The sequence below is a fragment of the Bombina bombina genome, chromosome 3 (genome assembly GCF_027579735.1).
Source record: "Bombina bombina isolate aBomBom1 chromosome 3, aBomBom1.pri, whole genome shotgun sequence".
Lineage (NCBI taxonomy): Eukaryota > Metazoa > Chordata > Amphibia > Anura > Bombinatoridae > Bombina > Bombina bombina.
In genome coordinates this window covers 241,797,527-241,869,615 of record NC_069501.1, presented here as the reverse complement: position 1 = coordinate 241,869,615, position 72,089 = coordinate 241,797,527, and positions in this window count along the sequence as shown.

Genomic DNA, 72,089 nt, shown 5'->3' with positions numbered 1-72,089 from the left:
AATGTGAGATTTCACCCTCAGAGGCTACCGAGGTATCCTCCTCATCAGACTTATGAGGGAGGACAACCTGTGAAGAGGCAGACAGAACAGACACCTTAGACTCTGAAAATGTTCTAGATGTCCTCTTGTGCTTCCCAAACAAGGGTAAAGCAGATAATGCTGCATATATTGCAGAAGATATCTGTGCCACATAAACTCTTCCTGGAGGCTGACAGGAACTGCAGGGCTCTGTATGTGACACCATTAAGGTTTGGGACGTTTGAGGAGAAAGCTGTGGCATTGCCTGAACAGCATCATCCTGAGAGATATTGGGCTCAGAGGGCAACAATAAAGCAGCACGAAATTGCATAGGCAAAACAATTTGTGCCTCTAGGCATAATAAACATTTGTCACAAGGGAGGGAGTCTTGATCCATATCCATATTATCAATTAAAAATATTACCCCAAAAAAATTGAGAACAAAAGAAAATATTTAAATTCAAGACTACTGTCACTTTAAAAAGGATTTTCCCCTTCAGAACAGTAATGCTGTCACTTTAAATTTTACAGAGCGATATTGCGCTCAAAATAAAAACCCCTAACAAATGACCGCTACACCTCAGCAGAACTGAGGTGCCTACCTGCCCCTCCGGAGAAAAAATCTTGTCAGGCATATGTGTTATATAATGAGGAGACTTGTCGGTCTCACAGGCACAGTCGACACTGCTCCGATTCAGAGCTGAAGAGCGGAAGGGAGTAGGTCATGTGACCGAGTAAAACAAAAAAAGCTGCTCAGCTAAGTAAATCGCACGATCTATAACATACAACTGACAACATCAGCCTAAGTCTGCCCTCTGAAGAGAATTCATATTCCGGAATGAACAACTGACATGCATTTTAACACACATATTACATTGATAAACAACACCCCAGATTTTTCATAAATAAAAGACACCAGGGATTTTAAATAAAATAATGAGCCACAGATATAAGGTTATCGCCTTCATAACTTCAGAAAAAATGTATAACAGGAGCACCAGGTATAAGGATAAAACATTAAACTTTATTTGAATACAAACATGACTGTTTGACTATTATATTTGTATGTTCTTACCCAAGGGTTATGATACCCTTTGTATTCAAATAAAGTTTAATGTTTTATCCTTATACCTGGTGCTCCTGTTATACATTTTTTCTGAAATTTTGCTTACTATTTGGCCAAACAGTGAGCACAGGTTATGGATATTAACTGCGGTTGGTGAGCTGGCAGCACGCTGCATTGGACTGTTTACTTCCAAGGGATTTGTGTGAATTTTCAGGCGCTAAAAAGTAAAATTGCCAGGCAGAAAATAAGGATACCTGGATCACATATGGAAGAGGTGCAAAACCTGGCTTAACTGTTCACACAAACACTGGACACAGCATCCAAACCTGAGGAGGTACTTTAATAAGGGACCAGACAGTGGTGAGTCAATTTGTATATATATTTGATATACGGATGTCTTGGAGTGGTTCCCTTGTGAACTAAATTGTGGGGGTTGTTTGGGGAACACCGTCACATTTCTGTATACACAAACAGCCAAATTTATGCAGTGGCTTTTCAAAGACAATTTCACAAGTTACCTCTAACAACAAATACTCTTTCTATCTTTAGATGAACAACAGTGCACACACCTGAATCATTCCCCTGTTTGTATGTTATAAGTAGCGCCTCCATACCAATAAGAAGACCGATAAGTCTCTATTCACATACATTTAATGTGCCTGCACACTGCCAATATAAAGTCCTCTACTAAGGATTAATATGTTCCCAATAAAAATGCAGAGAAATCTTCTTAAGTGCAAGTCTCCCAGACCTAAAATACAAAAGCACTTACCTGCAAATCTAGCTGTCCAGCAGGTAAACAGCTCACAAGGTGTGAAAGGACACATACTCCTTACAGAGACCTGTAGAAAAAGAAAGAACAGAATAACCAACTCTGGCTTTCTATACCATGGGCACCAAACACGTTAGAAAACCAAGCAAGAACAACCTCACAACTTTCTAAAAGCTTAAAAGCTACCACTACTCTACTGAAGAGATTGACGTGGACACAGCTAAACCCAAAAACTTGATTGTAGCTCAAGATTTTTTTCAGACACCAAAGTTCACCTCTTCCATTGACAGAGGCAAAGAGAATGACTGGGGATTATGGGTAGAGGAGTGACACTTAACAGCTTTGCTGTGGTGCTCTTTGCCTCCTCCTGCTGGCCAGGAGTGATATTCCCACTAGTAATTGGAATGATGTTTTGGGCTCTCCATATCTTAGGAAAGAAAGTTATATTCTTTATATAAATCATGAAAAATCTATTTTTTTACTTAAATGTTCAATTACATGCCTTTTTAGTATGTCTATAAATGTAATTACCTTTCTTTCATTTCCCTGATATAATTTTTTTAACACCAAATCCCTCTAAAGCTAGATTAGATTTAAATAAATAAAATAAATTATATATATATATATATATATACACACACACAGATACTAAAGACATTTTATGTGTACACGACTGCTATTAATAAGATTCAACAGCCGTATCTTCTCCTTCTGGAACCTGGGGATCTTCATCTGAAGTCATTCTACCCCTCGGCATCTCCTCCAAACCACTTTATACTATGAGTTGGCCTCCGGGTTGACTTGCCTGCTCTTCCTCCATTCTCGTCTTCTCTTTCACCACCCACCGACAGCTTCTGCACTGTTGTTTGATACTGGCCATCTTGTATTGGCAATTGGCCACTCTTACGCAAACCTCTCGGATTTCCTCCCATAGCCTACTTCTAATGTTTCTGCTAAATCATACCTCTCCAATTACAGGGCTCTCTGCACATATGTCTCTATCAGAGCTAATTTCTTGGCTTCACTATACCGCTCCTTCCTCATCCTGGACCTCTGAGGATGCCTAGCATACTCGTTCTCTCCTATCTGTGATGAATAACCAGCCCTCTCTCCCTGATCTCTCTCTAATACCTGAATCCTTCTATCCCCTCCCCCACCCTCTACAGACCCAGGCCTCCCTCCCTCTGTCCCTACCCTAGATCTTCCTATCCTAGGGTGGGACACTATAACTCTCCCCTCCCTCCCCTCTGGTCCTACCCCACTAGGTAGCATAAAGCCACCCCCACCCTTTACTCTAGTCCTCCCTCTTACTCTCCCCCTAGCTACCTCACAACCTAACTAACAGATTTCCACTAATATTCCTGCTATCACTAAAATGTTCACTGTTGTTCCCTTGCGCCCCTTTCCACCCTCTTTCCACCCCTCCCTCTATTGCTATCACCACAGCAAGTAATAGCTAAACACAAAACACTCTAGAAAATAAAATAAAAAATCTGTGACAATTACCAATCCCTAAATGTAAGATACACTAAAAAAACAAACCTCTAAAATCACAAGACAAAAAAAATCAAAGAAATACATGAACACGCAAGATAAATAGTTTTTTATTTAACAGACACAAACAAAAAACAAACAATACAGCAAAAAAAAAAAAAAAAACCCACAAGACTCCTAACACAAAAATACATTTTTAAAAGAAAGAAGGGAATAAAAGAATAGAATTAAAGGAACCACCCTTCAAAGTCAAGATTTTGTGGAGAAAGAAGGGACAAGAACACTGTCAAGAATTTATTATTTGGTCAAGCAAAAAACAAACAAAAGTAAAAACGACCCGCCCCCCCAAAAAATGGTGATGGTTAATTAAAGTTGTTCTATTTGAGAGAGGGAAAGGGTTAAGGGAAATTTCAGGGTAAAAAAGGGTAAAGTTTTAGAAAAGGAAAATATGTGTGTGTGTGTTCAGCTGTATGTATTGTAGACCTAAGTGTATTTTTAATTAAACTATGTATGTTTATGTATGTGTAACTAATTATCAGGGAACCAGGAACCAGACAGAGACTTGAAATGCTAAATCAATCAAACCTTTATTAAAAAATAATAAAGAATCCAAAGCCAAATGACAAGCCAGGAGTCAAAGCCAGTGCGGGTAGTCAGACGAGCTGGGTCAGGAACCAAAGCGAGTAGTCAGGCGAGCCGTGGTCAGGAACACGAAGATCAGCGAAGTCAGGAAAAAGCCAGGGATCAAGAGCCAGAAGGGACATCAAACAAGTCAGGTTATACACAGAGTCAGGAACACAGGAACTCAAAGAAGTCAGAGACAAAACAAGGGCAAAAGCAAACAGGACTGAGGCAGTTAAATAGGGAATGATGACATCCTCATTCTGGGACTGCAACCTGTCTCTCTCTGATGATGTTCTCTAGTTTGGCCATATGTAGGGAGCTTGGAGTAGTGAGCAGCGTTAATCACTCTGCTACAAGCAAGGTGAGAAGACTGGTGAGTCTAATATGGCAGCCAAGGTAAAAAGCAGCAAATAACTATAAAAGTCATGGAGAAACCCTGACACTAATTAAATATATGTGAATAATACCACTAAATATGAAATATGAATATGTTCTGAAAATAAACCACTAACAACCACTATCACAGGTGAAAAGATTGCACAGTACAGAAGCTTTTATACAGTGTCAGCTTAGTGCGCATAAATAATTATTTAACTCATTTTGTTTTAGCACGCATATAGAATTATTTTACTCATGTTAGTTTAGCATGCATAAATAATTAATTTACTCATGTTTGCTTACTGCGCATAAATAATTATTTCACTCATGTTGGCTTAGCATTTATTTCTATTGAGTCATGTAAGTTCTGTATGTGCTTTAAACCTGACAGGAGTTAAAGGGATAGTATACTAGTTTTTCCCTTAATGTGTTTCCAATTAATTTTGTTACTAACTGAAGAGTATCAAAAGGAGAAAGAGGATAAAAGAAATCCTCAAGATTGGGGTGTGTTAGCACTCATTCCTACTAATTAGTAAAGTTTAAAAAGTTTAATTTTTATTAGTTAGAAGTTAAAAGGACCCATATATAATGTGATTAATTATATGAGTAAGGAAGGCCTTATATATCAAGAAATACCTATACAACTTATATACTAAGGTCACCTTGCCCCCCTGTTTCCTGGCCGATAACTGCTCCCTCGGCTTCAGGTGACAGGGACAAGAGACCATAAACTAAAAGTTAAAACCAAAAATAGTGCACCAAGGTGCTTCTATTAAACAACAAACGCGTTTCGGCTGTTAGTGGCAGCCTTTTTCAATGTAGCATAGACAAGCCGAGGCCCGGGTGCCACCCTTTCTTATAGTACTAAGCAACCGTTGAATTGACCTATCACGCACAAGGGGCGAGATACGCCCCGTTACACACCAATGACTGAAGCCTGAGAAAAGGCTTGTATTCTATAAGGTATCCGATTGGTTATGGCTCTGATGTGAATATCCTATGGTTGTTATAATGCTAACATTGTTACGCTAATAGTTAAACCCTTTTTATTTACGATTGCACATCCAATATAATGGTCTTATAGTTAGTAGCTTACATAAACATGTCAGACATTCTCCTCCTGGCGTCTATTTGAATGAGCGGAGATTTAAATATATTGTTATTTATTACACCTTGATAGTGTTTCGTGCCTGTACCATTAGTTAGCCAATAGATGCGCTTCTCTCATTCATTCATATTCTCTACGCAGTTCTATTGGTCTATTGGTAATAGAGGACACAACACGATTTTAGGGTTATAATTGTGTAGAAATTTCCGTTCGTAATCATATATATAACATATCAACCTCAGCTTATATTTAACCTAAAACTAGGAGGTATATTTCCCACTAATTACAATGTAATGCAAGTGAGAAAGGTCCTTGTATAAATAAACATGCTATGTTGTTCAATTGGCATCAGTAGTATTGAGCTAGTGTTTGGTGCTGTAGTCATGGTGATGAAGAACGCTATGGGAACACATTGGGGCAGTACCACAGAATTAGTATGAGAATACATATAAAATGGTTTGTCCTTAAGTTAAATATTACCCTAAAGCTAACATAACCATGGATTGGTCACATGAATGTATAATTTATACAAAAATACGGTAGGCTGGTGGTACTATGGGCGGCACAAAGATTGTATTTTAATCTATACTCCAAATGTAATATGAATATAAAATGATAAAGGATTAATCCGTGAATTCGCATGTAGATACAAATTCATGCATCATCCAAATAATGTTATTTCCTGGCACTAGAGTTCAATTGTCCTAAGGATAACATTACTGCTCTACATCGTCATATTCATTAGTAGTAAGGGATTAAAATAATTCAGATCCAATTAGATATTATATGACATACAGGAGTCCATCCATACTTAGGTTGTTATTATAGGAATACCCAATAATTGTTTGCTTCATTCATACCATGTGGGGTAACTGAATTTAACCTAAAGATCCAACCTGTTTCTTTTCTTAGTAGCACATTTTCTGTGTCACCTCCTCTAATGCCTGGTTTAACCCTTTCAAGGCCCCAGCATCTAAAAGAGTTGGGTTTTCCAGAGTGTTTAAGCAAAAAATGTTTGGCTACACTAGTTATCTGTTTGCCATCAAGTTGATCTTTTTCTGCATTGCGTATATTGCACAGATGTTCTGTGATTCGTGTTCATAATTTGCGGGTAGTCATCCCAGTGTAAATTAAGTTACACGAACAGGAAAGGCAATAAATTACGTTATCACTCTGGCAATTTATATGAGTCTTTATTTTCCATTTTTTGGAAAACCTATCAGTAATGCAGTCTTTTCTGATCATATATTGGCAGATTTTACAGTGACCACATGGGGTGGATCCTTGGTGTATTGGTTTCTTGTTCCTATTTCTGTCAAAATGACTCATGGTAAGATTATCCATAAGGTTTCTACCTCTTCTAAAAGTTAGAGATGGTCTGTCTGGTATTAGTTTTTGTAGACTCTCATCACTTTGTAGTATGTGCCAGTGTTTATGGACAATGGAACTGACTTGATTACTCTGTGTATTGTATGTCGATATGAATCTAATAACATTGGATTCTGAATCACATTTAATGTTAGGTTTTAAGAGTTCTTGTCTATTTTTGTTTAGAGCTTTATTATATGCTCTGGCAAGTGATCTCCTAGAGTAGCCCCTTTTGAGTAATCTGTTCCTCAGATCTTGTGCTGACTCCTTGAAAGCAGAAATATCTGTGCAATTTCTCCTTAGTCTTAGATATTCTCCATAAGGGAGACTCTTTATGGTGGAAGGATGGTGGTTACTTGATGCATGTAGGATGTTATTTGTGGCAGTAACTTTTCTGTATGTTTCTGTCACTAGTCTATTATCACACTTGGAGATAGTTAAATCTAAAAATTACGAACACGAATCACAGAACATCTGTGCAATATACGCAATGCAGAAAAAGATCAACTTGATGGCAAACAGATAACTAGTGTAGCCAAACATTTTTTGCTTAAACACTCTGGAAAACCCAACTCTTTTAGATGCTGGGGCCTTGAAAGGGTTAAACCAGGCATTAGAGGAGGTGACACAGAAAATGTGCTACTAAGAAAAGAAACAGGTTGGATCTTTAGGTTAAATTCAGTTACCCCACATGGTATGAATGAAGCAAACAATTATTGGGTATTCCTATAATAACAACCTAAGTATGGATGGACTCCTGTATGTCATATAATATCTAATTGGATCTGAATTATTTTAATCCCTTACTACTAATGAATATGACGATGTAGAGCAGTAATGTTATCCTTAGGACAATTGAACTCTAGTGCCAGGAAATAACATTATTTGGATGATGCATGAATTTGTATCTACATGCGAATTCACGGATTAATCCTTTATCATTTTATATTCATATTACATTTGGAGTATAGATTAAAATACAATCTTTGTGCCGCCCATAGTACCACCAGCCTACCGTATTTTTGTATAAATTATACATTCATGTGACCAATCCATGGTTATGTTAGCTTTAGGGTAATATTTAACTTAAGGACAAACCATTTTATATGTATTCTCATACTAATTCTGTGGTACTGCCCCAATGTGTTCCCATAGCGTTCTTCATCACCATGACTACAGCACCAAACACTAGCTCAATACTACTGATGCCAATTGAACAACATAGCATGTTTATTTATACAAGGACCTTTCTCACTTGCATTACATTGTAATTAGTGGGAAATATACCTCCTAGTTTTAGGTTAAATATAAGCTGAGGTTGATATGTTATATATATGATTACGAACGGAAATTTCTACACAATTATAACCCTAAAATCGTGTTGTGTCCTCTATTACCAATAGACCAATAGAACTGCGTAGAGAATATGAATGAATGAGAGAAGCGCATCTATTGGCTAACTAATGGTACAGGCACGAAACACTATCAAGGTGTAATAAATAACAATATATTTAAATCTCCGCTCATTCAAATAGACGCCAGGAGGAGAATGTCTGACATGTTTATGTAAGCTACTAACTATAAGACCATTATATTGGATGTGCAATCGTAAATAAAAAGGGTTTAACTATTAGCGTAACAATGTTAGCATTATAACAACCATAGGATATTCACATCAGAGCCATAACCAATCGGATACCTTATAGAATACAAGCCTTTTCTCAGGCTTCAGTCATTGGTGTGTAACGGGGCGTATCTCGCCCCTTGTGCGTGATAGGTCAATTCAACGGTTGCTTAGTACTATAAGAAAGGGTGGCACCCGGGCCTCGGCTTGTCTATGCTACATTGAAAAAGGCTGCCACTAACAGCCGAAACGCGTTTGTTGTTTAATAGAAGCACCTTGGTGCACTATTTTTGGTTTTAACTTTTAGTTTATGGTCTCTTGTCCCTGTCACCTGAAGCCGAGGGAGCAGTTATCGGCCAGGAAACAGGGGGGCAAGGTGACCTTAGTATATAAGTTGTATAGGTATTTCTTGATATATAAGGCCTTCCTTACTCATATAATTAATCACATTATATATGGGTCCTTTTAACTTCTAACTAATAAAAATTAAACTTTTTAAACTTTACTAATTAGTAGGAATGAGTGCTAACACACCCCAATCTTGAGGATTTCTTTTATCCTCTTTCTCCTTTTGATTAATTTTATTGTGGGGTTAGCACCGGAAATAATTTTCCTTTATTCCACTAGCGTACTTCATCTAGTGCCAGTTCTCTACTCCAAATATAATACGTATCTATTGGGTGCAATTGTAGCATCCTTTTCTCTAATTTGAGTACTTGAGCACAGATAACATGGCCTTATTTGATCTTAGCGCAGAAATGCAGAGATGGTCAGAGGATATAGACAAACTGACCTCTGACCTGAATAACAAAAGTACTGTTGAAAGAGAGGTATCTGGTGAATGGTCACAACCTTTGAAAGATTTAAAAAAGATAAGGAAGAAACAAATTAAAGGCCAATGGAACCTAGGCATGTATGATTTTTATCATAAAAATAATGTCATACCCAGAGGTTTAAGCCTTAAATTATTCCCTTCTTTTTACAATATGAAACCAGAGTTGATGACCAAATGGGAGCAAGCATTAACTGAATGCTCACTTAAGCTTATAGGCTATTTGATAGAACACGAAACTGAAAAACTAAATTCTGTAACGCAGGAAATCAATAAGCTTAGTGAGGATCTCAAACTATATGAAACAAGAGAGGATTTTCAAAAATCCTATAAGAAAATAAAAAATGATGTGGAGAGATTTGCCAAATTTATCTCTGAAAGGAAAGAGAAAAAGATTGACAGGGATCTAAATGATTATTCCCAAGGGAAAGTGTATTCATGGAAAAAGGGAAGTAACCAAACATCAGATTCAGAAAATACAGATATAGAATATGAATCTCCAGACACAGAAGTATCAGATTCTGAGGGTCTCCCTAAGTCTATCCTTGTCAATAAGAATAAACAGAAATCCAAACCACACATTAACATTAAGAAGCTCCCTTTAGACGTAGGACCAGGAGAGGTAGAGGTAAAACATCCGCAAACCAGGAGACAGGTCCGCTTCAACCAGAAACCACAAGCTCACAAGAACCAATCACACAAAAAGAAATAACACATAATGATGCAGCTGATAATTTGAATATTTTAAATTTATCAAACAAAGTACTCACACCTGCACATATATCTGCGCTAAAGAAAGGGTTATCCTTTGTACCTTCTAACCAAATTAATAAGTTCGAGGCCATTAAAGACACACATTTTTTTGTTAGGAAAATATTACTCAGAAAGTATTTTGCAAATACAGAAGATCCCAGTACTTTATCCCCTGCTGATCAAACAGCTTTAAATGACCTAATGGCTTTATTAGAGGAGAATATAAACACGACAAGTGAAGACACTGATCAATCTAATAATAAAAACTGGAGGGAAATATTAAAAACCAAATCTCAATTTGTCCCACCCAGCCATATTTCTCCTCAGGCCATTACTTTCCTGAATCTAGTTTGCAATGACATTTTGACTATAAAAGACAGTGGATACTCCACAGGTAAAATTAATCAAGCAGAAATAGAAGCATTACAAGAAATGACAAAATGGACAGATGTCCAAATTAAAAACAGCGATAAAGGGGGTAACATAGTAATATGGCCAACCACTATGTACGTAGAGGAAGCCATGAAACAACTATGTAATAAAACCAACTATAAAAAATTACTGGGAAACCCGACGCAAAACTTTCTTGAAATTTATTGCAAACTTATTAATACTGCTCTGGCTGATAAAATCATCGACCAGAAGGAATATAAGTACTTAACTGTCAATAACCCCAAAGTAGCCACAATGTACCTACTGCCCAAAGTCCATAAAAATATCTCCTGTCCACCAGGGAGACCCATTGTCTCAGGTATAGGGTCACTCACAGAGAAAGCAAGTAGATATGTTGATGCCAGGTTAAGACACATAGTAGTCGCATTACCATCGTATACAAGAGACACTATGCATATCTTAAACAAAATACAAACACTGGAAATAACACAGCAGTCAACACTTGTCACTTGTGATGTCGAATCCCTGTATACGAGCATAAAGACTGAATGGGGCACAAAAGCTATTGCTTATTTCTTACAAAAGGAAGAAAATATGGACACACAAACGAAAGATTTTATCATCAGACTACTCAAGTTTATATTAACACACAACTACTTTGTGTTCGATGATAATTTCTTTCTTCAGGTTTGTGGAACTGCCATGGGCACATCTTGTGCACCGACTTACGCAAATATATACCTGGGCTGGTGGGAAGAGACAATTGTGTTCAGTGACAACAACTATCAGTACACACAATACATCTCCCACTGGTCCAGGTATATAGATGATATTCTCCTGGTTTGGGAAGGCCCAATAGAAAAACTGGGTGAATTTTTTATGATGCTCAATGACAACCCGTTTGGTCTATATCTAACACACAGTGAGAGTACAGAAAAAGTTGAATTTTTAGATTTAACTATCTCCAAGTGTGATAATAGACTAGTGACAGAAACATACAGAAAAGTTACTGCCACAAATAACATCCTACATGCATCAAGTAACCACCATCCTTCCACCATAAAGAGTCTCCCTTATGGAGAATATCTAAGACTAAGGAGAAATTGCACAGATATTTCTGCTTTCAAGGAGTCAGCACAAGATCTGAGGAACAGATTACTCAAAAGGGGCTACTCTAGGAGATCACTTGCCAGAGCATATAATAAAGCTCTAAACAAAAATAGACAAGAACTCTTAAAACCTAACATTAAATGTGATTCAGAGTCCAATGTTATTAGATTCATATCGACATACAATACACAGAGTAATCAAGTCAGTTCCATTGTCCATAAACACTGGCACATACTACAAAGTGATGAGAGTCTACAAAAACTAATACCAGACAGACCATCTCTAACTTTTAGAAGAGGTAGAAACCTTATGGATAATCTTACCATGAGTCATTTTGACAGAAATAGGAACAAGAAACCAATACACCAAGGATCCACCCCATGTGGTCACTGTAAAATCTGCCAATATATGATCAGAAAAGACTGCATTACTGATAGGTTTTCCAAAAAATGGAAAATAAAGACTCATATAAATTGCCAGAGTGATAACGTAATTTATTGCCTTTCCTGTTCGTGTAACTTAATTTACACTGGGATGACTACCCGCAAATTACGAACACGAATCACAGAACATCTGTGCAATATACGCAATGCAGAAAAAGATCAACTTGATGGCAAACAGATAACTAGTGTAGCCAAACATTTTTTGCTTAAACACTCTGGAAAACCCAACTCTTTTAGATGCTGGGGCCTTGAAAGGGTTAAACCAGGCATTAGAGGAGGTGACACAGAAAATGTGCTACTAAGAAAAGAAACAGGTTGGATCTTTAGGTTAAATTCAGTTACCCCACATGGTATGAATGAAGCAAACAATTATTTGGTATTCCTATAATAACAACCTAAGTATGGATGGACTCCTGTATGTCATATAATATCTAATTGGATCTGAATTATTTTAATCCCTTACTACTAATGAATATGACGATGTAGAGCAGTAATGTTATCCTTAGGACAATTGAACTCTAGTGCCAGGAAATAACATTATTTGGATGATGCATGAATTTGTATCTACATGCGAATTCACAGATTAATCCTTTATCATTTTATATTCATATTACATTTGGAGTATAGATTAAAATACAATCTTTGTGCCGCCCATAGTACCACCAGCCTACCGTATTTTTGTATAAATTATACATTCATGTGACCAATCCATGGTTATGTTAGCTTTAGGGTAATATTTAACTTAAGGACAAACCATTTTATATGTATTCTCATACTAATTCTGTGGTACTGCCCCAATGTGTTCCCATAGCGTTCTTCATCACCATGACTACAGCACCAAACACTAGCTCAATACTACTGATGCCAATTGAACAACATAGCATGTTTATTTATACAAGGACCTTTCTCACTTGCATTACATTGTAATTAGTGGGAAATATACCTCCTAGTTTTAGGTTAAATATAAGCTGAGGTTGATATGTTATATATATGATTACGAACGGAAATTTCTACACAATTATAACCCTAAAATCATGTTGTGTCCTCTATTACCAATAGACCAATAGAACTGCGTAGAGAATATGAATGAATGAGAGAAGCGCATCTATTGGCTAACTAATGGTACAGGCACGAAACACTATCAAGGTGTAATAAATAACAATATATTTAAATCTCCGCTCATTCAAATAGACGCCAGGAGGAGAATGTCTGACATGTTTATGTAAGCTACTAACTATAAGACCATTATATTGGATGTGCAATCGTAAATAAAAAGGGTTTAACTATTAGCGTAACAATGTTAGCATTATAACAACCATAGGATATTCACATCAGAGCCATAACCAATCGGATACCTTATAGAATACAAGCCTTTTCTCAGGCTTCAGTCATTGGTGTGTAACGGGGCGTATCTCGCCCCTTGTGCGTGATAGGTCAATTCAACGGTTGCTTAGTACTATAAGAAAGGGTGGCACCCGGGCCTCGGCTTGTCTATGCTACATTGAAAAAGGCTGCCACTAACAGCCGAAACGCGTTTGTTGTTTAATAGAAGCACCTTGGTGCACTATTTTTGGTTTTAACTTTTAGTTTATGGTCTCTTGTCCCTGTCACCTGAAGCCGAGGGAGCAGTTATCGGCCAGGAAACAGGGGGGCAAGGTGACCTTAGTATATAAGTTGTATAGGTATTTCTTGATATATAAGGCCTTCCTTACTCATATAATTAATCACATTATATATGGGTCCTTTTAACTTCTAACTAATAAAAATTAAACTTTTTAAACTTTACTAATTAGTAGGAATGAGTGCTAACACACCCCAATCTTGAGGATTTCTTTTATCCTCTTTCTCCTTTTGATTAATTTTATTGTGGGGTTAGCACCGGAAATAATTTTCCTTTATTCCACTAGCGTACTTCATCTAGTGCCAGTTCTCTACTCCAAATACAACTGAAGAGTATAACATGTATGAGAATTTGCTTTTTAAGGTATATTTGTGTATATTAAATAGCTGATTTTGTGTTTTGAAGCCACAACCTAATAAAATGGGTTGAGCTTGTAGGTATAATCAGATCTCATTACTTTATCACATTGTGTACATATACCTGCTTCTTTATCTTATATCTGTCTGTAAACTAAAGACCAATACTTGAAGAGAACAATGGAAAATTAACATTTATTACCTTATCTCTTATCTCTTCTATATCCCACTTGGAGTGTAATTTCTTCTGCTGGCTGTGTTTACACAGCTTATCTATAGCTTGGACCTAATGCCAGAAAATTTCCGAATAGGTGGGGATACCACCAGCTAAATCAACTATTTCAAATGCCAATATAAAGTTTAAGGAAATAATTGAAAACAATTTAATACACTCCAGCAGGTAAAGTGGATTATTGGGAATTAAAGGGAAGAACATTTTTGAGCAAACAGTCCCTTTAAATTAGGGTTCATTATGAAGTTTTTTATATAAATTATTAAAAAAAAATATTAATAAAAAAAAAAATAATAATTTTGAGGTTCTTAAAAATGATAATAAATCATTATTAAAATAATTACATTTTTAATCATGATTAACAATTATAATTAATTATTAATATTTTTTCAATATTTTATATATAATAAATACTTAACATACCCTAATATAACTCTTGCCTGGTTAAGCGCACATGCAAAAGTTATACCCCTCAGTAGAAATAACTGTTCTTCATGGGTGCTAAACCAACCAGGAGTTATATTAAGGTGTGTTAAGTATTTAATTAACATTTATTTTTATTAATGGAATATGGGACCCCAAAATGTTGTTCAATGTTAATAAATATGTAATTCAAAATATATATGTATATGTATATTATAGTATATTAAGGGCTCCATGTACTAAGCCGTCAATTCATCCGTCATTGTAGACGCGGATAAACTCGCCGTTACTCGCCGCGGGCGAAATGGTGTCCGCTGTCGCTATGTACTAATATTCCCCCAATAAATAGACAAGTCTAGCCCGCCGCGAGCAGTTGCGGATTGTTGATAAATTTGACGCCTCGCTCGCCGCGACTAAGCTGATGTACTTAACTTTCAGTTGAATTGTCTGGCCAATTATTAACACGTGACATGCAAGGTGTCACGAACATCATAGTAGTCACGGGAATAGAATTTTGCTCCTATAAAAGTTCAACTTATCTAAACAACTTTATTATTGTTCAAAATTTTTTGAAGAGTGATAACAGAGCGTTATTTTTGTAATATTTATTTACAATTTGGATATGGCTTCATCTGGATCTGATAATATATAAATATTAATATAAAAATAATTATAAAGATTGACAACTATACAATACAAATTTAAAATATAGATTACTCTTTAATTACAGTCGACAAATTGGGCGCAATTTATGTACATGGAAATGAGAGACAAATTAGACGCCAGTTATGCTGTAAGTACAATGCTGATATTACTGCCTTTTATATATGTCTAGACTGGCGTCTAAATTGACTTTCTTATTGTTTTGTACCTTGCCCGCCACCTAAAAGGTGGCGAGGCAAAAATAACGAGGTGGGAGCGGAAATTGTAGCGAGCGGACAAATAGATTTTTTAGTACATTCGTTTTTGGCGAGTTGGTGGTCAAATGTGTCTAATTACAGTGAAAAATGGAGCGGTAGCGAGGTTTGGCGGATAAGTATGCTCGCAATTTTAAAGATGCGAGTTTTAACATAATTGAAGGCTTTGTACATATCAGTTTGCGAATTTTGACGCGAGATTTGTTGCGGGTAGCTCGCTGACTGCTTAGTACATGGAGCCCTAAGTGTAATACTTGACTTTAATATGTATTTGATGTGTTTGTGCAATTTTTTTTTTTTAGCCTTACACTGCTTCGGAGTCCCCATCATTTCTGGCCCGCTCCTTAACTTGTCCACGCAGGTTGACAACATCCTGATCCAATACGATTGGGATGATTGACGGCCCCTGCTAGTGGCTGATTGGCCGCCAGTGAGCAGGGGGTGGCATTGCACAAGCATTTCACTTGTGCAATGTTAAATGCTGACAGCGTATGCTGTCTGCATTTATCGAGGTTGAGCGGATATGATTCGCTACAGGTCTCAGGCCACTCTTATTCTTTAAGCGCTATTTTGGCTTTCGCTTGTGAAAATTTCAGCTTGTAATATAAGCACTATTTAGTGTGCACGCTGAATCTATTGAAAGTCTAAGTTGCGCTTGAGTGAATTTGTGCACTCTTACCCATCTTGCGTAAATGGCATTTTATATGGACTTGTAATATCAAGTTGTGCTTTAATAATAGCGACGTCAAGCAATACAGCTTATAGTGCCTGTGCTATCATTATCACGCCACTTGTAATCTGGCCCAAAATTTTTAATAACGCATATTTAAAATAATAGAAAAAAACTTTGTAATGTGTTTTCTCTTCCCTCAGAGAGACTGGGTTGCATTCTATTTAATGTAGAACAATGTTATTACACAGGTTGTGAGAGACACTACTATTAAGTTTTTAACCCCGGTGTTAAACACACAGTAGTATAGGGTTGATAGTTTTAAAATGACATTTTTTCTAACAAATTAGAGCATGTAATTGTTTGACTATTATAGAACTTTCAAGGGATACTAAACTCATTTTTTTCTTTCATGATTTACTCCTTTTATCATTTTTCTTCATTCTCTCTGTATCTTTATTTGAAAAAGCAGGAATGTAAGCTTACAAGCCGGCCCATTTTGGTTCAGCACCTGGGTACAGCTTGCTGATTGGTGGCTAAATGTATCCACCAATCATCAAGCGCTATCCAGGGTGCTGAACCAAAAATGGGCTGGCTCGTAAACTTACATTCCTGCTTTTTCAAATAAAGATAGCAATAGTATTAAAAGTAATTGATAATAGGAGTAAATTAGAAAGTTGCTTAAAATTGCATGTTCTATCTGATTTATGAAAGAAAAAAATTGGGATCAGTATCCCTTTAAGGAGAACATTTGAAAAGGAGCATTAGATTACTTATTTCTCCTAGTTTAATTTCTTCTCCTGGTTATGTTTACACTGTCCCTTTAAATTACCTCTTATTTTATATTTTGTGTTTTATGTGAGATTATAGTTGTCGAGTACTATAAAGGGTTAAGTGCTTTATAAACAGATGCTATTACATATCATAGCATAACATTAATTTATTTCAAGCATCCTTTGATAAATGATTAATTGCAACTTTAAAAAAAAAAATGAATTTGGATCTGACAAAGCAAAAAAGCTTGAGAAGCACTGTCCTGTTGCAATCTAGTACAGTATGCTCTGAGATATAACCAATCCTTTCCCATGTGTTTTTCTGATCTATCATAAGAGCATTACATTCTTCTATCTTTTAATACTTTTGTTATTTTGTGACCAAAAAAGACATTTTGTACATTTCTACTATGACAGAGTAGGTAGCTCATTTCTATAAAATGATAGGAGTTCTTTCATGGGTGATTTGTATCAGTGTTGTCCTTACATAACCAGAGGAAATATAATATATCAGGTTTATTCCCCATAGAATACTATAAGGTTTTTTTTTTTTTGCTTTAACTTTTTTGTTCCAGTTTTGGGCCTGTTTCAAGATTTTTCTTGTATACACCACCTCCCTATGGATGTTCTAGCTGTGAGATTAAAAAAAGGGGGAAAAATATAAAATAACATTATTTCACAAGAAATATTAGAACCAGCTGTTGTAAAGGGATGCATCAATTTATAAAAAGTTAAGCAGAAATGTGTTTGAGCTGTTCTTTGCCATTTTTTTTAACTTTATGCAGCTTGTGTGACAGAAATATAAAACGAAAAATCCTTTACATTCTAAAGTATCTCATTTTTCCTATTCACGTTCCTTTTTAGAGGCACTGCCAGCAATGTATACTGTACTAGGAAGCAATCATCACAGTATCTGAAAGCACTAAGATTGTGCTAATGAACTGTTTCCAAAAAAAATATTCAAGTGTTACATTTTCAAATGAAATGCAAGTGAGGAGCACTTCACTGTCCTCCTACTGCAACAAGCAGCCTAAAGTAAGCAACAGATTTAAAGTAACCAACCACCTGTTTTGTAGGGGTGTGTGACCAACCCCCAGATTAGATGGTTCATTTAAATATAAACAAAATATAATCTATTGGTAATGCTATGAAACTGAGATAGTCTTTTTCTTTCATCAAGAAAAGATGCTTTTAGTTTCTGCAAGTTATGTTTCAATTCTAAAGATTCTGAGGAGAACATAGAATTGCTTCTATATTTTTGAACTTGAAAACAGGAATGCACCTTTGTGAAACGAGTTCAGTAAGGTAGATTGAAATATACAGTCCTGACAGTGAAGGCGCAATTTTGTTTGAACATCTTCTAGGCAGATACAATGTTCCAATGGAGCAGATTCCTGCTTTACAGGTTTAGTTCTTTTAAAATATCTCATTTTATAATAGAAATTTGTTGTTGCCATCTTGTTTTATGATCCCTTCAAAATGGAAACAATGTTTTAACTTACAATAGATATAAATATTGTAAAAAAAGCAATAATTGTGAAAGATTAAAAGCAACCATATAGTGATTTTAAAATGGAGCTCAGTATGCCCATCATGTCAACATACATTTGGAATTCAGACTTTTTAGCAGTGGTGCAGGTGAAAATGGAATGTATCCATTTTTAAACCTGGTTATGAAGACTTCAGTACTGTTAACGAGAAACATGTTAGTGCGAGTGTGATTTAGAATCAAACTTTCACTTTAAGAGATTATGCCAAGATACATATGGTTAATCACTGATGAGTATGGATTTGGATTACAATCTGTCAGTGTCACACATGTAAATGAGTATTTCCCTTGCATAGTAAACAAAGGGGTTAACTGAATAGACCTTTACTGTAACCATAAGAGGTGTAAAAGGATTATTATATATATATATATATATATATATATATTATATCAATTTCAGGTGACCTCCGACCTTCCCGCGTCTAAACACCCCTTATCCGCCCCCCCCACACCACTGCAACTAAAGAAAGTGTTTAACCCCTAATCCGCTGCTCCCAGAGCCCGCCGTCACCTACATTATACTTATTAACTCCTAATCTGCCCCCCCATACTGCCGCAAATCAAATAAATATATTAACCCCTAAACCGCTGCTTCCGGAGCCCACCGCAACTCTAATAAAGTGTTTAACCCCTAATCTGCCCCCTACACCGCCGCCACCTACCTACATTTATTAACCCCTAATCTGCTGCCCCCAATGTCGCTGACACTATATTACATTTATTAACCCCTAAACCTAAGTCTAACCCTAACACCCACTAACGTAAATATAATTTAAATAAATCTAAATAAAATTACTATCAATAAATAAATTATTCCTATTTAAAACTAAATACTTACCTATAAAATAAACCCTAGGATAGCTACAATATAACTAATAGTTACATTGTAGCTATCTTAGGGTTTATTTTTAATTTACAGACAAGTTTGTATTTATTTGACTAGGTACAATAGTTATTAAATAGTTATCAACTATTTAATAACTACCTAGCTAAAATAAAGACAAATTTACCTGTAAAATAAAACCCAACCTAAGTTACAATTACACCTAACACTACACTATAATTAAATAAATTCCCTAAACTAAATACAATTAAATACAATTAAAAACAATTATGTAAAGTACAAAAACAAACAAACACTAAATTACAGAAAAAAATAAAATCGGAATTCAAGGGACGCCATCTTGGATGACGTCACTTAAAGGACCCTTCATTGTTCAAGAAGACTCTGGATGAAGAGGATGCTCCTCGTCGGATGTCTTGAAGATGGAGCCGCTCTGCGCCGGATGGATGAAGATAGAAGATGCCGCCTGGATGAAGACTTCTGCCCGTCTGGAGGACCTCTTCTGGCCGGCTTCGATGAAGACTTATGCCCATCTGGAGGACCACTTCGCCTGGCTTTGTGGAGGACTTTGGCCCAGCTGGGTGAAGACGTCTCAAGGTAGGGTGATCTTCAAGGGGTTAGTGTTAGGTTTGTTTAAGGGGGGATTGGGTGGGTTTTAGAGTAGGGTTGGGTGTGTGGGTGGTGGGTTTTAATGTTGGGGGGGGATTGTACTTTTTTTACAGGTAAAAGAGCTGATTACTTTGGGGCAATGCCCCGCAAAAGGCCCTTTTAAAGGCTATTCGTAATTTAGTATAGGGTAGGGCTTTTTATTATTTTGGTGGATTAGATTAGGTGTAATTAGTTTATTTTTTTTTTAATTATTTTATTATTGTCCTTAATTTAGTGTTTTGTTTTGTACTTTAGATAATTGTTTTTAATTTTATTTAATTGTATTTAGTTTAGGGAATTAATTTAATTATAGTGTAGTGTTAGGTGGAATTGTAACTTAGGTTAGGATTTATTTTACAGGTATATTTGTATTTATTTTAACTAGGAAGTTATTAAATAGTTAATAACTATTTAATAACTATTCTACCTAGTTAAAATAAATACAAAGTTGCCTGTAAACTAAGCTAGCTACAATGTAACTATTAGTTATATTGTAGCTATCTTAGGGTTTATTTTATAGGTAAGTATTTAGTTTTAAATAGGAATAATTTATTTAGATTTAGTTAAATTATATTTAAGTTAGGGGGTGTTAGGGTTAGTGTTAGACTTAGGTTTAGTGGCTAATACATTAAACATAGTGGCGGAGGTGTAGTGGGGCAGATTAGGGGTTAATAAATATAATGTAGGTGGTGGCAGTGTAGGGGGGGTAGATTAGGGGTTAATAAATATAATGTAGGTGGCGGTGGGCTCCAGGAGCGGCAGTTTAGGGGTTAAACACTTTATTTAGTTGCGGCGGGGTCCGGGAGCGGCAGGATAGGGGTTAATAACTTTATGTAGGTGGCGACGGTATAGGGGGTGGAAGATTAGGGTTTAATATGTTTAATATAGGTGGCGGTGGGCTCCGTGAGCAACGTTTTAGGGTTTAATAACTTTATTTAGGTGCAGCGGGGTCCGAGAGCGGCAGTATAGGGGGTAAACAGTATAGTATAGTGTGGGTGTTTAGTGACAGGGTACCAAGAAAGCTGTAAAAAAGCCAGAGAGCAGCGAGATCGATGACTTTTAGTTAACAACAGTCCGCTGCTCATCACCCCGTACTTGGTGCCCAGCTTTTTGACAGCTTTATTGATAATTTCGGAGAATGTATTCAGGTCTGCTGCAGTGATGTTAGGTGAACTTAGGTGAGCGTATTGGTGTCGTTGAATGAAAGAAAGTCGACGGCTTGATAAGTAGGGGCCATTGTATCTAGCTTAGGGTTTATTTTTATTTTACAGGCAAGTTTGTATTTATTTTAACTAGGTAGAATAGTTATTGAATAGTTATTAACTATTTAATAACTACCTAGCTAAAATAAATACAAAAGTACCTGTAAAATAAAACCTAACCTAAGTTAGAATAAGATCTAACACTACACTACAATTAAATAAATTAACTAAATTAAATACAATTAAATAAATTAAATTAAATTAGATAAAGTACAAAAAAACAACACTGAATTACAGAAAATAAAAAACAAATTACAGATCTTTAAACTAATTACACCTAATCTAATAGCCCTATCAAAATTAAAAAAGCCCCCCCCCAAAAAAAAAAAAAACCTACCCTAAACTATCAATAGCCCTTAAAAGGGCCTTTTGCGGGGCATTGCCCCAAAGAAATCAGCTTTTTTACCTGTAAAAAAAAATACAAACAACCGCCCAACAGTAAAACCCACCACCCACACAAACAACCCCCCAAATAAAATACTATCTAAAAAAACCTAAGCTCCCCATTGCCCTGAAAAGGGCATTTGGATGGGCATTGCCCTTAAAAGGGCATTTAGTTCTTTTGCAGGCCCAAACCGTAACCTAAAAATAAAACCCACCCAATACACCTTATAAAACCTAACACTAACCCCCTGAAGATCGACTTACTGTTCTGAAGACCGGACATCCATCCGCAAAGAAGTGGCAGAAGTCTTCATCCAACCAGGCTGAAGTCCTCAACGAAGCCAGGAGAAGTCTTCATCCAAGCCGGGCGAAGTGGTCCTCCAGATGGGCAGAAGTCTTCATCCAGACGGCATCTTCTATCTTCATCCATCCGACGCGGAGCGGCTCCATCTTCAAGACATCCGACGCAGAGCATCCTCTTCATCCGGAGTCTTCTTACTGAATGACGGTTCCTTTAAGTGACGTCATCCAAGATGGCGTCCCTTAGATTCCGATTAGCTGATAGAATGCTATCAACCAATTGGAATTAAGATAGAAATCAGCCAATAGAATAAAATGCAAGCTCAAACCTATTGGCTGATTGGATCAGCCAATAGGATTGAAGTTCAATCCTATTGGCTGATTGCATCAGCCAATAGGATTTTTTCTACCATAATTCCAATTGCTAGCAGTGCTGGTATTGGAGTGCGGTAAGGAGCACAATTTTGCTCAACGCTCACTTCTTGCCTTTTAACGCCGGGTTTGTAAAATCCCGTAATACCAGCGCTGTAGGTAAGTGAGCGGTGAGAGAAAACTGCTCGTTAGCACCGCATAGCCTCTAACGCAAAACTCGTAATCTGGCCGAAAATGATTTAACTTTACATTTTAAGGTAAAGTAACAATGAAATGGCTTTTTATGCTTTTATTTTTACCTTAAAACTTGATAAATGCATATTAGGCTTATCGCCAGTAAAATAAAAAAAAGCCCCATGAAAATCATTCAGTGCATAATAACTACTTAATTTGTAAATGTTAGATCACATTACACATACGCTGTTTTATTTTGATAGGTGTGAACTAGTGTTTAAACAGCTGTTACAATGGAACATATTATGTGATATATGGATGCTCAGTTCTCTTACTTTAAGGTTAAACTGAGTGTTAATTGGATAAGCAACTGTAAATGTTTTCTATGGTTCTGACACACTGCTGATAAATATATTTCTTTTGATAAATTGTTCTATTTTATTTTGATTTAAACCTTTATTTATGTCAGTGTAGAGTTGAAAATGAAATAATGGGAGATTGGGAAAACTGGAGCCGAAATGAAATATAAATGTTTACCTAACATCATTTATTACTTATAATAAATTCAAATAGTTGCAGTAAAGGTGTGTCAGTCTATAGAGGTAAGATTAAAGACTTATTAGCAAGCTCTGTTGTCATCAAGTAATAGCTGTAATGTCTAGAATACAAATATTTTATTGATAAAGGGCGAGATTATAAGTCGTGCGGCAAATCTAAAATTTTCGCTAGTGAAATGCTTTTTGCACTTCTCTGGATCTGCTTGTAATACAAGTTGAAAAAAATATGTTTTTTCGCTAGCTGTAGCCCGAGAAGCGCAAGCATCGCTAGTGGACTTTTCGCGTGAGCGTGCATGTGTTCTCCCATAGAAATCAATAGAGAAAAAAAAAGTGGAAGAAAACCTAACTTCCTACCATAAGCATCTAGCCTAATAACCCCTAATCTGCCACCCCCCCACATTGCAAACACTAAATTAAACTGTTAACCCCTTAACTGCCATCCCCCCACAACGCAAACTATCTAAATAAACTGTTAACCCCTTAACTGCCATCCCCCCACAACGCAAACAATCTAAATAAACTGTTAACCCCTAAACCCACATTCTCCCACATCACAAACTATCTAAATAAACTGTTAACCCCTAAACCACCATCGCCCCACATCACAGACTATCTAAATAAATTGTTAACCCTGAAACCGCCATCCCCCCACATCGCAAACTATATAAATAAACTGTTAACCCCTAAACCGCCACCCCCCCCAAAATGCACAGTAATAAACTAACAACTAAACTCCCTAACCTAACAGCCCCTAATTTAACCCCAATTAAAATACCCATAAATTAAATAAAAACTATACTAACTACCTTAAAATAAATAAAAACTTACCTGTAAATTTAAATTAAAACCTAAGCTTACCCTAAAAAAGGAAGCTAACATTACTTAAAAAAAACACATTACCAAAAATAAAAAACCTACCCTTACAAAAAATAACAAACGGAATTACCAAAAATAAAACGTTTTATTCCTATTCTAATACCCCTAAACAAAACACCCCAAAATAAAAAAAACCCTATTCTACAAATAAACTACCAATAGCCCTTAAAAGGGCCTTTTGTAGGGCATTGCCCTAAAGCAAACAGCTCTTTTGCATAAAAAAAATACCCCCTAACATTACAATCCCCCAAAATATAAAAAATCCTAACTAAAAAAAACTAAACAACCCTTTGCCCCGAAAAGGTCATTTGGATTGGCATTTAGCTCTTTTTCAACCCAAATAAAATAAAAAAAACCTAATCTTAAAAATAAAACACCCCAACCCTAAAACCCCAAAATTGGTATTCACCAATGACGATGGGCGGTGCTCCTTCTTCATTCCGGTGGCACTCCATCTTCATCTGTTTCCATCGGCGGTCCATCTTCTTCCTGGTGGTCCAACTTTATCCTGGTGTTGGCGGCGAGGTCAGCAGCAATGGCGGCAGCAACATTGACCCTCCTCTTCAGACCATCGACATAGAGGTCCACTTCATGCGGTCTCCAGCTGCACACTGAAGATTGAATGCAAGGTACTCCTTTTATATAGGGGTACTCTTGCATTTTTATTGGCTAATTTTATTCTTCAAATTCAAATCATCCAATAGGATGAAAGGAAAAAAGCATTAAATAAAAAAATAAAACTAGAAAATCACGGTTATTTTTTTTAATGAAATATTAATATCAAAAATACAAAATTTTCATCCTTAAACAAAGATAAAAACACACCAAAAACAAAAAACACGATTTAAAAAAACCACAACATTTTAAATACATATTAAAGCATTATACAATAAAATACATACAAATAAAATATTGTATATGCATGTATAATATACCCACAATCCCACAGTTCCTATAAGTTTAATCATACTTTTTTTGAGGCCTATCTATCAAAGTGTCAACCACAAATACGCCGATATTTTATTTTTAGATTAGGGTCTGGCAGTAAAAGAGCTAAATGTCCTTTTAAGGGCAATGCCCATACAAATGCACTTTTCAGGGCAATGGGTAGCTTATGTTATTTTAGATATTTATTTTATTTGGGGGGTTGGTTGGGTGGGTGGTTGGGTTTTACTGTGGGGGGTTGTTTGTATTTTTTACAGGTAAAAGAGCTGATATCTTTGGGGCAATGCCCCACAAAAGGCCCCTTTAAGGCCCATTTGTAGTTTATTGTAGGCTAGGGTTTTTTATTTTTATTTTGATAATTTAGTTTGTTATTTTTTGTAATGTAGTGCTTGCTTTTTTTTGCACTTTGGACTTTCTAATAATGTTTAATTGTAGATTTAAATAATTTTAGTAGGGTTAGGTTTTTTAACATGTAATTTATTTAGTTTAATTGGTAGTTTAATGTAATTGTAGTATAATAGTTAGGGTACATTTATTAATAGCTTAAAATTAGTTTCTTTTAATTTTACAGGTAAGTTTTATTCTATATTAAGATAGGGATGTTGTAATTTTAATTTAAAGTTAAGTGGTTGTTAGGTTTGGGGGTTACTAGCTTAATTTAGTTTTTTGTGATGTGGGGGTCTGATGGTTTAGGGGTTAATAGGTTTAGTTACTAGTGGTGGTGATGTGGGAGGCCAGAGGTTTAGGGGTTAATAAGTTTATTTAGGTAGCGGAGGGGTCAGGGAGCAGTGAGATAAGGGTTAATAAGTTTATTTAGGTTGCGGCGGGGTCGGGGAGCAGCGGGATAGGGGTAAATAACTTTATGTTGTGGCAGGGTCGGGGAGCGGCGGGATAGGGGTTAATAACTTTATTTATGTTGCTATAGGGTAAGGGAGCAGCGGGATAGGGGTTAAACATTTTAGTATAGTGGCAGCGTTTAGTGAAATGGTATAAATAAAGTTTGGAAAATCACGAATAGATCGATTACTGTTAGTTAACAATAGTCCGATGCTCATCGCCCCGTACTTGGTGATCGTGTTTTTGACAGCTTTTTTTTATAAATAAGGAGAGCGTATTGAGATCTGCAGCCGCAATGTTTGGCAATGTTTGGCGATATTAGGCGAGCGTATTGATGCCGGTGAATGCAACATAGTTGACAGCTTGATACATATCCCCATTTGTCTTTATTAACAATAGAGATTGCAGATATAAGGAATATATAGGTGTTCCATGGGAGTTTGATGGGCGTTAAATGGGAGTAACTTGTATTTTAATAGGGAAACATCACTGTGAGTTTCTAATACCTTCAACTTGATGGCACCTTTTTAGCCATATCAGTCTCAGCCAGCTTTTTAGTGGCGAGAATTTCCATTGTGAGATATCTAGTGAATTTACAGTGAAACTTAATTTATATATGCATAATTAGAAGTGATTCTACCCCAAAACCATTATTTGTTTTAATGAACGCACTGTCTATGTTGTGTAAACATACTTTAAATGTCCCTGAGGCTGGTTTGATCATCAGGGTCTCAGTCTTGCTTCTATGCACTTTGAAATATGGACAGGATTTGACATACAAATAATATTAAACTAGAGAGAATAAGAGGGAATCAGTCTCTTCTCCCAGTATATAGAAACATCCATGTAGCTATTATTAAAAGCTAGCTGGCTGTTAAATAGTACTGCAGGGTCACTAGTGCTAAAATGACTTGATCTAATGAATTGAAGCATGTTATTTCTGTACTATAATTTCCATTAAACTGGTTTTTTTTTTGTAATAGAATGGTGTGGGGGTGATGTAGGTATTTAATGGTTACCAGCCCTAAAATATAACTGCCCTAGTACAACTGTCAGGGAGTATTGCAAGGAAGAAGAGAATGTCCCAGAATATAAAGGGGTTGAACATGAATCTGCTTTATTTAAACTAGTACTTAAATATTACTGTGGTTTTTATGTATGTTTGTATTTATTTATCTATTTAAAAAAAAATCACTCTCAGGTCTATATTTTTGAAAGATTGATGGAGGATTTTATCAGCAGTGAAATGCCAAAATCATAGTATTAACCCCCCCCCCCAAAAAAAAAAACCCCATGATGATAGTATGGCATGTAAATGAATTTATATTAGAGTAGCAGTTGGGAGAATATAATACTACAAAAGCTGTCTATTTTTCCAGTGCTAATTAAATGTTTATTGGCTGAGATTTATAGTTGGATAGGATTCTAGGCTAGAACTTAACAAATACAAGTGTCATGTTGCAATAATGACTGATACATTTAGCCATAACACTCAACAATGTATGGGCCCTTTGCTCCCATTTAAAACGTATTTATATCTAAAATAAAAAAATGTATCCCATCCAATGAGGCAATCAGTGATGGAACAGAATGTGGTAGGAGTCAGACTAGTATGTGCACTCTGTAAAGGAATGGTAACCCATTTCACAAGAGTTGCTGCTTTTCACCCCTCCTACTCAGTATTCATATTAGGCTAGGCTAGCCTTGTGGTCCCCAGGACTACTTACATGAAATGGTCATAGTACTGAACAGGAAAAAAAGAAGGCTTTTACTCTTCCATTTTGCAGTTATTTCTTTCAGGTGTGCACAGATATGAAACAATGTTGACCATTATGGAAATCTTGAGCACCCTGGAGGAAAATATGCAACAGAAAAAAAAATTATGTACCAAAATAGGAAAGGTCTTACAATAAAAAAGGGCCCCAGCATACATACATCATGATAGGTGTAAGCTTCTAGCACCTAGTTTTTCTGTGCCAGTTTCTTAGAAAATTGTTCAGGAATTTTTAGGCAATAGCCCTACAGATATAAAGGCAAAGGGGCCGATTTACTAAGCAGCAAATGATTCTTATTCCTTCCAAGCCTTCTGGCTTACTGGAAACAGGAGTTAAGACCTGAGAGTTTACATAAAGAGTTTGGCCAGAGGAATCAGTTGCACTAAACAACATTATTAACCCCTAAACTGCCACACACACCCACATTGTAAACTACCCCTATACTATTAACTATTAACCCTTAAACTACCACATAGCCCACTACAAAGTACCCCACTACACTATTAAAGAGACACTGAACCCACATTTTTTTCTTTCATGATTCAGATAGAGCATGCAATTTTAAGCAACTTTCTTATTTACTCTGATTATCAATTTTTCCTCATTCTCTTGCTGTCTTCATTTGAAAAGCAAGAATGTAATTTTAGAAGCCGGCCCATTTTTGGTTCACAACCTGGGTTGTCCTTGTTGATTGGACAGCACCAAAAACAAGTGCTGTCTAATGTTCTGAACTAAAAATTGTCTGGCTCCTTAGCTTAGATGCCTTTATTTCAAATAAAGAAAGCAAGAGGATGAAGAAAAATTGATAATAGGAGTAAATTAGAAAGTTGCTTAAAATTGCATGCTCTATCTGAATTATCTAAGAAACAATTTGGGTTCAGTGTCTCTATAACCCTAAACCACCACATAGCCCACAGCAAAGTACCCAAGTAACCCAACTACATTACTAACCCCTAAACCACCACATAGCTCAATGCAAGTACCCCACTACACAACCCCCATCTCAAATTACCCACTAACATCTAAACATTCTAACCAGATAGCCCCATAACACCCCTTAAGTTACCAAAAAATACCATTACATAAAAAACTACCATTAAATTAATAAAAACTACTATTACAGAAAACAAAAAACCTACCATTACAGAAAAAAAAATAAAAAAAAAACAGTTATGCCTATTCTAAAAATAAAGCCCCTCTGAAAAAACACTCCAAAATAAAAAAAAAAACCTAACCAGCTAGCTCCATAACACCCCTAACTTAACACCCCTTAAGTTACCAAAAAATAACATTACATAAAAAAACCTACCATTACAGAAAACAAAAAACAAATTACAAAAAATAAAAAACACAGGCCCAGATTACGAGTTTTGCATTGGAGGCTATGCGGTGCTAATGAGCAGTTTTGTCTCTCTGCTCACTTACATGCAGCGCTAGTATTACGAGTTTTCAGAAATCCGTAGTTAAAAATCAAGAAGTGAGCGTTGAGCAAAATTTTGCTCATTACCACACTCCAATACCAGCGCTGCTTAAGTCAGCGGTGAGCTGGTCGTACGTGCTCGTGCACGATTTCCCCATAGGAATCAACGGGGAGAGCCGGCTGAGAAAAAGTCTAACACCTGCAAAAAAGCAGCGTAAAATTCACTAACACAGCCCCATTGATTCCTATGGGGAAATAAAAGTTATGTCTACACCTAACACCCTAACATGAACCCTGAGTCTAATCTTACACTTATTAACCCCTAATCTGCCACCCCCGACATCGCCGACACCTACATTATAATTATTAACCCCTAATCTGCCGCTCCGGACACCGCCGCCACCTACATTATATTTATGAACCCCTAATCTGCTGCCCCCAACATCACTGACACCTACATACTATTTATTAACCCCTAATATTCCACCCTCAATGTCGCTGCAACCTAACTACATTTATTAACCCCTAATCTGTCGCAGTGACATTGGGTGTGGCAGATTAGGGGTTAATAAATATAATGTAGGTGTTGGCGATGTTGGGGGCAGCAGATTAGGGGTTCATAAATATAATGTAGGTGGCGGCGGTGTCCATAGCGGCAGATTAGGGGTTACAATTTTTATTATAGTGGTTGCGATGCGGGAGGGCCTCGGTTTAGGGGTTAATAGGTGGTTTATAGGTGTTAGTGTACTTTTTAGCACTTTAGTTATGAGTTTTATGTTCTGGCATTGTATCATAAAACTCAATACTACTGACTTTTAAATGGGTTAGGTCTCTTGACAGGGTAGGGTGCTCACTTTTTGGCCTCCCAGGACAGATTCGTAATATCAGCGCCATGGAAGTCCCATAGAAAAAAAGACTTTACGAAGTTTACGTAAGTCATTTTGCGGTAAGGCCAAAGAAGTGTGCGGTGACTCTAAACCTTCAAGACTTGTAATACCAGCGGGCTTAAAAAAGCAGCGTTAGGACCTCTTAAAGCTGCTTTTTTTTACCCTAACGCACAACTCGTGATCTAGCCAACAGTTATTATGCCTATTCTAAAAAAACCCTCTAAAAAAACACCCCAACATATAAAATAATAAAACAACTATAGCAATAGCCCTTAGAAGGGCTTTTTGTAGAGCATTGCCCTAAAGTGATTAAGCTCTTGTTCACAAAAATAAATACAAGCCCTTTCTACAATACAAGTAACCCCCCCCCCCCAAACAAAAGGTTTCCTAAAAAATCCTACTCTAAAAATTGCCCTGGAAAGGACATTTAGTTGGGCATTGCCTATACAATGGAGTTTGGTAAGGCAAAAAGAAAAAAGATAAAAGACTATTCTTAAAATAAAAAACTAACCCCAGCATCACTCAACCCAAAAGATGGTACTCACCAAACTTTAATCTGGCTCCTACATGATCGTCAACTGCAGTTCTCCTCTTCTATCCGAGAGTGATCCATCTTCATCGCGGAGGCGGTGGTCCCTTCTTCATCCCTGCGGTGGTCTTCTATCTTCATCCATCTTCTTTTCATCTTATCTTCTGATCTTCTGTCCCAGACGTCCTCTTCATGTGGTCACCCACTGCACACTGAACTTTTAATGCGAGGTACCCCCTTTATATAGGGGTACCCTTGCATTCCGATTGGCATATTTTCATTTTTAAATTCGCCAATAGAATGAACGTTTTTTTGTTCATGTAATGTTTTTTGTAACTTAGGGGCTGTTAGGTTAGGGGTGTTAGTGGATTAGATGGTTAGGGGGTTTAGATGTTAGTTAATACTTTGTGATGGGGGTTGTGACAGATTAGGGCTTAATAGTGTAGAGGAGTACTATGCAATGGGGGTTGTTGTGGTTTAGGGGTTAATAGTGTAGAGGTGTACTTTGCAATAAGGGTTGTGGCAGTTTAGGGGTTATCAGTGTAGTGGGGTACATTGTGGTGGGCCACGTGGCGGTTTAGGGGTTTAGTATGGGTGTTAGATTTTTATCTGCTTTCTAGATCCATTGAAGTCTATGGGGTATTAAATCTTTACTTTTAATTTGCGACGCTCGCAAAGAGCCAAATTCGAGAGTTAGCATGCGAGCCGGAGCAATAAATAGCGCTCTCCACTCTGAATCTAGCCCTAAGATAGTATGTGCAAGTACAACTTGAAAAAGACTGACTGCTCTTTCTAAGATCATCTTAATTTAACGTTCAGAAAGGTTTGTTTCAAATTTTCTGCTAAAATTGTATGCATTATCTAGTATAGCCCATAAAACCCTATTGAGTACATTGGATGTAACCAAGTCCATTTTATATTTGAATGGTAATGAGACATTTACCAAGTAACCACCTGTTGTTCCAACAAAGATATTTATTCATGGATTGCTTGTTTTGATGCTGTGTGGCCTGATGGGAATTTTTTTGAATTAGTAAGTACATTGAATTTTTTTTTTATTTTGTAGTCTTTCTTGTAAAATCAAGCTGCAAATGTCTAAGCATTACTGAATGTATAGTGACAGGGGCTTAACTACAGGGTGGTAGGGATAACCACTGCTACTGTGCCCACAGCCACTGCTCCCTCTAAACTGTGCAGCTTGTCCTGGATCAAGGGTCAGGTCACATTCCAGACAGCTGTCCTGTGTCCTTTTATCTCTGTAAATGGAGCTGAGGGAGGCCAGACAGGCAATGCATGCAATGTTTTTTTAACCTTTTCTTCTCACACATGTGTGTATACATGTGTATATGTGTGTGTATGTAGATATGTGGATATGTTTATGTATGTGTGTGACACTGTGTGTATGTTTAGATCAAAAAAGAGAGTTCAAATCCGTAGGGTGAAAATAGATAAAGAATATTTTATTGTAAACATCCATATTTAAAACACGTTAGAAAAAAGCTAACAGGTTTTACGCGTTTCGGCAGGAAACGTATTCATAAATCTGTTAGTACTATCGCTACTACAATTTAAAAAGCATGTTCTAAGAGACCATTGGCTGGTGCAGACACACCTACCAATTTGATTAACTCATACCACACCAAAAATACACAATTGCAGATGTAAATGTGTTCATATGGGGATTGGTAAAGTGTACACACAAACTCGCTATACATACAAGTTAAATAAACATGCATTAAGTAGAATGATAAGGAAAATAATAAAGACATAATGGACAAATTATGGTATGTAATAATTAATAAAAGGATATGTATATTGTTATTTGAAGCTAAAAGAGAAAAAACAACAACATCATTGAATACAATATTATCATAATACACTCTTGAAGCTAATCCTAGAATTATTTGATTTTCAAGGTTTGATCATCCTTAAAACTATTACCAATGTTTAGAATTTTATCAGAGGGGATTCAAATCTCTTAAGTGTTATAGACCCAAGTAAAAGATGAGTAAATTACTATTCATTATATAAATATATAAATGGAAAATTTGATCAGTATCAACTGTAGTTTTAAAAGATGATCATTCATTTATATAAAAAAATAAATATACCATAGCAAAAAAATACATATACTCAAAAAATTAGGACAATCACTTTAAAATCTCTGATATAACCAAAGAAGAAAAGGAAGTAAAATTAATTAACTGATATAACCATAAATACTAGAAATAACTACAAAGAAAGAGTGGTATATCAATCCTAATATAATATCACCATGAGTAACCTAAGTCACCTTCAGTCAAGAAATGTTAAATGAATTATGTCCATAAATATGCGATATGTGTGATGTATGTATTTCTGTTTATTTCCAATGATTTATGATATCGTATTCTGAATTGAAACCATGGGGTATTTGCGTTTTTAATTTCACTGTGTGTATGTTGTTGCAAGCAAAATACTAGTCAAAGCATGACATCTTTGACTTGAAAATCCTTAACTTGTATGCTTATCTATGAAGCAATCGCTCAGATTACAGACTAGTTTTTTGTGTGTGCAGAGTCAGATTAAATGATGGAGCTCCAGGGATCTCATTGGTCAGCCCCTTATTATATACCAGGCTACAGCTGCAGTTAGCTCTGAACATGTGCCCTGTTTGATTGCCTGTTTGGAGGAGTGGCTGCCTGGGTTTAAATTGAGTGTGTTTCAGGGTATCTCCTGCTCATTATGGTGCAGAAGCTGAATTCTGGTATAAACTGGTTCTTAAGACCTCTGCTCCTTAAAGGGACAGTCTAGTCAAAATTTAACTTTCATGATTCAGATTCAGGCATGCAATTTTAAATAACTTTCCAATTTACTTCTATTATCTAATTTGCTCAATTCTTTAGATATCTTTTGTTGAAGAAATAGCAATGCACATGTGTGAGCCAATCACAGGAGGCCTCTATGTGCAGTAACCAATAAGCAGCTACTGAGCATATCTAGATATGCTTTTCAGCAAGTGATATCAAGAGAATGAAGCAAATTAGATAATAGAAGTAAATTAGAAAGTTGTTTAAAATGCTGTGCTCTTTCTAAATCATGAAAGAAAAAATGTGGGTTTCATGTCTCTTTAACTGATCCACTGCCTCTGAGGCTGCAGACATCTATCCTCCGGATCGTATACAATCAGGTTGATTGACACCCCCTGCTAGGGGCCGATTGGCCGCAAATCTGCAGGGGCAGCATTGTACAAATAGTTCACTAGAACTGCTTGTGCAATGCTGAATACCGACAGCATATGCTGTCAGCATTCAGTGATGTCTGGCGGACATGATACGCTACACCGTATCATGTCCACCAGACTTTGATAAATCAGCCCCTAGGTGTATTCTGAAGGCTCACAAAGAAAAGTAATCTCCAGCTTGAAAAAGGGGCTTAGTGTTAGCCCGAAACGTTGCTTATTTGGACCCTGTATGCACAATAAAGATCGTTTTATTCATCACAGCTGGAGATTACTTTTCTTTGTGGATCTTGCTGGGCTTGGTAAGCCTTCTCCGTGCTTCTGTGAGTAGTGGGTGCTGCATTTAATTTACCTGTTTCAAGTATTCTGAAGGCTGCCTTGACAGAAGGGTTACTTAAAAGCTTTGTGATCAGTTGTCCTTATATTGTTTTTTTTGTGTGCTAAACCACTTTACTTAAACTTGCATGTGGCCTAATATGATTTTTTAAAATTATTTGTGCATGGTCACATTATTAATTCTATACAAGCATTCTTCTGGTGAAATTGTTTCAAATATCTGTCACCATTTCTACAATATTACAGTATAATATTATCATTTGTTCATTTTTAAAGGAGAAGTGAGAAATCAATGTATGAAAAATATATTGGAAATTATGCCCCTTTTATGCTACAGTTATACATAATTTTTGTTGCAGGGTGCTTTGATGAAGAATCTGTGCCATTCAAATGGAGAATTGTTTTGTGTGTGTGCTGTGCTGCGGTATTGGCTGTACATGGCCCATTGCTTACAAATAAAGTTCTCCGGCAACCAGATGAGGAACTTTTTTTAACAGTGATTAAAGGGACAGTCTACAGTAAAATTGTTATTCTTTAAAAAGATAGATAACACCTTTACTACCCATTCCCCAGCTTTGCACAACCAACATTGCTAGATAAATATACTTTAGAACATTTACACCTCTAAATTTCTGCCTGTTTCATAGGCTCTATAGACAGCCTCTTAATCACATGCTTTTGTATTTGCTTTTCACAACAGGAGACTGTTAGTTCATGTGAGTCATATAGATAACAATGTGCTCACACCCAAGGAGTTATTTAAGATTTATCACAACACAGTACTAAATGCAAGTCAATAGATAATAAATAAATAGTCATGTGATCAGGGGGCTGTCAGAAGATTGTTAGATACAGGTAATCACAGAGGTAAAAAGTATATTATTATAACAGTGTTAGTTATGCAAAACTGGGGAATGGGTAATAAATAATTTGAAGTTCAGCTTGAAGGATCCATCCAGCCAGCAAGACGTCTTCATCCGAGCAGCAATAAGTCTTCATCCAGGCAGCCTCTTCTATCTTCATCCATCCAGCGAAGTCTTCATCCATGCAGCCTCTTCTATCTTCATCCATCCGGCGTGGAGCGGGTCCATCCTGAAGACATCAGGCGTGGAGCTCCTCTTCAGTACAGTCACCACCGTAAACTGAAACTTGAATGCAAGTGACGTCATCCAAGATGGCGTCCCTTCCATTTCTGTAGGCTGAAAGGTTCTAATCAGCCAATAGGATTAGAGCTGCTAAACATTTTTAGTATAGTGGCAGCGTTTAGTAACAGGGTATAAATAAAGTTGGGAAAAAGCTGAGTAGCAGCAAGATCAATGACTGCTAGTTAACAACAGTCCGATGCTCATTGCCCGTACTTGGTGCGCTGATTTTTGCCATATTTTTTATAAATATGTAGATCGTATTCAGGTCAGCAGCCGCGATGTTAGGCGAGCGTATTGGTGCTGGCGAATGCAGCATTGTTGAGGCTTTGCTAAATATCCCCCTTAGTGCATAGCTGTACGCATTTCAGCTGATGAGCAAGGGCTGGGTGGAGCCCGAAACGCGTACAGCTAGGCACTAAGTGTTCACTTATGTTCGATATGACTTTTAAATTTATCCGGATCCTATGTTTTTAAGTTTTCAATAAACTTCAAGTTTTTACTTCCAATCAGCCAATAGAATGCGAGCTCAATCCTATTGGCTGAAAACTTAAACAAACTTATTGCATCAGCCAATAGGATTTCTGATAGAATTCTATCAGCCAATCGTAGTCTAAGGGACGCCATTTTGGATGACGTCACTTAAAGGTACCTTCATTCATCTTTAGTCGTCGGATGAAGATAGAAGATGCCGTCTGGATGAAGACTTCTGCCCGTCTGGAGGACCACTTCGTCCTGGCTTGGATGAAGACTTCTCCCGGCTTCATTGAGGACTTCGGCCCGGCTTGGATGAAGACTTCTCCCAGTAAATCGATCTTCAGGGGGTTAGTGTTAGCTTTTTTTTAAGGGTATTTTGGGTTGGTTTTATTTTTAGGTTAGGGTTTGGGCTTGCAAAAGAACTAACTGCCCTTTTAAGGGCAATGACCATCCAAAGCCCTTTTCAGGGCAATGGGGAGCTTAGTTTCTTTTAGATAGTATTTTATTTGGGGGGTTGGTTGTGTGGGTGGTGGGTTTTACTGTTGGGGGGGTTGTTTGTATTTTTTTTACAGGTAAAAGAGCTGATTACTTTAGGGCAATGACCCGCAAAAGGCCCTTTTAAGGGCTATTGGTAGTTTTGTTTAGTTTAGGCTAGGGGTTTTTTATTTTGGGGGGGGGGGGCTTTTTTATTTTGATAGGGCTATTAGATTAGGTGTAAATAGTTTAAATATATTATTTTCTGTAATTTAAGTTTTTTTTTGTACTTTAGCTAATTTAATTTAATTGATTTAATTGTCGTTAATTTAGTAAATTTATTTAATTATAGTGTTAGGTGCTAGTGTAACTTAGGTTTTATTTTACAGGTACTTTTGTATTTATTTTAGCTAGGTAGTTATTAAATAGTTAATAACTATTTAATAACTATTCTACCTAGTTAAAATAAATACAAACTTGCCTGTAAAATAAAAATAACTCCTAAGCTAGCTACAATGTAACTATTATTTATATTGTAACTAGCTTAGGGTTTATTTTATAGGTAAGTATTTAGTTTTAAATAGGAATAATGTAGTTAATGATAGTAATTTTCTTTAGATTTATTTAAAGTATATTTAAGTTAGGAGGTGTTAAGGTTAGAGTTAGACGTAGATTTAGGAGTTAATAAATTTAATATAGTGGCGGCGACGTTGGGGGCAGCAGATTAGGGGTTAATAAATTTAGGTAGGTGGCGTCGATGTTAGGGACGGCAGATTAGGGGTTAATAATATTTAACTAATGTTTGCGAGGCGGGAGAGCGGCAGTTTAAGGGTTAATATGTTTATTATAGTGGCAGCGACATTGGGGGCGGCAGATTAGGAGTTAATAAGTGTAGGTAGGTGGCGGCGACATTGGGGCGGCATATTAGGGGTTAATACATATAATGTAGGTGTCAGCGATGTTGGGGGCAGCAGATTAGGGGTTCATAAATATATTGTAGGTGGCGGCGGTGTCCGGAGCGGCAGATTAGGGGTTAAAAATGTTATTATAGTGTTTGCGATGCGGGAGGGCCTTGTTTTAGGAGTTAATAGGTAGTTTATGGGTGTTAATGTAATTTTTAGCACTTTAGTTATGAGTTTTATGTTACAGCGTTGTACCATAAAACTCTTAACTACAGACTTTAGAATGCGTTCTTGACAGGGTAGGGTGTACCGCTCAATTTTTGGCCTCCCAGGACAGACTCGTAATACCGGCGCTATGGAAGTCCCATAGAAAAAAGACTTTACAAAGTTTCCGTAAGTTGTTTTGCGGTAAGGCCAAAGAAGTGTGCAGTGACCCTAAACCTTCAAGACTCGTAATAGCAGCGGGCGTAAAAAAGCAGCGTTAGGACCTCTTAACGCTGCTTTTTTACCCTAACGCACAACTCGTAATCTAGCCAGAAGTTATCTTTTAAACATATTTGTAAATAAATGTAAAGGCATCTGGAAGAGATCACAGTTTTGATTCACATTAATCACCATGTGGTATATATTAACCTGGATCTGAATTAATCCTGACTAACATTATGAACTCATCTTCACTGTACAAGCTAAGCACTTACTGCAGCCATCTCTGGAGCTCTCTACTTATCACTGTTTGCCAAGCTTTGCCTTCCCTAGTTTTCAAAGCTCAATTTTCAAGTAAGCATTTTAATAACATGAAAACACTAATCACTACACTAGCCTTTCAGCGAGCGCAATTAATTATCCCTTTCCCACGCACTGGGATCCCTAAAGTACTTACCTGTGAAACTGCTGTCTCTGGACACCAGAAACACACCACCTGCTCTTCAACCATCTGACAACTAATATGGCTCTTTTAAAAAAAAAATACTAATAACGTGGAGGTAAAAAATAATTTTATTTTTTGTATTTTGTATTACAGGATGCTACGGATTATGTGTTCTCTAGTTATGTGTTTAATCATATTGTGTGGCTGGAAAAATGTATCTTTAATGTAATAACGCTCTCCCTAAACATTGATATTTATATACAGTTCAAAATACTTCTGTGAATAGATTTGCTCTGTGAATACATAGTGCATATTACAATCTATAATTTAAATGTAAGTGTTCATGTTACAGGGGTTACTCAATGCTTAGTTTGCGATTAGAGAGCCTTTCTGTGTACAAAGACAATGGAATATCGGCTTAAAGTGTCATGAACATTCTGTCACAAACGTACCAGATCATACAGCACCAACACTGTCCAAAATCAACTTTGAATGTCAAAAACAGAAGAAGGAATTCTCACGATTAATTTACTACCAGATACAATTGCTAACAACATTTCTGCCATACTTAGGGCTAGATTACAAGTGGCGAGCTAACAGCTAAAATTGGTTTATCGCAGCTCACTTCGGAAGTAACATGCATATTACGAGTTGAAAATAAACGTGTTAGCTCAAATGTAATTGAATTTAACATGCATTGGTATAGAACGACTTCAGAGCTCTGTTTAACTGTTACACAAGGCAAAAAAGTTGCACAAAATACAATTAAAAGTACAGTTACACTCATAATAACACTGTCTAATTAAAATTATTTTTAAAAATTGCATTAAAAAGTGCTCAAAGATATGAGATACATACAAAATACATGTCTAAATAAGTAAATGTATATATATATACAGTATATATATATGTGTGTGTGTGTGTGTGTTTATATGTGTGTACATATGTATTTATATGTGTATATTTGCATTTACAGACATATATAAATGTATAAACACATACATACATATGTACACACATATAGACATACATACATACAGTACTCTGCAAAAGTCTTAGGCCACCATTAGATTTTTATGGTTTAATGACCATATATAATTATTTCTCAGAGGCATATTTATCAAGCTCCGTATGGAGCTTGATGCCCCGTGTTTCTGGCGAGCCTTCAGGACTAAAGACCGCTGCTCCATAACCTGTCTACCTGCTCTGAGGATGCGGACAGACAGCGCTGGAAATCAACCCGATCTAATAAGATCGGTTTGATTGACACCCCCGGCATTGCACCAGCAGTTCATTGCTAACACCTGTATTTGTTCTACTATTTTATGTCAAAATGACTGCTGTGAAAAAGGTTCAGTACACCAGATTTGTGCAAGACATGCTTGAGCATTACATAAACATGTGGGGGGTCAATTTATCAAGCTCTGTAGGGAGCTTGATGCCCTGTGTTTCTGGCGAGTCTTCAGAAGTTGTGAAGCAGCGGTCTAAAGATTGCTGCTCCACAACCTGTCCACGTGCTCTGAGGCGGCGGATAGAAATCAGCCCCGATCGAATACAATCGGGTTGATTGAAACCCCCTGCTAGTGGTCGATTGTCCGTGAATCTGCAGGGGGCGGCATTGCACCAGCAGTTCACAAGAACTGCTGGTGCAATGATAAATGCCGACAGCATATGCTGTCTGCATTTATCGATGTGCAGCGGACATGATCTGCTATATCAGATCATGTCCGCTCGCACTATAGTAAATAGGCCCCATGGTATGAGTTTAATTCATTGGAAGCTGGCTAATAAGGCGAAAATCGAATCCTCCTCTAATCATCGCTCATATGTCAAAACCATTAGTTAACCATTTAATTTTTCATACAAAACCGCAATCATAACCCAGTATTTGTTACCAAATATCAAATATACACTTTTTTCAATTATCATGTGTTTTTATTCGTATGGAAGTAGATACCTGTAAATATGGATAGAATAAATTCATATATAATCAGAGGATGCCCCCTATACCAGTTAAAGAACTGTCAATCACAGGATGACAGATATTAGGAGGATTCGATTCACAAATTCTAAACAACAAGGTGTGGCTGACATCATAAAAAGCCACCGTGGATGTGGCACCTCGCCTTTTAATAAAGCCGGGGATCTGGCGAAACATGTTAAGGAGGGGAGCGGGCTGGTATGAGCTACAAATTGTTTATTAAAACTTGCGTTTATCAGCCATACATGCTAATATACTTACAATAGCATTCTCTGTGCTTAAAACATGAGGTACAGTTATTATAAATTGACTTTCAGCATTATTAAATCTTCTTATTTCAGTTTACCATTACGCAACTATCAGGATATAAGCATGGTGGCACAGCCTAACTTATTATAATCTGGTATTTGACGTTTGTTACTTTAATTTAGAAAATCTCTGCTTCTTGCATTTACTCAAAAAGAAATACTTTAATGCTTATGATGCAGTTGATATTTAAGTCTTGAACTGCAGTAAATTACAACAGGCTATCAGTTAACTGTAGTCTTCCACCGCTGTTAACTAATATTAATATTTTAATTATACCATTCTGCTTGTACTGATTGCATAACCTCAGGCACTGCAATATATTTCAAATATCCAACTAGAATAAATTGCAACAATGTAATAAAGTGTATAATACAACTTGATGATGTTTATGTAATCAGATTAATACATTTAACATAAACTGGATGACATTGTGAAACAGGTATTCTTACACTATTATGTGTGCTGCTCAACATTTATCAAACATTATATTTCCTCACTGCAAGGGCTTCAACTATTACTTATATTGATTTTTTTGATAATAAGAGCGGTATTGGCTGATTTATTGCCAGCATTTTAGTTTTAATTTTTCTCATTAAGTTTTATGTTTTAATTAACTTGTGACGTACACGCATATATGTTACATTATATTATATATATATGAGTCTAACAAGAATGCTCATATAGTATAGCTTTTTTGTTCAGTTACTATAACTGAAATTTGGAAATACTATTAATTGATACATAGCACCATCCAACCACTGGTATTATTTTTACAATGCCAAAAGCATAATTTAAATGGTAATAGACCCTGGTATCTAATAAGTGGTGCCATCAAACACCTTTCTCTAAATTGAAGCTTGCTAATAAGACCAAGGTGTCGAATTAGCAAGCTCCAAATGGAGTTTGATGCCCCTGTTTCCGTGCGAGCCTTCAGGATCGCAGGAAAAAGAAGTTATGAAGAAGCCATCTAAAGACCGGTGCTCTATAACTTGTCCATCTGCACTTTAATAAATCGGCCCCCAATTGTCAATCACATCATTCCATTCAAAATGCCATAGATCACAGAATTTGACAGACATAAAATCATACTTTTCCATCAGCAAGGCACTCTCATAGGGAAATCAGCAAACAAACTGGATACTCAAGATGTGGTATTCAAGCTGTTATAAAGAAATTTGAAGAATCAGGAGAGGTTAAGGACAAAAAAAAGGACTGGAAGGCCAAGAAAACTTTGAAAATCTAATGGGAAGTTTCTTGGAGTTTCTTCTTTGAGAGAGCGGAAGAAATCCAGCAAAGACCTGGTTCATCATCTGTCAACTTCATTGGTGTGCCAAGTTGACTCTTCTACAGTCAAGCTTGATCAGGAATGGTCTTTGTGGAAGGGTAGCAGCCAAGAAACTACTATTTCAGAAGGGGAACAAGGTGAAAAGGCTAAGATATGCTAAAGCTCACAAAGATTGGAAGGAAGATCAGTGGAATTGTGTACTATCGAGTGATAAATCCAAGTTTGAAGTTTTTGGGTCCAATAGTCAACAATATGCGAGAAGAAGAGTTGGACAGAGATCGAAGAATGAGTGCTTGCGGCCTTCAGTAAAATATGGTGGAAAGTCTGTCTGTCTTTGTGAGAGAAAGTGAGTGTTTCTGAGTGTGTGTGTGTGTGAGAGAGAGAGAGAGAGAGAGAGAGGGGGAAGGTTTGTGTGTATGTGTGAGTGTGTGTGAGGGAAGGAGGGTGCCTGTGTCATATTGTTGGATTAAAGATCCGTTTGACTGTAAATTAATTGGACTGTTTTGACCAAAGGACTGGTATAGTTTTATTGGTAATTGTTAGGCGCCCCTATCTACAAAATCTTGTATGATATTATATTGTTTCTCATGCACACGAAACCTAAACACACACAAACACACAAGCAGAAACCCACACACACATTTATATCATAATTATAATATTTAATTTTATATTAGATACATTTTGTACAAACCCTTTTATAAATATTTGATGATTTGGCCAGATATTTGGCATAATAAGTAAAAAAGAGCAACACAGACACACAGCACTATAAACAACATGGAATACTTAAAGAGACATGAAACCCAAAAATGTATTTCATGATTCAAACAGAGCATACAATTTTAAAAAAGGTCAGATTAATATGCTACCTCCTGAGATTTTTTTTAAAGAAACTGTGTATGTATAATATATATATATATATATATATATATATATATATATATATATATATATATATATATATATATATATATATATATATATATAATCAATACAAATATTTGCATAGGAAATTAGCACATCTAGGCAAGATTCCCCACTTACTTTTCCCCAGAAATACTCCATATACAATGTTACCAATGCACAAGAGAATTCTGGGTAAGATATGCAAATTCTCAGTTTTTTTGCTTCAAATACTGTTTTAACACAACAATCCTTTTAACAGGATTATTGCAGCAATACAGAAATCACTCACTAGACAGCCTGTTTCATTCTTTTTAGAACTCGTCAGTAGGAGATAGATTTCTGGTTGCTGCATTGGTAAAGCTACTTTCAGGGTTAAATCAAAATTCATTAAAATTATGGTGGAGATAAAAAACTGAGATTAAAATCCTCCATGTCTCAAAATTAAATCAATACAAATATTTGCATAGGAAATTTGCACATCTAGGCAAGATTCCCCGCTTACTTTTCCCCAGAAATACTCCATATACAATATTACCAATGCACAAGAGAATTCTGGGTAAGATATGCAAACCAGATATGCAAATTCTCATTTTTTTTGCTTCAAATACTGTTTTAACACAGCGATCCTTTTAACAGGATTATTGCAGCAATACAGAAATCACTCACTAGACAGCCTGTTTCGTTCATTTTAGAACTCATCAGTAGGAGATAGATTTCTGGTTGTTGCATTGGTAAAGCTACTTTCAGGGTTAATCAAAATTCATTAAAATTATGGTGGAGATAAAAAATCTGAGATTAAAATCCTTCACGTCTCAAAATTAAATCAATACAAATATTTGCATAGGAAATTAGCACATCTAGGCAAGATTCCCCGCTTACATAAAGTGCAGATGAATGTATCTGTACTTTATGTAAGTGGGTGTAGCACTGTCGGTAAGTGAGTGTGTGTAAATCTGTTTCTCAGAATGAGGGTCTGTTAGATTTCTATCTTTGATCTATGTCTGTGTATGTGTATGGGATGAGTGGGTTTGTGGATATATATGATATGTGGGTTTGTGTAAATATATTTCTGCTTTAACATATAATATAATATATATCATTAACTGGGAAGGAGTTCCACATTTTAGTTTGCTTGGGAAATAGGGGTGAGGTAGGGTTTAGTCTTAAGTTGTACTTAAGTAAAATAAACTGCACATTGTGCTGTATTATCCCTGACATAAAAATAAGAATTGCTATGTATTAGTAAATTAGTAATAACAGTATTTAAAATTTATTTTAAACATTTATAAATGTTCTTCCATAAAATATAATGTTAAATAACCAACCATTACAGTAAGGCTGTTCCTCTTGGCTTATTAGTGTGACTGTGACTTCATCCAAAATATATTGTTTTTGTTGTGTTTTTTTATATTTTACTTTTTTTTATACTAACTAATTCACAAAATATACATTATGCTTGCTATATTTGGTATATAAGAAATGGGGGAGGGGGTTTTAGTGGGCTGCTTTGCCTTAAAATGCCCGGGCCTATATTTGGTCCCAGTCCGGCCCTGGGTAGGCTCATATGCAAATCTCTAAGCCCTTGAAGGCCACCTCTTATCTCAATGCATTTGACAGTTTTCCATAGCTAGGCAGAGCTAGTTCATGTGGGCCATATAGGTAACATTGTGTTCACTCCCATGGAGTTACCTAGGAGCCAGCACTGATTAGCTAAAATGCCGGTCAAAGTCTGTCAAACTGAAAAAATTGGGAAGTGTGCAGAGACTTAGATACAAGGTAATCACAGAGGTAAAACGTATATTAATGTAACTAAGTTGGTTATGCAAAACTGGGGAATGGGTGATAAAAGATGTGGTTATCTATTAATTTAAAATATCTCTACTTTCTACTAAATATAATATACTAAATCTCTATGGTGGTACCACTAAAACCAACACAGATAAATTGTGAAATAAACTCTATGAGGGTCCTCCATTATTTGTCAAACAGTTTATTTAGGAATCAATATATGTTAATAATAAGATAAATATTTACAGGTATATATATATATCAATCTATTTTACAGATACAGTCCACATTTTAAGATACAGGGCAACTTTTCTAAACTAACCCCAATTGTGCTACACAGAATATTATCCCAGAAATACTTAGCCAGATTCTCTGTGTCCAACATCATCCATCTTTTAGCAGGAGCAGGATACAAAGAAAGAGAGGCAGAGGCTCTGGTGTTACAGTATTTTATAACCCAATTCAAAAGGGAGTGGCTTATCAAATGCCACTCAAAAAGACCAATGGGAGTGTCTATAGTTCAGAGAGAAAGGTGTACCTGGGGGAAGGGATCCCAATAACAGCTAAGTGAATATTCCAGTGATAAAATGTCACCACATTCCCTCACTTTTTCTTCTCCTATGTTGCCCCGTTTTCTAGTTATCCCCACTAGTACAGAAGAACACAGTGGGAGCGAAAACCTTACAGGAGAAATTCTCCCACCATCCCTTCGAAATAATTCCCTCGGCGATATGAGCTCTTCTGTACTTTCCTAGGACTGTCAATTACCACATTCACAGTTATTAACTTCAAGTTGGAAAGTGCCTCTGTTATTGCATCATCCCACTCGCACCCTTACTTAACTTATGTTGCTTGATTTATAAGATTATTTACCCCTTTATGCTATATATATATATATATATATATTATTTTGGCCTAATGCACCATTTTACATCTCCATTGTGATACATTATACTTATTTAATTTCCAACGCCACAATCATAGCTTCATGGTAAGATCAGTCCTGAAGACACCTGAAAAACAACAATCTATAATATGTGTTATTGGGGAAAAACTGGAAGGAAAGGTGAGAAGCCTTCTATCTTCATTGGTTTTCTTCCTGCAAGATAAGACTTCAGACAGTTTACATAGAAATGGTATTGCATGTGGCCTCCCAAAACTAATCACAATGGAGGTATCTGTTATTGTTTTTTTAGAAAGAGAATGCATCAATTAACTATACATTCTAAATATTGGCATTTAAAACTTAATAATGAAAAACACTTAAAATTATTAATTGAACTTAAAACTAAAGTACACATTACACGATACAAATGTACTGCAAACAAATATGCTTATAAAAAAAAGGAATGATTTAATTTGAGCCCTCCAGCTCTGTCAGTTGCTTCTTTAGAAACCCAATTTGATCTCTCATTCTCCTGTTTTTTCGTTTGAGTTCCCAATAACTTAAGTTGGCCTTATTGTTTATCTCATTTGACCTCAGCCTCCAATTTTCTCCTCTGTTAATATCGCCATTTAAATTCCGGTCTCTCCAGTTTTCTGTATTTGATGCTCTACTATTCTGATATCCACAAACATTCCTTCTATTACCCCTCTCTGATTCCTGCCTGTGAATATTCAGATTATTCTCCATTGACTGCTTCACTGCAGAATTTGCCTTAATGGTGTATGGGTGATAATTCGACCACTTCTCAGCTCTAGTGAGCACCATATGTAGGTTTGTGGAGTTTGGATCATACAGCTTTACAAACTCCTGACATTTTCTGGGGAGAGCTTCAAGTACCCTCTGTATGTGAGCTGGTGACCCCCAGACCATTTGGGTCTGTGGCTGGCGCAGCACACACCAAAATAAAACTCTTTTTGCTACTTCAAATGGCCCATCTAGTGGTCTCATGGTAATTTCACTAATCTCTTTCTCTAGACTAGTAAAATTGAAAAAGGTTTTAGCTATCCTGCCAGCCTGATCACATATACTTGAATTAAATCCTAATAACCTGTTGGCATATGGGCCCATGGCATCTTGAAGCAATTCGGTCCATTCCGGCATGCTCATACCTAATTTTATGGCTTTTTCAGTTCCCTTGTGAAACCAATGTGAAAAGTTATTAAAGCTGTTTGTGGGGATTGTGCCCCACCATTTCTTAAAAATGTCTTTATCTGCTACAGTCATTGGCCTAGTCTGATTTGAAAAACCTGTAGGAGCTTTCAGGTTGTTAAAATTCTAAGAAATTGACAGGGGCAATTGGAACAGAACTTGGGTTTTTAGTGGGGTCCATTTGCATTTTATCTTGTTTTACTAATTGTTTTGGCTCTTTCCTTTGTGGCAGTAAGTTATCACTATCTGCATTGTTCCCAGAAATATCACTAATTATTTTTTCTTGTTGTTCAATTTTCATCTGTAACTCAGTAATTTTGTTTGAGTATTCATTACTGATGTGTTCTGTTAATTTTAATTTACGTTGTAATTTACTGATCTGTATGGTGTTAGTTAAAGCAGAAAGCTTAATACAATCTCTGTCAGTCTGTGTGTTATCTAACTTTAATTAAAGGTCTTTATTTTGCTCTGTAAGTTCTCCAATAATGTCCGTTAATCTCTTTATAGTTGAAATCACTGCCTGCGCTATCATACATTTTCTTTTATTATTATTCATCTTTTTAAGAGTTAATACCTGTGTTAGTATATCTAAAACACTTTCACACTTGTTGTTTTTAGCTTCTGGGATGAGGAATGGACCATTATATTTATGAATGTAATTGTTAAAGTAATCACAGATTTCCTGTGAAATATAGTTTTTTCCAGACATTTTTAACAGATAGCCGTTAGAACTAAAATAATAAATAAAATAAAAAATTCTATATATATTATATACTAGAATAGTGTGTCTCTCACAGCATAGTAGTTTTTTTTTTTTTTAAATGTTAACACAGGATGTACAAGATACCATTGAGATGCTAATTTTACACAACAAAGGACATAGCAGTTAAGCCATGTAGAAGGGTAGTAATTAGATCTGTTATAAGCAGGTCAGCATTCCAGCAGAGGTGGTAATATAGTTAAATTTAGTTTTTCTAACCACTGCTGATTATTCTTTATTTTAAATCTGGGGAACAGACTATTGTGTGTCTCTCACAGCATAGTTTGCAAGACTATTTTAACTGCCCCAAATGCAAGGAATTATAATCTCTATAGGGCAATGAAACTAAACAGAAATTAAGCAGAACAAAATTAAAAAATTAAATATTGTTCTCTTTTAAAAGGTGTGAACCATCAATAATACTAACCTAAATAAAATAAATGAACAAAGCAAAGCAAGGAATCCTTTTTACTGATATTTTCCCAAATTGAGGAAAAATTATAAAAATATTTTAAGTACAGGAAGATTCTATAGAACTTCTAAATGCTAATTTCAACTGTAGTTTTGGTTCCAGGATCTGCTCCAAGCACAGGAAATGCAAATTTTTAACTTTGTTACCCAAAACAAAGCTTAATTAAACTGTAATTTCTTAACTTTAAATTCTACACAATTTCCCATACAATTCAGAATTAAATTTATGTATAGGGCAAGCTACAGCTCTGGGTGTAACACATTCACAGAAATGAATCCTTTGTAAAAAGAAATAAATAAAAAAAACCTTACTGTTGGCAGCTATTACATAGTACTGTAAAGCTTTTGTTTGTAAAAACATTTAGATGGGACCAACACAACACATGTCTCTAAAATTCATTAGAAAACTGATAGAAAACTGGCTCAACAATAAAAGTATCCACTTTCCAAAAACAAGAAAAATACAAGAGTTAAAGGGACAGTCTAGTATAATCAACTTCACAATTTACTTCCATCATCAAACTTGCTTTTTTTCTCTTGGTATTCTAAGTTGAAGCCAAACATAGGTAGGCTCATATGCTGATTTCTAAGCCTTTTAGGGTTGCCTCTTATCACATGCTTTTTTTAAAAAAAATCTCTTTTCAACACAAAGAGACACTGTGGGGGTTATTTAAGATTTAGCAGGCTACAAAACAGGCCTTCCCCAATGCAAATGCAAATTATACAGACCAGAAACACAGGTTTTTTTTAAAGCCATGCTTTTCTTGAGAAACATACAACAGGCCTTTGAAAACCAACCACTATTTGCGCTTTTTAAATAAAGTACTGCATACAAAAACTTTGCTATAAAACATCAAATCTACATTTACTGCAGTTAAATTTAAATTAAATCAACATTCATTTGATTCCTGCAAAACTAAATGGCATATGGATTCGTCTACAACTTTGTGGTCGCCAAAATGTGGTTATCTATTAAGTTAAAATATCTCTACTTTCTACTAAATATAATATACTAAATCTCTATGGTGGTACCACTAAAACCAACACAGATAAATTGTGAAATAAACTCTATGAGGGTCCTCCATTATTTGTCAAACAGTTTATTTAGGAATCAATATATGTTAATAATAAGATAAATATTTACAGGTATATATATATCAATCTATTTTACAGATACAGTCCACATTTTAAGATACAGGGCAACTTTTCTAAACTAACCCCAATCGTGCTACACAGAATATTATCCCAGAAATACTTAGCCAGATTCTCTGTGTCCAACATCATCCATCTTTTAGCAGGAGCAGGATACAATAGAAGAGAGGCAGAGGCTCTGGTGTTACAGTATTTTATAACGCAATTCAAAAGGGAGTGGCTTATCAAATGCCACTCAAAAAGACCAATGGGAGTGTCTATAGTTCAGAGAGAAAGGTGTACCTGGGGGAAGGGATCCCAATAACAGCTAAGTGAATATTCCAGTGATAAAATGTCACCACAAAAGAATCTTCTATCTTTTTAAACAAAAGTAGACATGTCCCTTAAAGTTTTGTAATGATGGTAATCATATCTACAGTTGTAATCAAAATTATTCAACCCCAATGCAAATCAGGTTTATTGTCAAAAATTACACACTTTCAGCTGTTTTCAATGAACAAATCAAACAAAAGCAATTGAAATAGCTCAACACAAAGAATGCTTCAAGTGGTTTCCCCAATTTCAACTGAAATTGCAACTTTGAATGAATTCTGCAGTCTCAAAATTATTCAACCCCCTGAATAGAATCCCTTGCAACAGTACAAATATGCAAAACAGGTGTTGTCTCAAGCACACCTGATGCAACTAATCAAGGGCTTTATTAGTTGCACCAGGTGTGCATGAGCTACAACACATGAAATATCTGAACTGGCTAGAAGTTTGTTGAGAATTCGTTTTACTACATGTTAGAAACATTGCTCAATCAAAAGAATGGTCCAGAAAGTTAAGAGAAGAGATCATCGCCCTTCACAAACAAGGAACAGGATACAAAAAGATACTGAATGTTCCTAGAGACACCATTGGAAGCATAGTTTGCAAGTTCAAAGTTAAAGGAACAGTGGTCATACTACCTGTATGGGGCAGAAAAAGGAAGCTATCAACGGCTGCAACCAGATTTCTGAGAAGGCAGATTGAGAAAAACCCCTCAAGTGACTGCAAAAGACCTGCGGCAAGACTTGATGGCAACAGGCACTGAGGTTTTAGTTTGCACAGTAAGGCGCGTACTAAACACAGAAGGTTTCTATGCTAGAACTCCAAGAAGTACACCACTACTGACCGCTTTAGACCGCTGTTCCATAACTTGTGTTTCTGGGGAGTCTGAAGACTCTCCAGAAACACGGCCCCTCAAGCTCCATACGGAGCTTGATAAATGGGCCTCTCTGTCTACAGTTAATCATGGTGGTGATGCATCCTCCTGGTCCTAGAAGAAAACGTCATGCCATCTGTGAGGTAACTGAAGCTTTGGCATCATTGGACCTTCGAACAGGACAATGATCCCCAGCATACTTCAAATTCCACCAGAATAAGTCCTGGAAGATTCTACAGTGGCCCTCACAGTCATCTGACTTGAACCCCATAGAAAATCTCTAGTCGGATTTGAAGAAGGCAGTTGCAGCACACAAACCCAAGAATATTAGTGAACTGGAGGCAATTGCTCATGAGGAATGGGCTAAGATCCCTCAGGAACGCTGCCAGAAGCTGGTGTCTGGCTATTCATCTCATTTGCAACAGGTCATAACTAGTGATGTCGCGAATAGTTCGCCGGCGAATAGTTCCCATATCTGGTGTAACAGTAGTGTAGATTAAAAAAAAAAAACAACACTTTTTTGACTATGTTAAATAATAGCAGTCAGTTTCCTTCAGACGTGTGCGTTTTAGTGCCTGCCTGCCAGGGCACAGTGTCACCCCAGTGCAACTCATATCTGGTGTAACAGTAGTGTAGATTTAAAAAAAACAACACTTTTTTGACTGTGTTAAATAATAGCAGTCAGTTTCCTTCACACGTGTGCGTTTCAGGTCCTGCCTGCCAGGGCAGAGTGTCACCCCAGTGCAACTCATATCTGGTGTAACAGTAGTGTATATTTAAAAAAAAACAACACTTTTTTGACTTTGTTAATTAATAGCAATCAGTTTCGTTCACACGTGTGCGTTTCAGGGCCTGCCTGCCAGGGCACAGTGTCACCCCAGTGCAACTCATATTTGGTGTAACAGTAGTGTACATTTAAAAAAAACAACACTTTTTTGACTGTGTTAAATAATAGCAGTCCGTTTCCTTCACACGTGTGCGTTTCAGTGCCTGCCTGCCAGGGCACAGTGTCATATCTGGTGTAACAGTAGTGTACATTTAAAAAAAAAAACACTTTTTTGACTGTGTTAAATAATAGCAGTCAGTTTCCTTCACACATGTGCGTTTCAGTGCCTGCCTGCCAGGGCACAGTGTCACCCCAGTGCAACTCATATCTGGTGTAACAGTAGTGTAGATTTAAAAAAAACAACACTTTTTTGACTGTGTTAAATAATAGCAGTCAGTTTCCTTCACACGTGTGCGTTTCAGGGCCTGCCTGCCAGGGCACAGTGTCACCCCAGTTTAACTCATATCTGGTGTAACAGTAGTGTAGATTTAAAAAAAAACAACACTTTTTTGACTGTGTTAAATAATAGCAGTCAGTTTCCTTCACACGTGTGCGTTTCAGTGCCTGCCAGGGCACAGTGTCACCCCAGTGCAACTCATATCTGGTGTAACAGTAGTGTAGATTTTAAAAAAACAACACTTTTTTGACTGTGTTAAATAATAGCAGTCAGTTTCCTTCACACGTGTGTGTTTCAGTGCCTGCCTGCCAGGGCACAGTGTCACCCCAGTGACACTGGGGTGACACTACCTGATCGATACAACATCATACCTGATGTTTTAAAGCACGTTATTCCAAACAATTTAGTAATGTTAGGTGATTTATGCCCTTTATGGCTTAAAACCAGACTCTGCATCAACTATGTAATTTTCCATGGGAGTTTTGCCATGGATCCCCCTCCGGCATGCCACAGTCCAGGTGTTAGTCCCCTTGAAACAAATTTTCCATCACTATTGTGGCCAGAAAGAGTCCCTGTAGGTTTAAAAATTCGCCTGCCCATTGAAGTCAATGGGGGTTCGCCCGGTTCGCCGGTTCACAAACTTTTGGGGAAGTTCGCGTTTGCTGTTCACGAACCCAAATTTTTAGGTTCGCAACATCACTAGTCATGACAGCAAAAGGGTGCTCTATTAAGTAATAAAGATGCTTGCAATGAAGGGCATGAGTAGTTTAGAGACTGCAGAATTCATTGAGTTGCATTTTCAGTTGAATCTGGGAAAACCACTTGAAGCATTTATTTATGTCGAGCTATTTCAATTGCTTTTGTTTGATTTGTTCATTGCAAACAGCTGAAAATCTGTAAATTTTGACAATAAACCTTATGTGCAATGGGGGTTGAATAATTTTTGATTACAACTGTAGATGTGAGCAGGGCTAAACTGAGAATGTTTAAGTGCTCCTTTAGAAATAAAGCAAGCAAGTTGTTTGCTGTTTATTACACAGTCTGTTTCTTTTTATGTTTACTTTGATGTAACATATTTCTTTTTACAAAAGGAGCAATGTTTAATATCCCTTTAAGTCAGGTATAAATGTTCAAAAGTGCATATTCTTTATCCTGTGATATGAGCATGGATATATCACTTCAAGAGAAATAGGCTATAACCTTTGTAGTGTATTTATAGAGTATGTGACACCACAAAATCACGTTTTCCCTTAAATGTAGAAGATACCAAGAGACAGAAACAATCAAACACATCTGGAGGTATTGCATTTCAGCTTTACTGGAAATCAATTTCTATTCTAATAAAACTTTTCCTTGGTAGAGAGCTACAGATGAATCCTAGGGTCATCATATTAAACCGGTACCCAAGTGGTTTGTCCTACTCCAAAAATAGATTGATAACAACATTTTAGTGGTAGCAAAAACTCTTGTAGCAATCAACCGATATACAAACCATGCAATCTTTTCATTATTAAAAAAGAAAAAACTGGTTTCTAGTTGGGATCCCTCAGCATGTTTAGGATACTTTGGTAGTGGTTTAGAAAAACTGTAAACCTTTAAACTACATTTAGGAAATTGAATTAAAATGACATGTTTTTTTTAAGTACTTTGTATTTCATTGAAGAAATCCTTTTAAGTCTTCAGTTTGAATTCATACAAAATATTTCTTTTCAATATATAAAACTATTTATTTTGAATATATACAATTTTTTTTAAAATTTATACTAAACGTATAAACTCATATAACATGACGATTTTATTTTAAATTAGTAAGTTCTATAAACTCTTGTTTTATTTAATGATAATGATTAAAGTAAATTGAATAAATATTTTTTGAGTTATAAAGCATTGAAAAACATACTTTTCCCTTTCTCTTAATATTCGAGTAATTAGCTGATAGATTTTATTGTGTAGTAGCTGATTTTTTTTTTTTCTGCTTGAGCATTGGTTACTGAAATGTAATGGTTTAGAGTCAGCTAAAACAAAAACAAAAAAGTAATACATACTCAGTAGCAATTTTGCAGCAGAGGTTCTTGTGTGCATGTACTCTCTGTGTGTGTGTAGTGTATGTAAAGTGAATAGTGTGTGTCTTTGGACAGGAGTAATAACAGGAAAGGAGGACTTTGCATGTATTTGATGAAACCTGACCTTAAACCTACAATAAGGGGAGATATTTATGATGATACAATTGATAATGTAGAAAAAAATGTAGGTTGAAATAAGGAGTGGGGAACAAAATTCTAAAAAATATATTACTAGGGACATGCTACAAGCCCCCAGCATTAGTGACATGGAGGAAATTCAACTGCTAATGCAAATAGAAAAGGCTGCTGATAATACTGGGCTGTGAATAATACCAGTGCTGTGAATAATACCAGTGCTGTAATTATGGGAGATTTGAACTACCCCAAAATCAACTGGGCCAATGAAACTAGTAATGCAGCTAAGGGAGATAGATTTTTAAATGTTCTCAAAGATCACTTCATTTTACAATTAATAGAGGAGCCAACAAGGAATAGAGCTATATCAGATTTAGCGCTATCAAACAATACTGAAAAAATATCAAACATAAAAGTCAAACAACATTTGGGTAACAGTGAAAAAAAACTAAAAATGAAACATTAATTGCAAAGGATTCTAAGTCAAACTGTAAAAGTTTTTTTTAATTATATCAATGCCAAAAAATCTAAGGAGAAAAATCTAGGTTCAAAATGTCAGAAGAGTAGCGTGATTAACAGTTAAAGGTAGAATGCTGAGGTACTACTAAACCAGATTTTTTCTTCAGTATACACAAGAGAGGTACCACTGCGAGATACACTGAAACAAACTAGAACATACAAACCTATACTAATAACTGGGTTATCTATAGATGATATCAGGAAAAAAACTGAGAAATATTTAGACAAATAAAACTCTAGGTCCAGATGGAATACACCCAAGGGTTTTAAGGGAACTTTGCAATTGGTTATGTAGTAGACTGGTTGAGCATTTAAGCTCACTATAAAAGATCCCCTAGCAAGATCTGTTAACAAAAAGATAACTAAAAGCACAAAAAATAGGAGCGCCAAAGGCTAACGTATGCGATCAGGAAATAAGAAAATAGTCTAAGTGAAATTAGATAGTGGACATACAAGTGTACATATAAGTTGAACTTTAAAAAACATTTATTAACAATGTTTTAACTTATATGTTAACAAATATGTTTTAAAGTTCAACTTATATGTTCACTTATATGTCAACTATCTAAGTCCACTTACTTCCTGGTCGCATACTTTTGCCTTTGGCGCTCCTATTTTTTGTGCTTTTAGTTAATTTTTTTAAGGGAACTTTTGCACTGTTATAGTCAAACCTCTACTCTAATTTTTTAAGACTCATTATACTCAGGCATAGTACAGCAGAAGCAGGGCTGATCCAGTAACCTATAGACAAGTTAATCTAACATCTTTAGTGGGGAAGATATTTTAAGGGATTGTAACGTATTGATATCTATATTTGTGTAAACAAGATTATGAGCTCAAATCAGCATGCTTTTATGAGAAATCGATCATGTCAAACTAATCTAATTAGATTCTATGAGGAAGTAAGTAACAATATAGATAGAGGGAAATCAGTAGATGTGATATATTTTGATTTTGCAATGACTTTTGATATAGTGACACATGAAAGATTACTGTACAAAATGAAGGGACTGACAATAGCTGAAAACGTTATCTCATGGATAAATAAATTGGTAAAAATAGGAAACAATATGTAGCAGTTAATGGATCATACCCAAGAGATCAGTACTGGACCCTAGAAATATCGCTATATACAAAAATTGGAAGAAAGGGCTGGTAAATGGAAAATGAGATTTAATACTAGAAAATGTAAGGTTCTACATTTTGAAAGTAAAAACAAGCAGGCAACCTATTATTTTATTGGGACTAGACTTAGCAAAACAGAGGAGGAAAGTGATTTGGGCGTACTTATAGATAACAAGCTAAAAATCAGTGCACAATGTAGGGCAGCAGCTAATAAGATACTAGCATGTATTAAAAGAGGCATTAAGGGAGGAAAGCATAATTCTGTCACTATATAAATCCCTTGTAGGACCTTCCCTTGAGAATGGGGGGCAGTTCTGGGAACCAATTTTAATAAAAGACATTACACAGTTAGAAAAAGTTCAGAGAAGGGACACAAAACTAATAAGGGGAATAGAGAATTTAAATTAAGAGCGGAGGTTCGCCAAACTGGGCCAGTTTTTTCTAGAAAAAAGGGTACTTGAGAGGTGATATGATTACTTTGTATAAATATGTTCACCTTAAAATTATGAAAAAAAAACTGAGACAGATCCCACATAAAATGACCAGAAAGAAAAAAGAGGATGGACTAAAATCAATAAACCAATCAGGTTACAAGATATAAAGATTGTTTGAGCTCACTATTTATATATCTCGATAAAGCCCTTTAAGTAGGGTGAAACGTGTTGATAATTAGTGATGTCGCCGGCGAATAGATCCCGGTGAACATAGCATGTTCACGTTCACCGCTGCGGGCGAACATATGCGATGTTCGATCCGCCCCCTATTCGTCATCATTGAGTAAGCTTTGACCCTGTATCTCACAGTCTGCAGACACCTTCCAGCCAATCAGCAGCAGACCCTCCCTCCCAGACCCTCCCAGCTCCTGAACAGCAGCCATTTTAGATTCATTCAGAAGCTGCATTGTTAGTGAGAGGAGGGACAGTGTAGCTGCTGGTGATTTAATAGGGAAATTGATAGCTAGGCTAGTGTATTCAGTGTCCACTACAGTCCTGAAGGACTCATCTGATCTCTTCTGTAAGCACATCACCCCAAAAAGCCCTTTTTAGGGCTAGAACATCATTTTTTATTTTTTTTTATTTTTTTCCTGTGTAATCTAATTGCAGTTGCCTGCCTGCCAAGACACTTGCCAAGTGCCACCACTCATATCTGGTGTAACAGTAGTGTAAATTTAAAAAAAAAAAAACTTTTTTGACTGTGAAACATCAGTCTGCTAGTGTAATCTAATTGCAGTTGCCTGCCTGCCAGCATGTGTTCCAGGCCCACTTGCCCAGTGCCACCACTCATATCTGGTGTAACAGTAGTGTAAATTATTAAAAAAAAACTTTTTTGACTGTGAAACATCAGTCTGCTAGTGTAATCTAATTGCAGTTGCCTGCCTGCCAGCGTGTGTGCCAGGCCCACTTGCCCAGTGCCACCACTCATATCTGGTGTAACAGTAGTATAAATTTAAAAAAATAAAACTTTTTTGACTGTGAAACATCAGTCTGCTAGTGTAATCTAATTGCAGTTGCCTGCCTGCCAGCATGTGTGCCAGGCTCATAGCGTATACTGTGCCCACTTGCCCAGTGCCCCCACTCATATCCGGTGTAACAGTATACTAAATGAAAAAAAAAAACCTTTTTGACTGTGAAACATCAGTTTGCTTGTGTAATCTAATTGCAGTTGCCTGCCTGCCAGCGTGTGTGCCAGGCTCACAGCGTATACTGTGCCCACTTGCCCAGTGCCACCACTCATATCTTGTTTAATAGTACTGTGAGTGTACATTTAAAAAAAATGACAGGCAGAGGCAGGCCACCCCACAGGTGCCGTCATGGTCGTGGTGCTGTGATTCCCTTTGGCACTAGAATAATCCCCAGTGTTCAGAGGCCACGTCCCATGAACTCAAAAAGTTCTGAGGAGGACATAGTTGACTTTATAACACAGGACACCCAATCTTCTATAGCTTCCGCTCCGAACCTTGATGCACCATCCTCCTCCAGCTTATCTTCGGGCACCTCTCAAGTTACCACTCGCCCGCCTGCCGCCACCACCAACACTAGCACCACAGCCGCTTCACTTGATCTGTCAGAGGAGTTTTTTTACACATCAGTTGGAAGAAATGAGTGATGCACAACCATCATTGACAGAGGATGTAGATAACAGTGATATGTCTTAGTCAGGCAGCATTACAGACATGGACGTACAGTGTGATGATGATGATGTTGTACCCGTTACTGCTTCCTTTGTTGATTTGTCAGATACAAGTGAAGCGGTTGATGATGACGATGCATCCGTGGATGTCACGTGGGTGCCCTCTAGAAGAGAAGTAGAACAGGGGGAAAGTTCAGATGGGGAGACAGAGGGGAGGAGGAGGAGACGAGTTGGAAGCAGGGGGAGGTCGTCGCAAGGAGCTAGTGGCACAGTCAGACAGCATGCATCGGCACCCGGGGTCAGCCAGACAGCATGCCAATCAAAGCATGCTGTTGCCACCACCAGAATGCCGTCAGCGCAGAGCTCAGCAGTGTGGCTTTTTTTTGTGTGTCTGCCTCTGACAACAGCGATGCCATTTGCAACCTGTGCCAAAAGAAACTGAGTTGTGGGAAGTCCAACACCCACCTAGGTACAACTGCTTTGCGAAGGCACATGATCACACATCACAAACGCCTATGGGATCAACACATGAGTAGAAGCAGCACACAAACTCAAAGCTGCCATCCTCCTCCTGGTCCAGCATCTTCAGCCATGTCAACAACTGCTGTCCTCCTTGCCCCCTCTCAACCATCCGCCACTCCGTCTCTCTTCCGTAGCAGTTCCTGCTCATCTGCCCACAGTCAGGTGTCTGTCAAGGACATGTTTGAGCGTAAGAAGCCAATGTCACAAAGTCACCCCCTTGCCCAGCGTCTGACAGCTGGCTTGTCTGAACTGGTAGCCCGCCAGCTTTTACCATACAAGCTGGTGAAGTCTGAGGCGTTCAAAAAATTTGTAGCTATTGGGACACTGCAGTGGAAGGTACCCGGCCAAAATTTCTTTGCACAAAAGGCAATCCCCAACCTGTACTCGATTGTGCGAAAGGAAGTAATGTCATGTCTGGCACACAGTGTTGGGGCAAGGGTCCATCTGACCACTGATAGCTGGTCTGCAAAGCATGGTCAGGGCAGGTATATCACCTACACTGCGCATTGGGTAAACCTGCTGACAGCTGCCAAGCATGGAATGCGTGGCTCTGCAGAGGAGGAGTTGGTGACACCGCCACGACTTGCAGGCAGGCCTGCTGCCACCTCCTCTACTCCTCCTATTCCATCCTCTTCCATAACCTCCTCGGCTGAGTCCTCTTCTGCTGTTGCGTCTTGCTCCACATCAACGGCACCCCCCCTGCTCCGCAGGTACTATTCCACATCCCGGATACGACAGTGTCACGCCGTCTTGGGGTTGACTTGCCTGAAAGCAGAGAGTCACACTGGACCAGCACTCCTGTCCGCCCTGAACGCACAGGTGGATCAGTGGCTGACTCCGCACCAACTGGAGATCGGCAAAGTGGTTTCTGACAACGGAAGTAATTTGGTGGCGGCATTGAAATTGGGCAAGTTGACACATGTGCCATGCATGGCACATGTGTGTAATCTGATCGTACAACGCTTTGTGCATAAGTACCCAGTCTTACAGGATGTCCTGAAGCAGGCCAGGAAGGTGTGTGGCCATTTGAGGCGTTCCTACATGGCCATGGTGCACTTTTCCGATATTCAGCGGCGAAACAACATGCCAGTGAGGCGCTTGATTTGCGACAGCCCGACACGTTGGAATTCAACACTCCTAATGTTCGAACGCCTGATCCAACAAGAAAAAGCTGTTAACGAGTATTTGTATGACCGGGGTGCTAGGACAGCCTCTGCGGAGCTGGGAATTTTTGCCTGTAGGCTCATGCGTCCTTTTGAGGAGGTAACAAACCTAGTCAGTCGCACCGAAGGCACCATCAGCGACATCATACCATTTGTTTTCTTCCTGGAGCGTGCCCTGCAAAGAGTGCTGGATCAGGCCGTAGATGAGCGTGAAGAGGAAGAGTTGTGGTCACCATCACCACCAGAAACAGCCTTATCAGCATCGCTTGCTGGACCAGCGGCAACATTGGAAGAGGATTGTGAGGAAGAGGAGTCAGAGGAGGAATGTGACTTTGAGGAGGAGGAGGAAGACCAACCACAACAGGCATCCCAGGGTGCTCTTTGTCACCTATCTGGTACCCGTGGAGTTGTACATGGCTGGGGGGAAGAAGATACCTTCAGTAAGATCACTGAGGACGAGGAACGGGACATCAGTAGCTCGGCATCCAACCTTGTGCAAATGGGGTCTTGCTGTCGTGCCTGTTGAGTGACCCTCGTATAAAAAAGCTGAAGGAGAACGACCTGTACTGGGTGTCCACGCTACTAGACCTCTGGTATAAGCATAAAGTGCCTGAAATGTTACTTAATTACCGCAAGTCGGAAAGGATGCAGCAGTTCCAAACTAAATTAAAAAGTATGCTTTACACAGCGTATAAGGGTGATGTCACAGCACAACGGGAATCTAACAGGGGAAGAGGTGAAAGTAATCCTACGACTCCCACGACCACGGGCGCGATCCGATATAGATCGTAGTTTGCGGCGCAAGCGAGGGAACCTGCGTCGCCCGCAGTTTCAGCTCGCAACTCGAGCTATCCCATATACTGCGCCGTCAGATGCTAACATGCCGTAAGTCAGATAAACCAGCGATGTCCAGAAATCTGCGCAAGTACAAATTTCTGGCGTCGCCAGTGACTTGCGGCACGTTAGAAACTGCCGGCGCCTACAAAACCTGACTAAAATCTAAATCACCCGCACTGTCTAACACGTCTCCCTAACATAGCCTGACACGTCTAACCCTCTATCCGCTATCCCACCTCACTATCCTAACAATAACAATGTATTAACCCCTAAACCGCCGCTACCTAATAAAGTTATTAACCCCTAAACCGCCGCCAGCTATATTAAATCTATAACCCCCTAAAGTGAGCCCCTAACACCTCCGCCATCTACCTTACCTACCCCCTAAAGTGAGCCCCTACCCCGCCGTTATCTATTTTAAACCTCTAATCTAATCCCCCTACACCGCCGCCAGCTATATTAACTATATTAACCCTAATTATATTAGGGTTAATATAGTTAATATAGTTATTATATTATATATATTAACTATATTAACCCTAATTATATTAGGGTTAATATAGTTAATATCGTTATTATATTATTTATTTATATATATATATATATATATATATATATATATATATATATATATATATATATATATATATATATATATATATATAAAGTATAATAACCCTATCTAACTCTAACATCCCTAACTAAACTATTATTAAAATAAATCTAATATTAATATTATTAATTAAAATATTCCTATTTAAATCTAAATACTTACCTATAAAATAAACCCTAAGATAGCTACAATATAATTAATAATTACATTGTAGCTATGTTAGGGTTTATATTTATTTTACAGGTAAATTGTTAATTATTTTAACTAGGTATAATAGCTATTAAATAGTTATTACCTATTTAATAGCTACCTAGTTAAAATAATTACCCAATTACCTGTAAAATAAATCCTAACCTAAGTTACAAATACACCTACACTATCAATAAATTAAATAAACTACAAATATCTATCTAAAAATACAATTAAATAAACTAAACTAAATTACAAAAAAAAAAAACACTAAATTACAAAAAATAAAAAAAAGATTACAAGATTTTTAAGCTAATTACACCTATTCTAAGCCCCCTAATAAAATAATAAACCCCCAAAATAAAAAAAATTCCCTACCCTATTCTAAATTAAAAATAGTTCAAAGCTCTTTTACCTTACCAGCCCTTAAAAGGGCCTTTAGTGGGGGCATGCCCCAAAGAAAACTGCTCTTTTGCCTGAAAAAAAAAACACAATACCACCCCCCAACATTACAACCCACCACCCACATACCCCTAATCTAACCCAAACCCCCCTTAAATAAACCTAACACTACCCCCCTGAAGATCTCCCTACCTTGTATTCACCCCGCCGGGCAGAACTCTTCATCCGATCCGGGCGATGTCCATCCAAGAGGCAAAGAAGAAATCTTCATCCCGGCGATGTTTTTCTCCAAGCGGCAGCAAAGTCTTCATCCATCCGCCAGCATCTTCCTTCAAGCGGCATCTTGAATCTTCTCTCCACCGACGCGGAGCATCCATCCCGGCCGACGACTGAACGACGAATAAGGTACCTTTAAATGACGTCATCCAAGATGGCGTCCGTCGAATTCCGATTGGCTGATAGGATTCTATCAGCCAATCGGAATTAAGGTAGAAAAATCTGATTGGCTGATTGAATCAGCCAATCAGATTCAAGTTCAATCTGATTGGCTGATTGGTTCAGCCAATCGGATTGAACTTGAATCTGATTGGCTGATTCAATCAGCCAATCAGATTTTTCTAACAGGGAAAGAAGTAAATTGCGCTATATGAACTGACTCAGTAGCCTCAGAGACAATAAATATATATATATAAATATATTTATCTCTCGCTTGTCAATAAATAGATAATCTATAATCGACTCAAAAAAATATATAGATATAAATATTAAAAATATAAATGTTAAAATTTCTAAAATCACCTAAAGGAAAATGTACATAAAAATTGGTCGAATATAAAATATGAAATATAAAATATAAAATATAAAATTCACAGTAGCACCCTCGATATAAATATAAATATATGTGGCAGGAGATATATAAAAATTATAAATATAAAACAATACCTTGATTTAACAACTTAAAATATATGAATTGCTTGTCCTTGTACTGCAAGACATATATATGTCAGAAAAACCTCCTGAATTGCACGCTGTTTATATTTTACAGTACCTCTAAAAGTTTCTCATGACCATTCTCGTTACTGTCTTTTACTAAAAGTGAAGCATCCAGTATAAGGTGATATGTCCCTTTAAGATGAATAGAAACTTGAATCCTGTTTTGTGCAGCTCCAATCAGACAGGGTAAATCCAAACCTCAGTCGTAGGGATACAAGTACATGCGAAAAGAAGAGAGAGAGAGCGCACAAAAGATTCAAGTGTAGATTTTTATTAACAACATTAGCACACATAAATTGATGCACTTACTAGAAGTAAGATTAAAAAGGCAATCAGAGTTCAACTCTCTTTCCTCCACTTGTATAGCCGCTCCACACTGCTGCCCAGGAAAGTCAGTGTCCCCGGATGTTGATGCAGGATACCGGCTTCTGTAGCAGTGCTTTCCGGATGCCTCTGCTAACTGCCTGTCTGCCAATGGGAGGGAGCGGATCAAAAATTGGAGTCTGAGCGTCGGACCTGTTTGCCGGTTCCTAACGCGTTTCCCCCAGTCAACGGCTGGGCTTTTTCAAAGGATAAAATCAGATGTATTGTTTCTCTTGCCGCCCTTAACTTTTAAAGGGCAAGCGTCCAATTAGATTCGTGGGTGTGTTTGTCCGGAAAGCACTGCTACAGAAGCCGGTATCCTGCATCAACATCCGGGGACACTGACTTTCCTGGGCAGCAGTGTGGAGCGGCTATACAAGTGGAGGAAAGAGAGTTGAACTCTGATTGCCTTTTTAATCTTACTTCTAGTAAGTGCATCAATTTATGTGTGCTAATGTTGTTAATAAAAATCTACACTTGAATCTTTTGTGCGCTCTCTCTCTCTTCTTTTCGCAAATCAGATTTTTCTACCTTAATTCCGATTGGCTGATAGAATCCTATCAGCCAATCGGAATTCGACGGACGCCATTTTGGATGACGTCATTTAAAGGAACCTCATTCGTCGGGAAGTCGCCGTGCCGGATGGATGCTCCGCGGCAGAGGAGCGAAGAAAGAAGATTGAAGATGCCGATTTGCTTGAAGACATCGCCGATGGAAGAAGACTCTCTGCCGCTTGCTTCAAGACATCGCCCGGATGGAAGAAGACTTCACTGCCGCTTGCTGGAAGACATCGCCCGGATCAGATGAGGAGTTCGGCCCGGCTGGGTGAATACAAGGTAGGGAGATCTTCAGGGGGTTAGTGTTAGGTTTATTTAAAGGGACATAATACTCATATGCTAAATCACTTGAAACTGATGCAGTATAACTGTAAAAAGCTGACAGGAAAATATCACCTGAGCATCTCTATGTAAAAAAGGAAGATATTTTACCTCACAATTTCCTCAGCTCAGCAGAGTAAGTTCTGTGTAAAAAGTTATACTCAGCTGCTCCCAGCTGCAGGTAAAAAAATAAAAAAAAATGAAGAAATGAACAGCAGCCAATCAGCATCAGCAGTGCTGAGGTCATGAACTCTTACTGTGATCTCATGAGATTTGACTTAACTCTCATGAGATTTCATAGTAAGCTTCCTTTACCTGATTGGTGAAATAATATGAGAGTGCACAATGCTAGTCCCTTCAGATGTCCCAGGACAAACACACTAAAATGCTGCTTAGAAATCCTTTACAATGGGAGGTGGCTACTGAGGAACTTTTGAGGTAAAATATCTTTCTTTTTTACATAGAGATGTTCAGGTGATATTTTCCAATCAGCTTTTTACAGCTATGCTGCATCACTTTCAAGTGTTTAAACATTTGGGTATTATGGCCCTTTAAGGGGGGTTTGGGTTAGATTAGGGGTATGTGGGTGGTGGGTTGTAATGTTGGGGGGTGGTATTGTGTTTTTTTTTTCAGGCAAAAGAGCAGTTTTCTTTGGGGCATGCCCCCACAAAAGGCCCTTTTAAGGGCTGGTAAGGTAAAAGAGCTTTGAACTTTTTTTAATTTAGAATAGGGTAGGGAATTTTTTTTATTTTGGGGGGCTTTATTATTTTATTAGGGGGCTTAGAATAGGTGTAATTAGCTTAAAAATCTTGTAATCTTTTTTTTATTTTTTGTAATTTAGTGGGTTTTTTTTGTAATTTAGTTTAGTTTATTTAATTGTATTTTTAGATAGATATTTGTAGTTTATTTAATTTATTGATAGTGTAGGTGTATTTGTAACTTAGGTTAGGATTTATTTCACAGGTAATTGGGTAATTATTTTAACTAGGTAGCTATTAAATAGGTAATAACTATTTAATAGCTATTATACCTAGTTAAAATAATTAACAATTTACCTGTAAAATAAATATAAACCCTAACATAGCTACAATGTAATTATTAATTACATTGTAGCTATCTTAGAGTTTATTTTATAGGTAAGTATTTAGATTTAAATAGGAATATTTTAGTTAATAATATGAATTAGATTTATTTAATAAGAATATAGTTAGGGGTGTTAGGGTTAGATAGAGTTAATATAGTTTATATAAATACTATAGTAACTATATTAACTATATTAACCCTAATATAATTAGGGTTAATATAGTTAATATATATAATGTAATAACTATATTAACTATAATATACTTAGGGTTAATATAGATAATATAGCTGGCGGCGGGGTAGGTAGATTAAATTAGGGGTTAATAATTTGAATATAGATGGCGGCGGTGTAAGGGGTTCACATTAGGGGATAGATCAGTTAGATGGTGGCGGTTTTAGGGGCTCACAGTAGGGGGTTAGTTTATGTAGATGGCGGCGGTTTAGGGGTTAAATACTTTATTAGGGATTGCGGCGGGGGATCGCGGTTGACAGGGAGATAGACATTGCGCATGCGTTAGGTGTTAGGTTTATTTTAGCAGCCAGTTTAGGGAGTTACGGGGCTCCAATAGTCAGCGTAAGGCTTCTTACGGCTGCTTTTTGTGGCGAGGTGAAAATGGAGTAAGATTTCTCCATTTTCGCCACGTAAGTCCTTACGCTGTATATTGGATACCAAACTGCGCGGGTTTGGTATACCTGCCTATGGCCCAAAAAACTACGGGCGACGGCAGAAATATACGCGCGTAACTTCTAGGTTACGCCGTATATAGGATACCAAACTCGCGCAAATATTGGCGTCTCCAGCTTTTGCGGGCGACGATTTTTATTGGATCGACCCCCACGCCGGCAAAGACAGGATGTTTTACAGACGTGTTGTTGATGGAGCACATGCAGAGCTTTTTAACTCCTATGCATCGCCACAGCCCTTCGGGGTCCACCCTTAGAGAACAACTCGACCGACAGGTAGCAGACTACCTCGCCTTACCTGCAGATCTCGACACGCTGCTGTATTTTATCTCTGAATGCCGGATGACTTGCGTGACTTATCCGCCACCAACTAGGGTTCAAGCCGCAATGTTTTAGGGCACTTTCTCCCTGGGAAACAAACATCAATTTTTCTGGCCGCTGCTACAATACCTAATTTTTCAGGCATGTGTACATGCCTAATTTTTCTGGCCCCTGGTGCAGCACTGCTTCAAAATCCAAACCAATAAAAAAGGCACATAACAGGGATTAAACTGATAGGAATAGTACTACTTAACACACCACTCCTATCTGGTGGCACATTAGATTGCACCCGCAGTGCCCCAAATTTGAAGTAGGAGGACCGACCAAGCATCTTTTTCCATCTCCCGGTTCCCAAAATCCATGCCATATACACGTCCCCTGATAGGGGACGGAACAGGGATTAAACTGATAGGAATAGTACTACTTAACACACCTTATAATAATGCAGAGAGAGGCAGTCTGAAGAAGAGGAGTCAGAGGAGGAAGGTGGCTTTGAGGAGGTGGAAGACCAAACACAGCAGGCGTCCCAGGGGGCTTGTTGTCACCTTTCGGGGACCCTTGGTGTTGTACGTGGCTGGGTTGAGTTAGAGACCGTAAAATGACATCAGTGAGGACAAGGAACGGGACATGGCTAGCTTGGTATCCAACCTTGTGCAAATGGGGAGTTTGCGGTTGTGCAAATGGACTGTTTGCGGTTGTTTGCGGTGCGTTAAAGGGACAGTCTAGGCCAAAATAAACTTTCATGATTCAGATAGAGCATGTAATTTTAAACAATTTTCCAATTTACTTTTATCACCAATTTTGCTTTGTTCTCTTGGTATTCTTAGTTGAAAGCTTAACCTAGGAGGTTCATATGCTAATTTCTTAGACCTTGAAGCCCACCTCTTTCAGATTGCATTTTAACAGTTTTTAACCACTAGAGGGTGTTAGTTCACGTATTTCATATAGATAACACTGTGCTCGTGCACGAGAAGTTATCTGGGAGCAGGCACTGATTGGCTAGACTACAAGTCTGTCAAAAGAACTGAAAAAAGGGGCAGTTTGCAGAGGCTTACATACAAGATAATCACAGAGGTTAAAAGCATATTATTATAAATGTGTTAGTTATGCAAAACTGTGAAATGGGTAATAAAGGGATTATCTACCTTTTAAAACAATAAAAATTCTGGTGTAGACTGTCCCTTTAAACGGGGAGTTTGGTCTGTCACTGTGAAGTGGGCGTAACCCTTACACTACCTGATCGATACAACATCATACCTGATGTTTTAAAGCACGTTATTCCAAACAATTTTGGAATGTTAGGTGATTTATGCCCTTTGTGGCTTAAAACCAGACTCTGCATCAACTATGTAATTTTCCATGGGAGTTTTGCCATGGATCCCCCTCCGGGATGCCACAGTCCAGGTGTTAGTCCCCTTGAAACAACTTTTCCATCACTATTGTGGCCAGAAAGAGTCCCTGTGGGTTTAAAAATTCGCCTACCTATTGAAGTCAATGGGGGTTCACCCAGTTCGCCGGTTCGCAAACTTTTGGGGAAGTTTGTGTTCGCTGTTCGCGAACACAAATTTTTAGGTTCGCGACATCACTATTAATAATTTGTGAGCTGCACTAATTTTAATAAAAGAACAATATCCTTATTAAGAGAAATAGGATTCACAGTGATAACAGAGCAAACAAAATCTGAAATAGGAAAGCACCAATCACCAAAAAATCAGAATATCCTGATATCCGGAAGTTTGATGCAATACACTGAAGGAATACCATGTGATGAACGACGCTCAATCAGCTGTGGAGTGTACTGGAACTTTGTGGAGACTTGGTAATGGTAATATTTTTGATGACTTTTTGGTGAAAACCTATTAAAAAACAGGCTGATAGGCGCTCACGAGTGCAGTTAATACACCCCTCCTCGATCAATAGCAATGCTCTAGTTAAATTCATGCCTGGCCGAGTACTAGGATGCTTACATAGACAGCTAGTGGGACCACTCGCTACGTCACAGAAAGTGTAAACCCCGGAATTGGAAGTGGGCGGGGGGAGGAACGATAAATTGGGAGATATAAAATATAAGTTTTAAAAAGTTGGGGACAATTAAAAAAAAAATTGCAACTTTAATATAATTCTAAATGTAACATAATGAGCAATTACAGAAAGCTTAAATTTACAATCACTTTAACATACTAAAGCAGTCACAGATTACAACTGGAAAAGACTTCATATGACAAACATTGGATTGGTGGGTTTTTTTTTTAAGAGAATTTTCTATCGAAGGCAGGACTTTTTTTTTTTTTTTTTTTTTTTCCAACAAGCTTTATTGGTATAAATAATAATTTTACAATTGCCATGGAAACACTCCGGCGTGGTATAACATAGACAAAATAGAAAAAACAATGAAAGTGAAATATACAAAGAGCAAGACCAGTAATGACCATTGTATGTAAGTCCAAGGATCCATGCATTTGTTGAGTCCCACATAAAGTTCTGGTCTTGGACATAGTAGCTTGTGGGTTTTTCTTTTTTATAAGATAACACATGTGGATGAAACTTCCACATTAACATTTAAACAGAGCAAAGCAATGCGACAGAGATCTATGTAAAAGATAGAAAGGTCTCACTGATGTTGATATACGTGAGAGGTAAGTTACAGTCATCAAGGAGTTAGTTAAGTGATAGGGTATAAGGTCTAGCAAACCAGCGCGGAGGAAGTATGGCTCCAGGGTGAGTTTCCAGATGAGTCAGATGTGTCCTAGTTTTGAGATGTGTTACGGGAGATGATGTGGCTGTATAAGGTGTCGGGGTGACTAGGAATTATTAGGTAGTTGTGGCGGGGGTCTAGAAAGTGTGAGAGTGTATGTTTCCCAATAAAAGGACATGGCGCAGTAAAAATCCATCCTTTTTGTTTTCTGATAGTGAAACCTTTCCAGGGAAAGGAGAAGAGTGACATTATGTACCCAGTCTTTTTGAGTAGGAATGTGTCGCTGTTTCCACAGTCTAGGGATCAGTTGCTTGGCCCCACTAAGCATGATGTACAATAAGACCTGTCGGTATTTGCATTTGATCTTAGGGGGTTTGTTAAATAATAGCGTCAAAGGATTGAAGGGGATAGATGTATTGAGTACCTTTTGGATTTCTCTATGGGTGTCCAACCAGAAAGGCTGAAGTGTGGGGCAATCCCACCAGATGTGGAGGAGTGTACCAACTTGTTTGCAATCTCTCCAACATAGTGGGTCTGTGTGAGGGTAAATCTTAGCGAGTCTGCTGGGGTAAAGGTACCATCTTTCTAAGAGTTTTATGTTCGTTTCAGTGATTCCCATTGAGGAGGGGGCCTTCCCCATTTGTTGAAATATAATGTCCCACGTCTCAGAGGGGATCTCATGGCCTAGCTCGACTTCCCATGCTTTTGTATATGATGGAAGGTTTTTGGAGTGTAGAGTAATTAGTATTTTATATATCTTAGAGAGAGTACCCTGCGCTAATAATGTGGAGTGGCATAGTGTTTCGAATGGATTTAGGTTTCTTACCAGGTTATGTTTGTCTTTATGGTGGGAGAGAAAGTGTGCTAATTGTAAATATTCGAACCATCTATCAAAAAAGCTAATGTTCCTGTCCGCAAGGGCGGTTTTCTGAATGATGGTGCCTCTTTCTAGAACAAGATGGCAGGGCAAACCCGCTGATAGTGTGTACCGGTCCTGGGTCCGTTTTTGAAGTAGTGGAGGAAAATCTTTGTTGTGTAGAAGGGGGGTAAGTGGTGAGGGTATGGTCGATATGCCTTTTTGTGAACCTATAAGGTGGTCCCAAGTGGAGAGTGTATCAGTCACTAACGAGGGTGTAAGAGAAGGTAGTGTCCTATGTTGCCTGTATGTCCAGCAAACTGACCCAAGACTTCGAGAAGTAGATAGATCATGCTCAAGCTTGACCCATTCTTTATCAGTACTGTTTTTGCACCAGTCGACTATTCTGGTCAGTTGTGCTGCCTGTGAGTAAAATAAAAGGTTGGGTACTCCCAGTCCCCCCTCATCCCTTTTCCTATAAAGGGTGGTTTTAGAGATTCGAGGGCGTTTATTTGCCCAAATAAAGCCGTTAACGAAAGATTGCACACTACGAATGTAATGTAAGGGGGGTTGTATGGGTAGGGCTTGGAACATATATAAAAAGCGAGGCAGGATGCTCATTTTGAATGCTTGGACTCTACCAAGCCAGGAGAGGAATTTGTTGCGCCAGGCTCTCATGTCTGTTCTGATGGAGTCAAAAAGGTGTTGGTGGTTTAGTTGGTGTAGAGCTTCTTTTGAGGTCGTTAGTTTTACCCCTAGGTAATTTATGGAAGAAGGTTGGAATCGGAATTGGTAGTGATTAGTGATCTGTTGGGCTGTCTGGTCTGAGATGCCAATACCTAGAAACTCTGATTTCTGCTTATTTATTTTGAAATTGGAGAGAGTACTGTAAATGCCCAAAGCCGGTAAAAGGGCCTCTAGAGATTGTGGGGGGGAAGTCAGTGAGAATAAAATATCGTCCGCGTAGAGTGTTAGTTTGTAGTGGATATCTGCTATATAAATACCGTGGACTTTTTCATCATTCCTGATCCTGGAGGCAAGAACCTCCACGGCCAGAATAAACAATATGGGGGAGAGAGGGCAACCCTGTCTCGTTCCATTCGTTATTGGGAATGCATTTGACAGGGAATCGTTTAACTTAATACGGGCTTTCGGCATATGGTATAGGGCAAATATTTTCTCAATGAGTTTATTGCTCAGGCCATAAAGAGTGAGCGTTGACCTAAGGAACAACCAATCCAGCCTATCAAAGGCCTTCTCGGCATCGATGGCAAGGAAGATAGAAGGAATGTTTTGTGACTGCGTGTATTCGATTAAGTTTAGGATTTTGATGGTATTGTCTCGCGCCTCTCTTTTGGGGACAAAACCTACTTGATTTGTGTGAATTAGTTGGGGGAGGAACTTATTAAGTCTATTAGCTATGAGTTTAGCATAAAGCTTAACGTCTACGTTTAGTAGTGAAATGGGGCGAAAATTAGATGGGCTATCTGCGGGTTTTCCGGTCTTAGGGATCACTGAAATGTGTGCTTCCAGCATAGGGGGGAGAAAGGGGTGTTCCTGGTCAACTAAGTTAAATAAGGTACAGAGGTGTGGAAGCAGAGTGGGTGCGAACTTTTTATAATAAGCGACCGAGAGACCGTCAGGGCCAGGGCTTTTGCCTGATGGCAAGTCTTTAAGGGTGGTTGTGAGCTCTGTCATTGAGAAAGGTTCGTCCAGTTCTGTCGCTTGTGCATCAGAGAGTTGTGGTAAAGGGGTGTTTAGAAGGTAGTTGTTTATGGCATTACTGGGGTCCGGGGGGCGGTCAGGGTTAGAGAGGTTGTAAAGATTAGAGTAGTATGCCTCAAATTGGGAAAGTATTTCAGAAGTGGTATTGACAGTTTGGTTCGTTGGAGATTTAATTTCATGGATGAAGGTTTTAAGTTTTTTCAGTTTTAAGGAGCGTGCTAGGAGTTTTCCTGCTCTATTGCTTTCAAAGTAGAATTTTTGTTTAGTCAGTAAGGCCAGTGCATTAGCTTCACTAAGTTGTAAGTCATGTACAGTTTTCCTGGCTTTCATTAAGTCTGCTAATAGTTGGGGGGAGGAAGGATTTCGCTTATGGTCGTATTCAAGTTTGGCTAGTAGGTCAGTGGATATTTTGTATACCTGCCGTGCTTTCTTTCTAGCTTGTGCATGTTGTTTAATTAATTCCCCCCTGATAAAACATTTATGAGCCTCCCAGACAACGAAAGGATCTGTTTCCGGTAAGGAATTAAATCTGAAATACTCCTGTAGAAGCTTTTCTAAGTTAGGAACTAGAGTTGGGGAATCTAATAGTTTCTCGTCTAGTTTCCACTGAAAATTGCCACCAGGTGCTGATGGCCATTTGAGTGTTGTTAGTACAGCCGAGTGGTCTGACCAAACGGTATGTGAAAGCCTGGAGGATAGTACATTGGAAAGGCCTCTTTGATTAGTAAAGAGGTAATCAATTCTACTATATGAACTATGAGGGGCAGAGAAAAAGGTATAGTCCCTCTTCTCAGGGTGGACGAATCTCCAAATGTCAAATAGAGTTTGGTCTAGCATAAGTTTCCATAGTTGCTTGATTGTGTGTTTAGGAGTTGTGGGTCGAGGGTTCGAGGAATCTAAATGTGGTTGAATGGGGAGATTGAAGTCTCCCCCTAGATATAGTGCACCTATTGTGTGGTCTAGAATCTTGGCGAAACTTTTCCTGAAAAAGGGGAGCTGTCTGGTGTTGGGAGCATAAAGATTGACCAGTGTCACCGGGGAGCCAAACAGGGTGCCAGTTACACATAAAAACCTGCCTTCAGAGTCAGTGTAGGTGTGGATGTGAGTAAAAGGGATCTGTCTGCTGATTAGGATGCTTACGCCGTGCCTTTTGTGGTCAAAAGAGCTGTGAAAGCTTTGAGTATAGAAACCTCCAAAATAATTAGGTTCCTTATTTTTTAAAAAGTGAGTCTCTTGGAGGAAAAGAATATCACCCCCTTTCCTACGTAGGTCTCTCATGGCTAGTGAGCGTTTTTGTGCAGAATTCAAGCCTTTGGTATTCTGACTCAGTAAAGTGAGAGTTTTAGTGTGGCCTTCCATGGTGCTGGTGTGACTGGTGTCCGTGATTAGATGACTGCAATAAATGATAGGCATGCATGTGTGGTTGTAGAGTATAGAAAGAAGGTTGTGTTAAGTATACCCTAGGGTCTGTATCTCTGTCGCATAGCAAAAAAAACATGAATAAGAACATAAAACAAAACATACATTTTCTCATAAAAAATCTAGATACTAATGCAAGCATTAAACTTTTAGTGTTAAGAGGGAGGGATTATAACCCATTCTATAGCAAGTGATATACATTTAGGGATGACTAATGCTCAATTACATTGGTAAAATATTTCTAACAGTACAATACAATAATTCCTAAATTCCTAAATTTACTTATTTCTAGATCAGAAGTCGTTTAACAGTAAAAGGTTTATGGCCAATGTGGCTATACATTACCCAGCGACCAAGCTGTAGCACCGGGCAAAGTCTCTAGTAGAATGATCAGCTCGTAGGGATAGCTAAGATACAAAATAATTGATTAAGTTGTGACTTTAGAGAGCAAGCCGGGGGGCT